The sequence below is a fragment of the Acanthaster planci genome, linkage group LG18 (assembly GCF_054643075.1).
Source record: "Acanthaster planci isolate LZ-2023a linkage group LG18, COTS_SCS, whole genome shotgun sequence".
Classification (NCBI taxonomy): Eukaryota; Metazoa; Echinodermata; class Asteroidea; order Valvatida; family Acanthasteridae; genus Acanthaster; species Acanthaster planci.
The window spans coordinates 3680544-3752632 of NC_141794.1; the positions used below are offsets into that span (position 1 = coordinate 3680544).

The 72089-nt window shown below is 43.1% G+C and overlaps 1 protein-coding gene across 2 annotated transcripts; it reads left to right on the forward strand.

Moving 5' to 3' along the window:
* The first annotated feature begins 11223 nt into the window (after window positions 1–11223).
* On the forward strand, window positions 11224–35114 carry LOC110980833 (uncharacterized). Of its 2 annotated transcripts, none has more exons than XM_022237851.2 (5): window positions 11224–12419; window positions 31123–31226; window positions 32223–32357; window positions 32817–33073; window positions 33819–35114. In XM_022237851.2, exons 1-5 carry the CDS (start codon window positions 12209–12211, stop codon window positions 34099–34101), a joined length of 990 nt encoding a protein of 329 aa, XP_022093543.1. In that variant the 5' UTR covers window positions 11224–12208; the 3' UTR covers window positions 34102–35114. The 2 variants fall into 2 exon arrangements, with proteins under 2 accessions (XP_022093543.1, XP_022093535.1); XM_022237843.2 differs by having other exon boundaries at window positions 11226–12419; window positions 31123–31235.
* Window positions 35115–72089: the final 36975 nt, after the last annotated feature.

Consider the following 72089-nt stretch of genomic DNA (forward strand, 5'->3'; position numbering starts at 1 on the left):
GGGCAGTCCACCTAGAGTCAGAGAGTCCAGGCGCTATGTTTGGATTTCCCAAGTTACTGGGCCCCAAAACTCCCGACGAAAATCACCGCTACTGGCCTTAAAACTTGTTCATGTTCTCTGTCTATTGGTCCGGGGAGATCGAACATTCAACCAGTACATAATCTGCATACTTGACTGGCTACAAACACACTCAAATTCACAATTTCCACTGGAATTGAAACGAGACGTTTTTGATATTGCACTCCATTAAAGAAAATGGTGACCCCCCCCCGAAAAAGAAGGAGCAGAATGTTAGCATTTGGCCTAGCAACTTTCACTGGCGGGGTTCAACTAACCGCCAGCCCGCCCGTGTCACGACGGCCAAACGATGCCATCCATCACTCGCTGGCTGTTCCCTGTGCAACGGCTCAGGACGATTGTGTAGATGAAGAGCTGGCGTGAGATCGCCTGAATGAGGGGACCGGTTTTTTTTATGTGTTTCACTCTTTTTTTTTGTTTGTTTGTCCCCGCGTCGCTTAGTTTATCCAACGCTGAGTTGTACAATCAATCATATTGCCAGAAATTGCCGTAAACAACTTGGTACAATCATCGACCACGTGGCAATTTGATTGTACTGGCTTCGAAGTGTATTGCTTTTAGCGGTCTAGAAACAAATTACGAAAATAGTTCCATTATTAACAAAAAACGGCAAAAAAGTGTTCATTTCAAGTTTATCGCTGCTTTATAGGTCATTATAATGATTAAGTCTAACTTGAGTTAACCGATTTTGGCAGCTAAGTATATAATATTCTCGGGCGAAATTTATTGAGCCTTTGTCTACAAATTTAGAATATAATGTGTACCGACACCATGCATGTAATATGATCTCATGTTTTTTTTTCAAGAACTGCAGCTGTACATCTGGTCCCTTTGTTTATTGGTTTATTTGTAACGACTGAAAAAAAGTTTAGAGACAGTTTGCGTTTGAAATTCGTATAGGCCAATTTTGTGCGGAATGTTACTCTTGTGCAAATGTCCAAATAATTCACTTTTACAGAGCGACAATTAAAAGCCATGCATTGCTCAAGGTCGGTTCTCTTCCTGTTGAGGTCTACTTCTATTTGAATGTGCACTTTGATTGTCGCAGAAAGTAAGAAAATGAGCCAGGGTTGTCTTCAGAGATGCACGCGTCTCTGCTCAAGTCCGACGGGAAACTGTTCAGTTCCTTGCCCCTGGATCGGTCGAGATTATACGGCCGGGCTTTTACAATAACGGGTGAAAATTGCGACTGTGACGGTGCCGGGCTTAAGACAAAGGCAGCCGGCCGCCTCCAGGCTTTTGAAGCCGGTGAATACAAAGATCTTGAATTACAATTGGTCCCGGAAATTTGTGATTATTAAGAAAGAAAAATTTATCAGCGGCCAGCGGTGTACGTACCCCCGAGCGTGGGTTTTGCAGCGAAAGAAGTCATGAAATATCTTTCATTGGCCGTTTTTTTGCTCTGCAGATTTATTTCCATAAAAAAAATTTAAGTCAAATTTGGAACAAGCCCCGCTGGGTATATCCGTTACAGAGCGGATTTGTGCACCGCCTAAAAAGGATACATATTTCTCGAATTCCTCTCATTAAAGTGACTGTGGGTTATTTACTTTTTATGGTACTCATTTAAACAAGAGGGGATGAATTTGACAAAATGAAAACAGTTGGCAAGAAACCCCCAAAGATTTGGTATCTTGAATCGAGACTAATCAGGAGGAGATTTGCGTTTTTTCCGTTTGCATGCGTCGTCATCACTGGGAGTGTTTTTCCCCCCATCCCTTTTGTTGTCGGAATGTTCCTTTTATCTTTCTCACTGTGCAGATGCGTTTTTCCAGCGCCTGCCCGCTCGCCGAATGCCCCCGGGAGAATCGGTCGGTGTCCTGCGGCGGCAAGGAGACGGCTCCCTCTCGCTCGTGCAAATCGCGTTGAATTTCGGCAGGTGCACCCGAAATGATTCGTTTTTCGTGAGCGTCTGAACTGTAAGGGGCTGCCGGAGGGACACACGCAAATAATGTCATGCTCTCCCTTCCCGGAACTGTCTCTCCTTCTCGATACACTCGAGCACTGAGAAATACCTCCCTGAACGGAAGAATTGGAAAATCTTTCTCCTTCAACCCTCTCAAGGGTTAACATTATTTTGGACAGTATAAATCAATATTTCAGCCCTACTGTCAACTTTGTGCCGTGAGAAGTAGTCCACAAATCATGCTGTGCTTATTTAGCGCTTGCCTGTATTTCTTCAAGGCGAACTAAAGAGGGACAGTGGTGTATCCAGTGCCCCCACGGATTTTTTTTTTTTTACAACGAATACTTCACAGGAAAGAAAGTAATCGGTACATTTATTTATCAAATATTATCACCCAAGCCCAACCCCAAACCATGAGAAAACAACTTCGTGAAATAAAAGTAACGATATCGGGACCGCGAGTAAGGCTTTGGATATGTTTTTCTTCCCCAACGTCATGTTGAATGAGCCCAAAGATTATTGCACTTTTGAATTTGCCCCCCATACCTAAAGCTTTTTATGCCACTGAAGAGGGAGCAACGAAACGTGATCATGTATCCTCTTTTTTTGAATGAGACTTTCGAAACTGTTGTTTGTCCCTTCTCACAGACCATCTGCAGTACAACCGTTAGTATTTCTTTCAACCGCAACATGCGAGGTGAAATCCGCCCCAATATATGCATCTTTTTTCGATATTCTTCCAATGCATTTTCGGGTGTTGACAAATTGACAAATTGTGGCGTATCATTCTGGCTAAATTCCAGTGTCTGGACGCAGATGCCAAACTCTTTTACATGAAAACGAGCGGACTCGAACGCGTACGTAGGCATGGAACACTAATGACTACGTGTAATAGTTAAATACGTCTCGACTGATTGAGTTGAAACTTTGTATAAGTACATTTATGCATATATGCATAGAGAATGGACTTACTCCCTCGTGAGTGGAAACCGTAACTGCATGCGTCATGAAGCCGGGTCCAAAACGGGCTTCTGCGGCTACAGCTACGCCTATTGTCAGCACGTATTCATGAATTTGCAACTGCGGAGGACGTGGGCCTAGCTCTAGACGCCACATTCGCACATGGCTGGAGATCCATCTATTGGGCAGAATACGTCATCGGCATTGACATGGTCACCGAGCGATTTTTAGGGTTAAAGTCACGGTGACGCCAGCGTGTCGCTGCGTAATAAGCTCTCAGGCCCTAAAACTAGACTAGATTTCTGATTGAAGCTTGTACGGAGAAAGATTGTTTGGCCAAACAAACTCTTAGGCCAAATCAAACCATGATCATAAATTGAAGTCATCAGAACACAGACGGGAAGAAGGGGGGGGGCAGGTTGCAGACTGCAGATTGGAGTATCTAAAAATAAACAAGCAGTGTAGTGGTACAGCTATTTTGTTCATTCAAGCGCAGAGCCTACCTGTTATTTTGGAACAAGGCTTGACACAATTTCATGATGATTGGTCGTTATCTTTTGTTCAAAGAAGTACCCAGATATTTGAATAGAATTATTTTCTACAGAGATTATCTTCATTTTGCGATTCCTGACGATGTTTTTCGATCAATAATACTTCAACTTAAAAAGTAAGTGGCATAACACCCATCAAGCGAGGCATTTTAGTAACTGAATTTCAGGTCAAGAATTTTAAAAAATCATTTTATTTCTAAACGGCACTTTCGCTGACTATCTTCCAGTACGTTCTATCCTGGAAAGGTGGAAACAACAATGATTCGTGTCGATTTTCTGCGAGAGAAATACACGTGTCGTTTTATGTCAGTGTTTCATTGCTCAAAACTCGAGAATGAAAGGTTTGACCCGGTTTTTGAATTGTTACACCTGTGGTTTTATACCCTGCACTAAATGTCGATCAGAATGTTAGACGCGCTTCGGGGTTTAGGTAAACTGACAGCGACTTTTGGGTCACATGGGCTTGCCAGAGAAGCCACCGTTCGTATAACCTACGAGACCGACTAAGCTCTGTCTCGTGTCCGGGAGTAACAATTGTCCGTACCATGGATATACCACAAATCCACAGGGATTCTATCAGAAATAATACGATTTCCAGCATTTTGCCAAAGAGCTATAGTAAAGCGCCTGCTCGTTCAACGTCACAGTCGCATATTTTGCCCTCCAGGGGAACTTAAAGAAAGAAGACTAATTCATTAAATGTTAACAACAATCTTCCACTGTTATGAAAACACTAAATAATAAACAAATCTAATGAAAAATAAATGAAAGTGCAATCATACAGTTTGAGGTAAAACTAGCAGTGCATAGGCAAATAGCTGGTAAATTTTTATTTTCATTTTCCGCAGACCGTGAACAACAACCGTAGCTATATCTTTCATTCGCAAACGGTTCAACGGTGAAGTTGAGCGTTCTTTAGCATCCCTACCGTTCGTGCCTATCTAGCACCGCTTCAGTACTCAGTTTAACCATGGCCCCGGCAGCGTTTTTAACCGCACCGTCGTCAACAACCCAAGGCCTTCTCTGTATACATTTTCCCGGGCGTTGGCCCCGGCTGCACCCACCCTGGCCGGCCTCGTGCATGATCGTGGCGATTGCCAATAAATTCGTTGTTTTCGGGGGCCGTATATACCTCCACAAAGTGAGGATATATAACTGTTTGTTTCCGTAACCCATTTCGACTTTGTTTGGTTGCAAATCAGGCTAATAGGAAGTAGCCCCGGCGTTTTTAAACACACAAGTGCGTGAGTTACGACCAGTGTGCGTCCCCTCTCCTTCACGTTCTTTACTCAAGAGCTCCCGGTCTTGGGGAAATTTAACATCGATTAGAAAATTGCCAATTCATCAGCCCAGCGACGTTTGTCAACTATTTTAGGGGATAGACTCGAAAGCAGGAAGCCGGTTGACAGTGTGAAACAAAGACAGTTAAATTGCGTTGAATGCCCGGTTTGACTTTTTTATAAAACGGGACGGGTCAGCTTTTTCGGTCGTGTGCGCAGCTGTTTTTGGCATAAATCTATCAAAAGCTGGGGTAATGAGGCCTTTTTGGGAGACCATTGATGACAGAGAACTTGACAAAATATTCCTCCATTGCGGGAAAAAGAAATAAAAGTACACAATATTAGTGACGGATCGATCTTAATTTTTAAAATCGTTTTCCCGTGTTGTGAGGACAGTATCGTAACAGTTACAAGGTACTCGAGCATTCACTGAAAAAATGCTTCATTAGTTAAGCTTTCTTCTTCTTCCGTGAATGCTCAAACAAATTCCAATGGGCTGTATCCACGACTTTGAACCAAGCACTGTCCATTAATGTGGCTCATTGAACAGTGCATAGGCTTTCGTAATATGTCATACCGGAATAAACATTTTCAGTTTAAAAAGCTATTTTCTATGGTGACACGTTTGCCGATCGTAAACAGTTCACCATCCTAGCTTCTTTCCCTAGATTTCAACTCTTGCCCTGAGGGCCAATTTCAACAAAGACATGGATTGGCACCTGACGATATCCAATCCGTTTTATCCCATCACTTTTCACGCTTGTAACTCATGGTATGGTGTGCGCGACACGACACGAACGACATTTTTTCCGGGAAAAAGACCAAGCGCATTAAGATAAGTGGCGCACGCGCAGAAGTTGACCTGTTTCCACAAACCGTCGCCAGCTCTACGAACTAGTTGTGTGGGAGCCAGTGCGGTGAATGAATTCCCCCGGGATAGGAGGAGGAATGGGCGCGACAGGCGTGCACTGAAGGTGCAGTGTTATTGGTTGGAGAACTAGGCTTTGTGTTTTTATCATGGCCCAAAGCTGACACTCACTACGGACTGACGAAAAGATCGCGTCAAGCGTTGTGACCGATTTCGGTCAAAATCGCGATATGCTCATCGCTACAACGAAACCTGAATAAACATTCTCGGTCACTGTTTATCCCATAATGCACCACCCCGTTCACATTTCTTTGATTTTTGTAACATAAAGCGACTCATGCCTATTACTGTATATACCTTGCTCGTTTGCAACAAGGATCTGTCTGGGGCCAATTTGAATAAAGCTCTTGGCCCATCAGAGAACCTGGTCCAAGCCAAATTTCCTGGCTGAACACATTCATCATCAATAGGGAGGAGACCAGGGTCTAAAAAGACGGGATCGATACGATGAAGAAATCAGCGAAGTCGATTTACCTAACCGATTTACCTTGCAGTTTTTACGGGTGCAGCAGTCTGGATTCGAATCGGAGCATGAGAGGAAATAAGCCAGAAAAAAATGAAATATCTGAAATAGCACTTCAGCGAAGACACAGCCATTGCCGCAGCCCGAATTTTGTAAAACATGGCCATGCGCATGGATCTGTCAAATGTCATTCTAGTTTATTTCAACCTTTCCCAAAATGCCGATGTACTTACAGAGTGTTAGCATTTCTCAGCGAACTCGACCATCAATCTGTTTTCGCCGGGATAAAACATAAATCGTTATTCTATCTTTAATGCCAAAAATTAGTGGAACCCTTCCGTTCACGACTTATGATTTATCGAAAAACAAAAACAAAACAAAACATAAAACAACTGAATGACCCCTTTTAATGGAACTCGTGGGCCTCCACAGGACCGTTGGACGTTTGTGTAAACAAACGAGGGCCCCTTTTCTGTAATATGGCAAAGCGGCTCGTAAATATTGGACTTTGTAGTCGCGCTTGTACTTACTTTACGACGGGAAAAGAATCAAATGAAACTGTGATAAAAATAAGTCCTCAGAAACATGGTTGACAGCGCTACATGCAAATCCAAGTAAAATACAATTTTTTGGGGAAAATTTTGTCCTGTTTCATTATTTGTAAGGGTGGTTTTGATGTCACACGAATGTAGACTGTTGTGAATTTTTTTTCTCACTTTCCTTAAACTGATCCTCACTTTCCTTAAACTGACTCCTAGACTCACATGCGCGTGTTATAGTTGTCAGTGCGCATTGCTATCATGTGCATTACAGGCAGTGAGTGCCTTCTTTTTCATGAAATTCCAAATACCACACCACACCGGTCGTCCGCCTCATCAAACCTCGTTGAGGTGTAACACAATCGGTTTCCAACCAATCCAACCAGTTTATCGTTTACAAAAACGGTTGCTGAGTGGTCCGCAGATCAACTTCAAACAGGTCGAGTATGGGCCTGGGCAAAACAAAGAAAGAAATATGCATCCCCTCATGGCAAACGGGCAAAGCTCAAATACACAGAGTGGAACAGTCAATTCTGTCTGGTACTAGACTCATATTAAACATGTATTCTGTGAATAGATTACCAGGGACAAATCTAGTAGTGGTCGTCTCTTGAACCAGGGAGCAATGTTCGAGCTTGCCTTAATTGCCCAACACTGCTTGAATCAGCGGATGTAAATCGGCATGTTTTCATGGGACGTGATGGCGCCCCCTAGCACCCACTCAGCAGTTGCACGTGCTTGCGAATTTTATTACATCTAATTTCAAGCCGTGGTTTTCTTCCCTGCAATTATAATACACTATCGACAGAAAAATGATTCTTGCCGTTATTTTAGGGATGTTTTCGGTCTGTAAAAATGTAACTCTAACAAAGAAAGTGTCGACCGGTGCCAATGAACCAATGTCTGGGCAGCAGACGTGACCTTCTGCGTTTAAGCTCACGGAGCCAGATGGCTCACAACTTTACCATTCCTCGTCACTCTTTTTTTCTCACTAAACCACTTGGGCCAAATCCCCAAGAAAATGCAGCAATATGCGAAGAGGGTATTGATAAACGGAAAATAATACATCATTGCTGTTCGCTTTCAGAAAGCAAGTACAGTTTGAGGTAGACAGAAGACTGAGCGGAGAGATGAGCAGGGATACAGATTATGATCTGAAGAAATATCACACTAAAACACAAAACATAGAATGGGAAAGTGCAGATTCACCAATGATGACTGACATTTTGTGGACGGAATGTATACACATGCAGACAGGGAGACTGACAAACAATTCTAAAACAAGGCTTTTCGAAGAGAGAGTCCTGCAACTGACTAGGAAAGCAAGAAGTCAGCAGCCAACACTCGATGGACAGTCATCTTAGTTGCTAAGTAGCCAGCTAACTCAGCAGCCAGAATTGCTTTCAAGGGCCAGGGAGGAATTCAAACAAACAGACTGATGCAAATGTGATTGAGAGCTCTCAAAGAATAAACCAGACCGTATGTTTCCAATAATTCCCGACGTCTCGTTTTTGTCCAACCAGCTTGACCACTCAAGCCACTCGCAGAACAAACAAGTAACTGGCCAGACGACTGGTCAACCCGCCAACAGAGCAAACATGAAAACACCGTCCTCGACAAGGTTGAATCACGCCGCACCCCGTCTATGGTTTAGTCAACTCGTCAACCCATTCCCCAAACAACCTTTTTGCAACGTTCCCTACCGGTCTGTCCCACCTTCCATGCTACCGGCCGCGCATCTACTAACACATCCCGTGTCGCGGGCCACGCGACCAAATCGCCCGCGGCTGTTGGATGCTGACTTCTCTGTTATATTCATTCCTCGGCGTTTCGCTACTTTTCACACTTGTGTCATCAGCCATCGAGTGCAAATCATAATAGCCGTCATGCTGTTGTAGTATGACGCTAGTCTAACATGGCAAGAGATCGAAGGATTGTGGACACACTAGACATGAGAAAAGGGGATGAGGAAGTAGAACCCTTCCGCTGTAATTAATTAAACGATATTGAAATTGCAGAGTAATGAAGGGGGCAAAACCTCCGATAGAAGGGATGCTTTTTAAGTTTATGGTACAAAGAGGCGGGTATATGGGATCCCTTGGGAACCATAGGAATTAATCGCAGATGACTGGTTTTTATTTCCAGTTAATCGGGCCTTGGATCACCTGTCAAGGTGGAGGCGGGACGTTGCTGGGCAAGGACGGGGGAGAACTGGCTGGCTGGACCGAGAGAAGGGGAGGCGGGGCGGAGTTTAATGGCAAGAAAGGAGAGGGGGAGAGTTGCAGGAGACGATGCTGGATTTCTATATGTCCCTTTTGACTAGTTACATCAGTGCAATGATAGGGAATAAGCGGTAAACTTATCTGATTTTTTAAAAGTATGTTAAAGTTACAACTTTGTTTTTTTTTATGAAACAGAATAAAGTATTACAAACACAAGCATTAATGCTGTTCTTAAAAAGTGGCATTATAGACTACAATAGAGTTTCCGTGGCGCAGAATGGGGTAGAAAAACCCGGAGGACGAATATTTTCCAGGACCGACGAAAATGAAGAAATTCAGACGGCACAACCCGTTGAACAACAAAAGGATGACCATGGTGGATTTACAGACAGATAAGACAAACAGACCGATAGGCCACTGATAAACAAACAGTTGGTGGTTACACGTTTAGGAGTGCCAGAGCTCGCTGGGATCCTGCAAGGTACAGGGACAAAATGAGACAGTGTTTACGGGACACTTTGCATGAATCTCGCTCGTAATTGATTTTGTATCTTCAACAACGGCAACTGTGCCTGAAATATTCAAAGGACAACCGCTATCGCTTACTCATAAACAGGTGTAAACTTACTAGATCAGTGGACCGAAAGTTTATCTGAAGTAGAAAGGATAGAGGGTAGGAGTTGTATGACCTGCAAAATACGATTGTGATTATGCATCCCAAGATGGCGGCAGGCAGGTTTGTCGATAAGATTACGAAAGACAAGCTGACAAAAGAGAGTAAAAATTCGTAATGTCAGCGTTGAAATTTGAATGATCCGGGTTAAGAAGAAGGCGTTAAGTGGACAATTTGATGGAGGGAGATAAAGGAAGGTAACGCAATGTCGGCATAAAAAGCGGAAAATTACTCCAACATTTATGTACATTAATTTGGCCGCTCTTCTGAGACATTAACAAGGGTGGAGGCTGCAACGATCCGTACGTCCCCCCTCTCAGATGTTGGTTGCAACTACAGCTGTTGTCTGGAGCAAACAAGGCAAGGGTATTCGGTCCATCTGTGCTGAAATGAAATATCATCCACTCAACGATGTTACACTTCGAGTACTGCTGAGAGCGTGCTCGGGAACTCAAGCGCAGACCCGCGAGCGAGGAGGCCGGCAAAGTGACGAGTCCCGTCGACTACCGGAACGTGTTGCGCGGGCAAATTCTCCACCACAACTTTCTCAATTATCTTCGGGGTGAACGCGGAATGTTCTGGGGAGCCTCTCTAGTCATTGGTACCCTATAATCACCAACGATGAGCTTGTTTCTAGGGGGGCCTTAATCGATTCTTCGCTTGCCTCGTCACGTGTTCATTATTCGGCACTACGCTCATACCGTGCTGTCTTACAGGGGTACCAACAACAAAAACAAGTCGCACCAAAGTTTCTCAATCACTTAGGTAGTGTCTTTGACACTCAAAAAAGGCGTGCGTATCGCTACTTTTCTTAATTTAAATCCAAGTAGTATATTAGTTAATAAGTTTTTTCCCCGGTGTAGCTTCTGGTTCGTGTCTGTGTTGCTTAACTCAGCGGGCCAGGCATGCGATACGATGGGGCGTCAGCACTCGCCGACTCTGCTCCCGAGTCATTCGATGCCGCAGTATCAGACTAATGAATTGGAGACCGGTAAAATATGAATTACTTCTGATTAATTTACAAGACAACTGTTTGACTTTTCGTCTTGTGTGTGTGTGTGTGTGTAGAGGAGCTGGCCCTCCATGTGGTCGGACGCATCTCGTCTGGTGACTTTGGGAGTCAATTTGCCAGATTATTCCACAAAAGCGGAGACGAGTCTTTTCTGCCAAAGACAAGCAGCGTCCGGGTCCGAGAGCCACCCGCCACCCGGTATCCCCTGGTCCTTGCCACCCGTCACATCTCCCCCAGACCGGTTTCCTTAATTTTTCTTCCCCCCGTCCGGGTGCCAACCCCTGTTAAGTCGGGTTCACCCGCTCACTGACACAAAGCGCCGGGGCGTTGCGCATGCGTGGATCCCACCTGTTAGAAGCGGCGCGTAGTTTGAACCCCGCGCAGCCGGCGTTTCGGCGCGCTGGACTTTTCGATTTTTTTAGGGCGGGGGCGGGGGGGCTTCGCACCGTTCTTCTCCTGCCCCGCCGGACTTTTTCTCCCGACATATGGTGCTCAATCAGGCTTTGCTGCCACGTGCCGCTTAATGTAATGAATTGCTCTCGTGAAATACTACCTCGTGGTGGCCTTTTCAGCCCGCTTGCACCGGGTTTTCGCCTCTGTTTTTGCTGAAGAGGCTGTCTTTGGGGCCGTAACTCCGGTCGCTCCCTGTTCCCGAGGAGTGGCTGCAGAAGCCACGACCAATCGCGTGGCGTAAAAATCAATTAGGCGCCTGTGTTTCGCCCATCTCAGTTTACAAAAGCAATCGAGTCGGATACATCTCGGGGAAAGAAGAAAAGAAGAAGAAAAAATGCAGGGACTGGGATTCTGCCAGTGTATGACATAGCGTGCAACGCTTTTTTTAGCTGGTTACCTATATATGCATGGGGTAGTCTTGTTTTGTCTAACTCACTAGTGGTTGCTGGTGTACGCGCATGTAAAGCTCGGGGCTCGCCAGAGGGGCAGATGTTCCCCAGTATCGCAAGCGAACTCCCCAACTAGCCGGAGCGAGTTTGGTTCAACCCATGGTGGCTTGTTTAACCGACGTGCATCTGTTGCCAGGCGAATGCCCCCAGGTATATAAGGGCCTGGACCTCGCCGGTCGCGCCGAGATAGTGACACCATCGTAACGTCCTTTGCAAGTCGTCTGCAAAAGCACTGGCGCAAAAAAAAAAAAAAAAAAAAAAAACCGCGAAGTGCGCGTCTGACTGGCTCGACAACTTAAGGTTTGTTTTCTGTTTTGCGGTTTAAAGTAAATATGACTTTACACTGCGCTGCCGATGCCTCGTCGTGAAGGTTTCGGATCGTCATCGAATAATGGGCAAAAGCATGAGTCAAAATTGATCAAAGGAGGGACTTTTTATTTTAAGGAGTTGACTCATTCGGCATCACCATTCGATTGTAATCATCAACATCCCTACACCAGGGAAACAGTCCGTGAAATCTAAGATTCAAACATCAGAGACGGCGTGAACAAATAAGCGTACCACGTCAAACAGGAATCAAGCCAAGGCCAACGTGCAAGTCGATAAACTTTGCAAAGACATCCCGAAAGTCCAAAGAAGACTGAAACAATTTTGACGAGGTGACAAAGACGACTCGGGCCAGCCCATCAACATCATGCCCAAGACAGTCGAGAGTCCGTCCGCATCGCCGTCCTCACCGGCCAGCTTCCATGCCTCGGAGGCCCTCCTTCCCGCAGGTTCCTCGCCACTTCTCGCCTCGTCACACCACCAGCATCAATCCGCCGCGGCTGCTGCGGCGGTTTTTGGCCTTCTACCCCCGTCGTCGGTGTCTAAATCCCTACCGGTCAGCGTGGTAACTCCTAGCGGTAAGTTGGTCATTTTTCCATACCTTAAATTTTCTTTGAAACGTGAGGAGTTGTGTTTTTATTGAGAGATGTTTATTTTGCACACATCCACAAACTTCATTGACCTTGGCTTTATCATCTAATTGTTAAACTCATCAATTTTAAAAGCTGCGGCGAAGTTTACTTCGTTTTTTTTCTTTCTGCATAGGTGAAATTTCGTTAGACACAATGTTGGAAAGATTTCCTTACAAAAGGAAGGAAAGGTGTAAACCAGCAAGCTACAAAACCAAATCCCTTAGTGACATGACGAAACATTTCAATACAAACAAATTTAACAAATAATAGCAAATAAAAAATTATTGCGATTGCTCTCGGCAGAGAGCAAGAAACCTAAACAGGCAAAGTGTGGGTCAACTGCGGGAGCCCCCCGCTTGCATAATTATTTACATTTAGACTTTCTATCAAAAAAACAGTAACCTTGGCCTTCTCTTATTTTAATTTAAGATAACCATACAACATGAGGCAAACTGACCTCTCCCATGTTTGGTTAGTACGGCTGCTGCATTCTCACTGACTTAACAGCAATGCTTAACCTTAACCTCCCAGGGTATATGTAAAATCACATTGAAATCGGAGGATTTGGGACTGTTGTGGTGGATATAGAATTTTGAAGAAGTAATGGATGGTTGTACATGCGTCAACTAAAACTACGAATCACATCGTATCCAAGAACTTCCGAACACGCATGAAGTTTTGCATGCCGAGAAAGAAATGAAGCATAACCTTAGATGCCCAACTAGCCAGCCCAGAAATCTGAATTGAACATAAGAAAAGAAAAGGTTAATTTCTTGCAGTGCTTCGAAGAACAAGCAACAAAAGGAATGCATTCTGAAGTTGAAATGATCAGGAGGGTAAACACGTCCAAGTTGTAACGGGAAAATGTTATCCTTTTGCTAATATCAAGGGACTTTCTATGGAGACCGCCTAATGTTGTCATTATTTGATATTCAGTTTAACGTAATAGTCGTAAATACTTTTAAGGCTATACTTGTATAGTTTGGAATACTCAGACCTGTAGTAAACCCCCTTGACAGAACGAGCACCTCGCCTGATCGCGAACATGAAATCTGCAAGGAGCTCGATTCTAAATTACATCACTTCGGCTTCGGAGGGCTGAAATTTGAACGTTGTGTAAATTCGCCCACTCTTAAACTTGAAAGAGCCTAAATCCCCAGCAAGCCGTCGGTGTTGGCTGCTAACTTTTTTTTACAATTTTTATTTTAACTACCTCTGTGTTCTGAGCCGAGAGCCGAAAGAGAGCAGGCGCGCCAAAGGGCCGCTTCCGTTGACGGACAAGCGGCGATGCAGACCGAGGGGACTTGGGGAAGGGGTGTGCGAGGCAGATTTCTTCGATGAGTGAACGGTGGGCTCATATCATCAGAACCGCTAAACCACTTCACTAAAACTCGTTACTTTTTTCCCTGGCACCTTCCCAACGACCAGGGCCTTGTAGAAAATATGTCATTGCTTTATCTTTTATGGCCCTTACATGAATTTTTAAGGCATTTTTAAGCGTATGAAATTTGTGCGATGTAAATTATGATTGTTCATTATTCTATACACAGGACCACACCGATATGCAAACGGATCGTGTCGGTAAACATACCCCTCAGACTAAGGGAGTAATTTGTAATGAACGAAATAGCTTTTGATTAAGAGTTTCAAATTCTAAAATTCCTGGCGCTCATTGTTACGTTAGGATCCACTGCGACAGGAAATCGGTTGTTTTTGCACACAGATAAGATTAATGCTAACTCATCTGGATTTGTGAAAAGAAGGCAAATCAGAACTGAAGGAATAGGGACTGTTAAATTTTCACTTTGAAATAGAAGTTCACGATCGGTCCATTTGTTTTCTTCCACATTTGCCATTTTATACTAGGCGTTTTTCTTAGCATTTCTTATGATTATTTTACTATTACTAACCGACAGTTAACACTGTTATACGACTTTGTATTTATCACAGTAGTCTTGGGGTGATTCAGACGTGCACCCCGGGATTTCAATCACCACACTGACCGCCTATGAAATGAATGTTCTTCAAACCTTACCCGAATCCCAAGTACAAATAATACATTGTAGCTACTGCACTGAAAACGAAATAAAAAGAAAGAACATTTCGAAGCCAATGCCGATACCTGACCAGAGCACCGGAAGTTTACACCTTGAAACCACTATGTCTGAACCGTTTAAAACGGATTTAAGATGTTATTTTCCGAACTTAATTGAAATTAATGGAACTGAAATCAGAAAGAGAGGTTTCCGCCCAGGAGTTTTGCTTCGATAGGCCTACGTGAAACAACTTATTGACATTAGATCATAAATTAACGGCTGATTATGGCCAGAGGTAGTATTAGTCCCTAGAAGTAAAAGTATCAAAGAGTATAAATTTTGATACTTTTGTCTAAATATTTTGTCTAAATATTTTGTCTAAATATTTCATGGCAAAAGACAGATCATGAGAGAAAGAAGTTGGTAGAGTATGCACTGTGAATGAACGTTGGAACGCTAGCCTCGCCACGCGGCCAGTGTTTTTGCCGTTCAAACTAACTAAAACCTAAAGGTGAACGGTTAAACGACTCCGTTTTTTAAGGATTTAAACCTCATTTGTATTCTGAATGTATTCAAACATTTTAGAGCTATTTGACTGTCTCGACGTTTGTGATTAGTCATGCTATGTTCCTTCCGTGGTTTGCATAAATTAGCATATATGAAGAGAACTCATTTAGTTAGTAGTCAAAACGTTTGGAGTAAGATACATCTTTATTTGCCAGCTTTGTTGCTAAACATTTGAATAAACTGTCTATGCCGACAGTCTTATGGGAAGGTCAGGCTGAAGTAGGGTCTGCAAAGGACTTCGATCCGTTTAATACATTCCAGAACACTCGTCTGCTACGTTAAGTTACACAATATGCTGTTGGAAGTATTTTCCAATTTAAATACCAAACTCAGCACGTTTGATTTCAAATCGAGGAGAGGCCAATCGAGGGTCCACAGGGGTGTCTCGGTCCCCTTTGGTTAAAGTCACCGTCTCGGTAATTATCCCCTGGAAGATGAGAACTCTCCTGTTTCATGGTGTATAATTTGCCGTTTACACAAAATGTATTCAAGTACAGCAACAGTGGCCGCACGGTGGCGCTTGTAGATTCACACCATTTTGTCAGGCAATGTGACGTTAAAGTGTATCTGACATGTTGCAACACTATACTGAGTTCGTCTAATAAAATGAAGGAAATGGCGCATGACTGTGACACAAACGGACGTCGCTAATCGATCGCTTCAGTAAAGCGAAAGGAAAATTGTAGAAATCCGTCATATAAATGGCACAGGTGAAAGTTCATACTATTATTGTATTCACTTATGTTCAGTCTTTTAATTACTTTTTTGAAAGATTAATCTCGGCAATATGAATGATTGGTAAAACGGCTGGGAAGGGCTTCTTGGCAACAAACTTCTATCTCAGTATGGGTGCAGCGCGCAAGTTATGATTTTCATGGAAATTTGTCCTTTAAATATGACAAATATAAGAAAAGACAATAAAAAACAAAGAAACGAAACCGGTGCTCCGCGCGAACATGCATTCAGCGACGAGCATGGCCTTTCGCCTTTGACCCTCGGTTGACCCCTTGTCAGTGGATGCATGGGTTTAACTCTCCCCGGCGCACATTTTATACATCAACGGTGTTTCTTTTTTTCTACGCGGCTGGATTAGCCCAGCACGTGCCCTCACACCGAACATTTCAGTGGCGTCTGCCCATGTCAGACGGTAGGCTTTGAGGCCAATTGTCGCAACCTTTTGCGAGCACGTGGCTGGCGATCCTCCTTTCCTCCGGACCATTTATCTGTTGGTTTGTCGATTACAGCTCGGTTTCTCGCCCTCCATACATCATTTTTTTTGGCATTTGTAATTGCGCGGTTGGATTTCAACAAAAGACGTCAAAGCTTCTCTTTTTTGATATTGTTGGACAGCCCATTCTGGGTTCATGCCCAGCTGCTTGCGTCACTGTGTGTGTCACGGTCTATGTATCTATTTCTTTATCACAATCTGTCACTGTCACTTTGAAGATTAACTTTCTTCCTCAAGCCTTTCACTCTGGGTTTCCGTCTAAAGATTGAGGTTTCAGTGCTGCTGTCACTATTCCTGCAACCAGTTTATCAGTCAAAATTTAATTAAGTTCTTCCCCGTAGTTTCGTTGCTCTCGCTACCTGTTAGTGTAGGTAATGACAAAAGAAACGAACGCCACAACAAAGATGGACCTTACAAAATGCTACCACACGGAACATTCGCCAGAAATAGCCTCCCCATCAGCAATATCATCTTCAAGGAAACCAACAAGATAATTAAAACCTTTAAAGAAGCAAAAATAGCAACAGTTACAACGAGAAACCAACAATGACAATTGAAACAGCAACAATTTTGCAGTTACTCCAGTAAAATCAACAGGAAAACCAATCTTTACCACAGATGGAAAACGTCCCGAATAAAGAAAACAATAAATAAACAAAAAGGCAAAAAAGAAAAGCACATGAAGAACCGAAGAAGACATAAAAATCAATCGTCGCAACAGTTCAAAACAAAGCGGCCATGGAATGAATGAAAAATAGAGATATATACATTTATCGCATGTTACTCAGGGTTTTACCCCAATTCATTGCTTTCGTTCTTCTTGGTCTCCGAGTCACAGAGGAGCAATTTCGCCCATTTTACGCCCGTTTAAGTTTTAGTGGAGCGAGGGTTTCACGCAAGAGCAGTCATGTATCACATTACGAATTGTGACTCATAAACGCACACTTTATTGATTCTTTTTAGTTGTACTCGTGCGCATAAAGACATCAACAATCCACTGATAGGTCGAGTGTGGAACCCGAAGAAACGAAAAACGCGGTTCATCATCAATCAGCAAGTTGTATGCGATAACACAGTTGTACTTTGCCACTCGGGCATGAATCAACCCCTCGCACGCCTCCTCCAAAGTTGTAGTTCTCCCCCCCCGGCCTGTCCTTTGTACGGGAACAAACACGACTATCGCCGGCACTTGTCTGCGGGCGCAGCCCGATGCTGTAGCTGCGGACGAAACTTTCACTCCAGCCCGACACCCTGCCGTCCAACGCCCTACTACCCCCAATAAAATCTCATAAAAATTACAAGTGGCAATTAAGCGCTTTCAGGAGCTGTCACAACGCATGTACGTATTCTGCAGTATCGAACTGGTCAGAATCGATGCTTGTCAAACTGAGCGGACGCTAAATGATTTGATCTGCATTAACACCGAATGCGACACTATGATAATGTTGGACATTGTTGCGTCTGACGGGGGGAAAAGAGTCCAGTGGCGAGTCACCGTCGATCCCCTCCAGGCAAAAATACCCAGTGCTCGCCGAAGAAGTCGCTTTTGTCCCGTTGAGTTTCAGCGGGTGGCGTGGAGAGTTGAATAAATCCACTAGATAAACTGGCATTGTTCGGTCCGGCTAACCGGACCAGTTTTGTTATTGTTGTTGTCCTTGTGTCTACGTCTTCACACGAGGTGAAGTTTTCTGTTGTTGGGCATCAGCCGGGGGCACAGTTAAATAAACTTGGCCATAAATTATTGATGACCAAATATTATATGAACGGGTGTAAGCGTGTTTGTGCTGGGGGTGTATCCGCTCTGAGAAAAACAGTTGAGGGCGTTCTAAAGGCGCGTGTGTCTGGTAGACATGCATGCAATATTTATCATGCCTGGCTACCAGGAGTGTATCATCCCTCATGTATAAAGTGCATGTGCTCACACTTTTCTTGATATCCATTAGCGGAAAGCAACCATATATATGTAATTACACATTGTGAAAATGAGTGTATCTTGGTACAATGGTCTAGAGACAGAGGCATTCATTGGGAGATTCAAATAATCTTACGACATCCCCTCCATCCTCCTTTGACAGCTTCATGCGCGAAAGTGGCCAAATGTCGGGGTGAATTACAACTAATACAAAAATTTTCCGGCCACCAAGCTTTCCCCTTATTATGTGCAAGGGCACACCTTACTATTATTTCATGCAACTGTTATATTTGTCCGGCACAAGGCGGCGCTAGCCAACCGTGATTTCATGACACTGACCCCGGTGCTACCATCAGACGAACCCGCTAAAACCTTGGCACAAACGAACGAGGGAACCTTTGATACAGCCCCGTTACACATCCATATGTTCCTCTAGCGGGTGTTATTAGTTCTTGACCTGGTGGACAAAGACCCAAGTGGGTTTGTAAAAAATCTATCGGTATTAATTTATTCATAGCCAAGAGCAAATTGAGTTCAGTGGTCTTTGTAATTTTAATTTGTGGTTGGCAATTATTGTTACATGTAGTGCGCGCACGTCTGGCGGTATTAAGCTCAATTTTTAACTGGGGACGCCTTCTACCGAATGTTGAGAAATGAAACATAGGAAACCTTCGTGTCCTTTCAGCCTGAATTACGTCGCGGGAAGTATCAAAACAGCATCCTTACCTTTCAGGGAAAAAACCCTGAAGATGCTGTAGTCAAGTCTTGCAAGTCAGGCACGACTCAATCACAATACATCCGTCGCGCGTTATTAATTAAATTAACGTTTGGTTTGTCATTATTCGCCTTTTGATTTGACTTTTTGATGAACTACAACTTTATCGATCAAAGTGGCGCAAACTAGGACACAACCTGATTTTCCTCACTTGAAAATACAATCTCAAATTTCATAAAAGTTAATTTGAACGGACGTGCCTCACAAACAAAATGTTTTAATGCATGTTTATTTCAAAGTATTTGACTACTAGTGCGCCTGTGTACAGGTTAGCGGAAAGAAGCTGAAGGGTATAAAAAGCGTTCGCAAGAGTGAAAATATTCATCATCACCGGACAAAGTTTCTGGAACTAATGCTTTCCAAGGGTGGTGTTATTGCAATAAACCTTTTCGACGTTCGCAACGCATTATGGGTTTGGATGACAAACAAAGCATAGATGTTACGCACAACCCTATCGGTGAAGTGTGCCTGCAAAACGTTAGTATGTTTCCATTTTGTTTCATACACCAGTTCAAGCCATCCTCTTCTCACAGAGTGTTGCATTATAGATTTGGGATGAAGATATTTACAAACTTCGAAGTTAAAAGCTTAGCTGAAAAGTAAACTTCAGGGAATCCCCTCCAACAACACAAGTTTTTGTCCTGGACCGTGCTTTGACTAAGATCGTGAATATCAATGCCCAGGTATTGGCCAATCAAATCACGACCTGTAGCTCGTTCATACAGCATTAAAAGATCAACGTTATTTTCAGCCAGAATGAATAGTGCCCTTAAAAAAAGAAATTAAGGGTGATTTGTCTTCTTGCAAACATTTCAAAATTGTTTGTTATTTTGAAATCCTTCCTTATATACTACGCATGCATCTGTGAGGTGATGAGCAAATACTTTAAAAATAATCTGAAGACAACTGAAATTGATTTTTTACTGGTTCACTTTTCCCTTTGGTTTATGCACAAAATACATGGCTTGTTTGTCATCCGAGCCCCATAATGCATTGCGAACGTTGAAAAGGTTTATTCTGCGACTAGAGGGAAGAAAGAGAAATTCGAATTCATTAGGGCAATTCGGAACATGTGTCATTGGCGATCATCCACGGTAATTTCGGCTCTCCCTATTAATCTGTTCCTTGCGCCGGTCATTAGCCCGCGCGCGAAAGGGGACGAGGGTGCCCGCTGACCGCACACCGACACGCACTTGCGGTCCGCTGACAAAAGTGGGGCCCGTCTTTAAAGTTAAACACACACGGACACAGAGCTTCCTCACTCCCTCGGGCAGGGATTTCGCCGAAGTTTGGTTCGCAACGCCGCTGTAAATGAAAGAAAAAAGAAAAAAAAAAGAAGGAGGAAGGAAAAGAAACGAAATAAGGCAACATGCGGCTGAGAGAGGACACATTTTACAAGTTGCAGCGAAATAAGAACTTTATCCCCCAAAGTTGTGTAATTGTAAATTTTTACGAGGGGCACGCGCGTGCACTGTGTGACAGGGGCTATATACCCTTTTTATCCCATTTTGGGATGGCGCTACCTGAGGATATGCGCTTAGGTAATGTCAACAATTTAGTTCTTCACTTCTTAGTTGCATTCCGGTTAGAATTCAACCACAATTAGTCGTCGGCCCATAACTCTACGCGAGTACCCTCAAACTTTAATGTTGCAAATTCACAGAAATGAGAAACTTAATAATTTCACTTTGTTCAACCGAAAATTAAATCTGAAATCTAAGATTTTACGGAGTTTCTTGTCAAGTAATGGGAAAATTTGGGATTAACTGGTCCAATGACTGACATACTTTAAATCAAAAAAGCAGATCCGCTGCAGAATCCGCTTTTTACAAATTGAAATTTTGCTTTTTATAATTAAACTGAAGACTTTGCGGCAGCATTTGGTAGGCCTATTGAAATGAATAGTAGGACAAAAGGAAGCTTCGGCATTAAGCTTCAAGTATATATTCACAATTGTGTCTCACCGCATTTCACCTGTACATAAAATGACCGGTGCCTTCACCTTAAAAAAGAGTGAAACAGTTGACCGGAGACGGTCCTGAACAGCGAAATTCCTAAGGCATCCTTTCAACGCGTTCCAAATGCTCAGGGAGTGAAAGCGTGACTACCCTTGCGCCACGCGAGCGCCTAGCGTTGTCCTCAGGCACACCTCAACGGTACCGCCAGCACAGAAACCTACTTGTGTCTGTCTAATCACGCACCTGTTGGATACCCAAGTGATTTGGGATCGACCACTCTGATTTTTTTTTTACTTCTCTGTCCTTTTTGAGCCGATTACTGTTATTTTCTGGGCCGGCAACTAGTCCCCGAACAGTCGTCACGTTTAAATGTTTACGGCCGTTAATGACCCTGTTCCCGCGTGCTGAGGCGGAGAAGCGTGAAATGGCCGGGTTGTCGCCGGTCGGCTCGCGGCAGAGTGGCCCGGATGAACTCCAGGTCTTACCAACCATGGGGTTGGGTCAGAAAAGGTTTGTGTGAGTGGAGTGGGAAGTTTGTCAAAGACAATTTTTGGTTTCAAAATTAAGGTCGAGGACTTTAAAGTGACTTTTCTATTTGGCTGACGAGGAATGTTTGGGGGCCAGAGAGCATTTACATTGTGCCACCTTATCTTTTGTCACTGTTAATCGTATTGTCACTACCACCCCGCATTGTCACTCTTGGACAGTGCTCTCGTAACTGGCACAGCCACTGTCACAGTACAGTGCATATCCGTCTTGAACAGAAGCAACCCTTCATCGGCTGAACAGGACCAGGTTGGTCGGGAGTGTTCAGCTTGCTGGTAGCGATACGACCGCAACGCGGGCTTTTCGGGCTAACGCGGGCTTGGAAAATTGCGCCCTCAATTGGTCAGCTCGGGGCGCATGGGGTCCGTTTGAAATTCCAAGAGTCCTATTCCACACTTGAAGGCCTCGTTCCGTGAGGGGGGCATTCCACAGTTTTGATAAGACATATAGTTTCAAAAACACAACAGCATCAACCTCCTATAGTTAAAATTCCAAGAGGATGTTTCAGGAGAAAAACTACCAAGTAATCTCAAAATTTTCTGTAGAAGCTTAAGATGGGGGTTGTGGGCCTCGATCAGGAGGGGTTGCTTCCGTAATCTTCATTACTACACAATATTCATCAAACTTAGCAAAAAAACAACAACCAAAAAACAAAAACACCACAATCCGCTTAACTCTAAAATTGGGGAAAAAACAATCAGTGTTTGTTATTTGGGGATTGACACAGTCAGTTCTTACCATCACTTTCGTTGCAGTCATTAAAATCATCAACACCATCAATAACATCATCCAAGTACTGACGTTACTGCAGGTTTTGCAGAGTAATTTGGCTGAAATGAAAAAAATAACCGCCTGAATGGCAAAAAGCGAATTTCCTTTCAGCCGTGCCTTGGCCAGATAAACACAAGACGAAATATATTAAAGAAAGAACATCCTGTCATAGCAACTTACACTGCCAACAAATTTAAAATGTGGCTCTGCATTTAACTAGTTTCACAACTTGAAGCCTAGTGAAATTTCAGGACAAATCCAGCGAAATCCATGACTATGTGTTGGATTATCTCAATTGAAAGAAGCTGTACAATACTTCCACAATTATGATTACAAAAACAGGATGACTACATTAGTGGCTGCACCTTGAAAACGGCAGGATATCAGTGGAGAACAAAACATGAATGCCTACTTCAAAAACAAACACAGATTTCATCTGAAACTACAGGGTTTGGAAAGTATTCACTGAAGACGAGATTCCCCAAAACCAGACCACATGCGATATTCCAGTTTAATTCGTCATAGCGAGAAAAGGGTTGTAATGAAACTCAATTCAGACATGTAATCCATACTTGTTTGATAGTAATTAGACTTTTCAATTTGTGCAAGAGCCCATCCGACTTCCGCATCGAGAAGAAGAAAAGCGGAGAAGAGGAATTGAAGAAACAAAATATATATCCCGGACATTTGGTTTTCTGCCCCTCAGCCCATCTCCTCAATTCGATTCCAAGTCTAAGTAATTCGGTCTATACTGCGGATTAGTGCGGGACCTAGCCTCACCGGGCTCGCATTTCAAGACGAAGTCTTGTGTGTGGGTGTGCTAAGAGTGGTACTTTGCCGACCGTGATGACACAGCACCGGCCGAGATGGGTAGGCGATGGCGGCCCGACCGCGTCGAAGACGCGGAACGTGCCTGGGCCAGCACTGTGATGGGACTCCTTTCGGCAAGGGATACCAACCATTTTAAGATAATTAAACCGAGTTATGAGGTAACCCTATCCTGACAATCAATATCAAGGACAGTGTAACGAGCATCTGCTCCTTTCAGTCGTTTTTATGACACAGATTTATAAAAGCCTCTATGATTATATTACGGAAGAAATCCAGCTACTGACCGCAAATCATGTCGATATTTCGATATTGCCGTCCGTGTGAGGTTACTTTTTACATTATTTCGTTCATTATTTCGCGTTGATTTTCGTTATGTTTCATTGATATAATATGTGTAGGGTTGATACTCGGTCATTGTACTGCATTGATATTTGTTAATTGTTCTGTGTCGATATAAAATGTCTTCTATGTCTGGACTTTCATGTAATCTTTTAAAGCATTTTTGTGGTAGTGTCACTGAAATTGTCACTGCAAGAAATCAGGCTGCATCCGAATCTCTCGTCTAGAGCTAGGTCTAGGTCTTCATTCCATTGGAAATGTGTGGAGACGCGCAGACAATAGACCTAGCCGTAGCTCTGGAAGCCCGTTTCGGACACGGCATCAGTCTCGGTTTCTTTCTTGTGCACTGCGAAGACACGTGACGGTTCATATTACACAGTTTAAAGGTAAATCGTATTCGTTACTGAGAGAAACTAATTTGTTTATGCGTTTCCATCTACTGGAATACAAAATTTAAGACGTCTCGTTCACAGGTGGTTGTTTGTTTTAGGGCATCCTCGTTCCCATGTCACTCCTGCGCTTCCACAGATACTCTTCACACGTTAACGGCAAACCTCGTCAAAAGAAATAGGATGAAAAACAAAAAACAAACAACCCAACAAACAAACAAACAACAACCAGTTAAAGTGACACACGTAACGGATCAGAAACATACAGGAAAGAAGAAAACGGTCAATCTCACAGACAGAGCGTCGACTAGGCAAACAGGCGCCAGAAACTTTCCCTCATCGGACCAAATTAATGTTTTCGACTTTAAAGAGCCGTAAAAAAGGCGGGCTGAGTGACTCCCAGCTTACGGACCAAAAGTGCCGCTCCTTCCGAATCACATCCAGAAATAGATACACGCAGAGGGAGAAAACCGGGTCAATCGTGTTTTGAATGTAACGCCACACCGAAAGGATTAACCCCTTGTCGAATTGAGCGAAGGAAAGGAGACAAGAGGAAGTTACAGGGGAGATAACAAGAAAAGTCTGAGAAAAAAAAAGAGAAAAAAAGAGAGTTGACAGTCTAGGTGAGGAGGAATTTCATTCCGGGTCTGGTTACCACCTCCGAGGTTTCTAACGCGACCTCAGCTCGAGAGCGGGAAAAAGATCAGGAATAAACTGGTGACAGGAACGACGTGAGTAATACGCGAATTTAATCAGAGGTTGATAGGCGCTCTCGCCCCAGGTGGAAAAGCCATTACACACGAGGCTGCTGGGGCGATTACTTACGTTCGTCCGGACAAATTAACTTTTTTTTGCTACGACAAAGTTACTTTATTTTCATTTCATTGAAACTCTTCCTAACTACTATGCGTACCGGGCAAGCAGTAACGAAAGACAACAGAGAAAAGGTTTTCTCTCAAGATGAAAGATTGTTAATTGAGGCAGATTAACAGTCGTTGTCAACGTATTCTGGTGTAATGTATTATTCACTTGAAACATGCCACACTCCACGTTCCAGACGGTGGGTCACTCTTGGTCGTTGGTTGTACGATTTCCTGAAGCGAGATCCAGTCAATCCGTCTTACTTAGCTGCAGCATGAAATCACACACAGCTGTAAGGGAAGTGGCTGCAGCCACTGCCAAAGACCCGTGTATACATTTCGAGCCGAAGCCATTTAATTTAGACATGGCTCAATTAATTGCAGGACAGTGTATGCAGCTCCGCAGCTAAACGCTTGGTGGCTCAGAGTAGGGTAGTTTCCTCTTTTTTTCCCAGCCACAAGTCGCCTCTCAGATGCAAACACACGCAAGGCTGAGCGGCGTATTATATTTATGACGGCCCGAATAAGTTCAACTTCCTGGAGAGAAATCCCCGCATCTGTTATCTGTCGTTACTTCCCTCCCCCTCAAGCCACGTCTCCTAACCATTCGGTCACTCGCTAAGTAATTACCTTCATAAAGTCTCATCCCTCCCATGAGCCATCTCGAACTCCCCACCGGTTTTGTGTGTACACAGGCGAGGCCCGATGAGACCGCATCAATACGGCTATTAGTTGATACAATCCCCGGAAAAGACTGAGTTAAACTCATCTCTTTCGCCCGAGTGAGGACGGAGACGAAGGAACAAAAAGTGGGAAGGAGCGAAAAAAAAAGAAGATCGCCGGATGCTCTTCACTTGGCATAACCACCCCGCTGGTGAAATCATTAATTTTTACGCCACGCGCGCGAGGGAGCGGACGTCAGCGGTCAGGTCTGACCGCAGGGTATGCCGTTTACCACCCATCCGATTCCCATGTAATTCTCGCTAGACCTTCATCATCATCATCATCATCATCATCATCATCTGCAGCAGCAGCACCAAATATTCCTTCAGGGACGTCCCCCCCTCTTCCCTTCACAGCTTATGGTTCTCATCTCCTTAATGGGGTGTCAGTGTTGGGCGGCATTTCGCTTGTTAGAATCACACTGCCCCCCCCTTTCCTTCGGTTCTCACCGCCAAGCGATTCCTTTTCTTAACAGTAATCTGTAATTTGTTACACCTCGCCGTGGTTGATACAGATCATATAAAGCTGGCCTCCCGTACACACTCGTGTGGAGAAACCGCCCGAGGGTAATGGCGGAAATCATCGTTTTGTTCCCCTACGGGCTATCATCGGTGCGAGTGCTGGGTCGAGGGGGCCGTGAGCAAATTGATGGATTTTGTTTAACTTGGGGGAAAGGTGTCGAACAATACACCGAGACGAATCGACTGTGATTTCTCACCACCCCCCAAAACCCCATAAATTGGTACCTGCTAAAAAAAAGGACAAAAATGTTGCAATCATGATTTAGCAACAGCACAGATATGATAATCCTCAACGGCATGATTGTTAATCCGGATAAACAAGAAAAACAAATGCTTCAAAATGTCAATAGTGGATATTTTGACGAGCATCGAATAAATATCAGCTGCATTCAGTAGCAATGGTCCTTCGAGAAGTGCAAGATAGCTTCGTGTCGTATCATTCGCGAAGTGACTGGCCTAATATACACGTACGACAATGGAGCAGTATAGGCCAGTGTATTTTTTGAGTAAATTTTCAAAAACAATCTGTCACTTCAACTTATCTTGAAATAGGAGAAAAATACGAAGAAAAAAAAACCTGAACCGAAGTTTTAGATCAAAACTGTTTCTCAGTGCAGCATTCCTGCCAAAACAGCGCAGTAATGACCCGGAGATTGCGGAAATTCGTACGCAGATAGTCAGCATTTATAAATCTGGATTCGCATAACCTGGATAAGCCGCGGTTTTTTTTTTATCAGAGCACAGACTTTTCCTTTAACATTCACGAGGGCCTTTTCAATCATTGACAGCAGACGGTTCGACGATGAGCGACGCAGCTGTCGTTGACTATGCCCGGAATCGGGACTTGATTAAAGGAAATAATTCGTCTGCTTCTGTTATTAATAAATACAAATAAGGTGCGAATAAAATCGCGAGAGATAGTAATTGGTTTTTCGGTTGGTATTTTCTTTCTTTTTCCCCCTTCCTGTTTCTCCTCTCGATCCACGCGGGTCCAACCGAGGTGATGAAGGCTGTTTGGGTCTGCTCGGGATTGTTTAATCGTAAAAGAAGGGTGGGAAATTAAGGCAAATAATCTAGGAAATTGGGCGTCAAACATGTGATAGATCGCAGCAGGTTCCCAGCACACACGTACCCCTACGCACGCACATCTCACACATTCGAATCGGGTTATATCGTTTATATGCGTTTCTTTGTTCAGCGGATTTCAATTAACAGCTCTGGGATGTCTCTGCTCCTTTTCAATTTTTCGACCCTCTGGGGATTCTATAATCATCGTTTGATTTGAGTCTGCTGACGACGGATTTATTTCAGATGTGTAGTTGTAAAAGTGAATGACCATTGTTACCTTGCAACGAAACTTCAAAAAAAAAAGTAAACCACAAAAACTAAATATATAAATAAAACAAAATAAAAAAGGAAAGGGAAAACTAGTCCTGAAAAGTTTTGAATGTGATTAAAAAACAATAATAATGCGTACAGCATCTTGAACACTTTTAATTGTAAATATGTAACCTTTTAAAATTAAACACCATTTTGGGAAAAAAAACGGGTCTCGGTGTTTAGAAACTGCTACCGCCGATGAAACGTGTTTTTGTGTCTTCCTTTTAACATTAAAATGTGTGATGCATCAGTACGGCTTTGTTTAACAAACAAACAAAACAACGTGTTTAGCTTTGGATTACTAACCCCGCAACACGTTCACGAACCGTTACCAAGAAGGCGTTAAATATTAACACCCGTTTTTACAGCGTAATATAGTGGTGCAAATTTAACACCGAGTTACAACCACTGTTGCACGTGACATGATGTTAACATAATGTGGTGTTCATTTGTATTGGTAGAATGGTTATTCAAATGTGAAACTCACCACGGAAGAAAAACGACACAACGGTTTTTACAGTGGTATTAAAATGGTTATAAGATCATCCAAAATAGATTCAACTATCATAACTTTCTTTGCTATCGTAAAGCCTCGATCACAACAATAGATGGGTAGGCCTATAACATTTTAAAGAAAGCGACCTCAGATGGTCAAAAAGTGACGCCACCATTCCACTGTTGTATAATGTATTCCAACACACAACAGCAAAACAGGCAATGCCGGAAAACATCGAGAGCTGAAACAACTTCAGTAGTCGGCAATAAAGGTAGAGGGCCTTGATCCCCACTCCCTCCTCTGTCAAGCGAAACCCGATTTAGCCCCGCCCTCTATAGCCTGTCACTCTTTTTTTTCGCCCAGAGCGAACTTTACTTCAAACATTATCAGACCCGTTCAGCTCCAGCGCCATGGTTTTGTCCCGGGCAGCGATCTCTTCTGGTCGCACGCTGAGTTATCACGAACTCGCTGTGGAGATTAACCGCCTTAATTACTCCCTAAACATATTTTCGGCCCACTTTTTTTTTCAACGTCCCAGCGTAAAACGCCGCACGCAGAGCCGATAAGATCCCGGTCCATGTAACGAACTGGCTGAAAGATAGGTTGTTATGACTTCGGTGACAGATTAGGGAGGGGAAACTGCAAAGCTAGTGCGGCTGTCCTGGGAAATGATATTTTTCAGAACTCGACCTTTTAGTATTTTTTCTCCTGCCACGTCTCTGGGGACTTTAGAGTGTATGAAGCCCTCTCCTTGTATTAGGAAGATTGAAACTAATGATAAATGCTTCCGTTGATGATTATTCGTTGTCATCTGTTTCGACGTAGTCGCTCTGCACTGGCCCGGTGGGACAGGCGAATTTGTTAACTTTGGCGTGCATTGTCAAAAGTTATTTCGCGCAAACCGAAGTCACACCACGGCGTGTGTTGCCTCTCAAGACGTAACAGTACACAGAGCTTTGTTTAAAATTTCCGCGCATAAGTCAGACGTGTATAAAGGTCTGTATGTTGTAGAGCCTGCACCCGAGCTGTGGTTGTATATCTCTAACTTAAATGAACATAGGAGACAAGGTAACGCCAAACTATGAGCTTAAGTGCGTACATTTCTACACTCTTTTTTTAAATTCCCGAACAGTGATATTGAATAACCCACATGACGGAGAAACAGTGATTCTTCACCAAGTCATGCTTTAAAATTGCAACGTGTAAGATTCGAAAATTCGATGTACCAGTATTAATTTCAATTGTGCATGGATTATTACCACCTCTGTTGGTAATGCTGATTTCATGAGTTGACTCAATCATGGACTGCAGAAAATCGTAATCTTTTTAAAATCCTGTCACTATAAACGTCCGAAACAGTCACCTTGCTTACAAAATACACTGAAAAATCCTTATTAGTAATTCTTTTTCTTTTTTTACTTTAAAAAATGGGGAAACGGTTAAAATGAATGCGTTATTATATACGACAAGAAGAACAGACGTGAAGGATTCATTTGCAACAGCAAATACTGCCTCTTCCTTGAGTACCGGGTAGCAACATACAAACAAAACTTTGAAGTTTGAAACGATGACGTATGCTGCATCGAAATAACAACTTTTAAACACGAGAATAATGATTCACTTCGGGCTACTGAATACACATCTGCAATGGGGAGAAAGGCGACACGCCGCCTGCGTCTCTACCATCAAGATGAATTATTAAGGTAATCAAAAATTAGCCAGAGATATCAAAAAGGAAGCGGTATAGTCGAGGAAGATAAATTATGGCATGCGACGTCCGTTTATACCGATGATTAGATGTATCCCTCGCAGAGATACCAAAACCCTCCTCCTGCCCAAGATTAATCAAGTTCCGGGATGAGTTTTTTACGGCCGTAAATTTCGACTCAGGATCGGACCGGACCGGGCAAGCATGGAGCCCTATCATTAGCTTCACCGGTGATGGTGAAGCTATTAAATAACAAACAAGGAAACCCTAGACCCCCGCCGACTGATTAAAATAACGACATTGACACTAGCTTTCTTGATAATTAAATACCACTGGAGGAAATATGTGTAAGTAATCAAAGTGATTTGCTAACGTATTCCAATTTTCCAGATGCGTTTGGTTATAGGCCCCGTTGACGTATCCACGGAGCTTAAAGTAGTGATAAATTCTCCATCTGATATCTTTGCAATGCCACTGCAAATCTGACGAAGATTACAACCGCTGAAGCAGTCAAATACAGTTCTTTGCCATTGCAGGCTTTAGATTACTGTTTTGGGAATGCAAAGGACGACGACGTGCCCTTTCAGAATTGACACAGACCTAGATGTCAAAGACATATTTTACAACCGGCAGTAAAGCGCCTTCAATGTTCACTTTCAATGTTTACTCACAACCTTGGAAATTTCCAGAAATTGCACAATCACGACGTTAGAAACACCAGCAGGGTGGATTTTGTCTTCCCTTCGGTACTGGACCGACGTGATAACATATAGCCATGTGTGTGTATTATAATAGAGCCGATTTTCTGTAGTTATGTTTCAGCATAAAAGCTTTGGCTCGATTTTCGCTTTTAATTTTAAAGCTCTTCATCATTCCATAATTTTTCCTTTTGTCACATTGGTACCGTATGTGGCTTTTTTCACTGTAGTTAATCCTCCCATTATTTGGGTGATTGCTTTGCTTTCTCTGTTTTGTTGTCTTAGGTATCTCAAGGATGGGGCTTTGTTGCTTCTCACCGTCAAAGAATGTAAAAATCTCTAAAAATTAACTCTAGTACCTCGAGTCTAGTATTAACAGTCACAGACAGTTAAAAATTCCCTCAACTTCTCAGAGTACAGCACGTAGACGTTGCATAATATGACTTTAATTATTGGACATGCTTGGAATCATGAACTTAAGCGGTCGTCTAAGTTTGTCCTGTTTCAGCTATACTTATCGTTAAAATATCGTTGCGTCTCTAGCACTCGGTGTAGTTTTTTGGCATTTGTGTCTGCGGCCATGTATGAATAACCTGGCTACGACCGCAAATAACACACAACTCTACGTAAGCCACTTGCTTACGGCTTCAAACATTTGCCGTTGACGCTTGTGCCATCACCAGCCGCAGACATGTCACACGAGGCGTTTTGTTATGTTTCATCTATAGCAAGCGCCGAGAAAGTGCCATTCCACTAGTTACCACCGTCGTTTCATTAACGAGTTTTCTTTTTAAGAAAACTGCTGTGTGCAAGCTTAAAGGGGAGAAATGCTATGATCGGTGGGAAGGCCTTAATATGCTTTTAAGAGCGGAAAAACAAAATGTTGCTCTCGTCTGGTTTTATCGTTACAGTGTCGGGGAGCAACGCCCACGGCATGATCACGCCCTCTAACATCACCTCGTCGTTAGGTGAGGAACTACTGATGGATGAGTTGATGTACAACCGGCGTCGCCAGGTACATGCAGTAAGCATCACGCCCTTCTTTGTTGGTTGCAATAATAATTATCCACTTGAACTGGTCGTGCTCAAGGACTCTTGCGCAGAGTCGCCTGAATACAACTGTCACAAACAGAACCTGCTGTGACTCGCTATTCGGAATCGACTAGCACCGGCGGTTGCTTTCAGGAGCACCAAACCAAAGATCTTTGTCTTGGCGTTTCTGTACCTGATTCGGAATTGGAAGACCAGCGACGTCACTTTGGACTTGACCGACATGACGTGGATGCCTACTTTACAAAAGTTACTTCTGAGTTGTGATATGGACTCGACAAAACCATCAGCATTATAATGTTGGGACTCGTTACGTGACTTGATACTTGTGACTACAAGTCGACAAACATGTAGTCGAATGACATAATGACAGAACTGATTTGTGCACGGAATGAAATGATCTGTGACTTGTGACGAAATTTGACAGCTGATTATGACTTAAACTGATTTTTATGTCTCATACTGAACCTTGGTATAATCTCCTATCTCAAACGTGGACATACAGTCATTGCGACAAAAGCAAGTCATATACCGGGCTCACGGAGGACACGTAAAAAGTCTGGACTCGCTATGCCCTTATTCAGCCAACATGGGTTATTGAAGCCACCGGCGGCCATCTTACTGTGCCGAACACAAAGGTAATACAAAGGCTTGCTTGCCATTGTTAACCAAGTCGTTGGTAGCAACAGCAGTTATAAAGGCACAACAGCCAGCGATCACCTTTGTACTCGACACGGTAAGACGGCCGCCGGTAGCTTCATTCTATACCAGACCATTGCGAGTCCGTGACCAGCCAACGGAGACGCAGATGACGAGACTAAAGACAGCAAGTCGTATCGAAACTCGATCTTACATCGCTCAGGGCACGGACACAATATAAAACGGGCTTTCGACACAATTAGACAGACATGACTCACATCTCTTCAACTTCTTCCTTTTCTTGTGCGTTTTCTCCCTGCAGCGGCGAAACCGAACTACTTTCACACCGCAGCAGCTCAGCGAACTGGAGACGCTTTTCTCCAAGACGCATTACCCCGATGTATTTGTCCGCGAAGATCTCGCAATGCGCATCAACCTCACAGAGGCCAGGGTGCAGGTAACAAACAGAAATATTTACACAGAGAAGATGCCTCCGTTCACAAAACTAGCGCTCTATACGTTCTTCCTAACGAAAACTGTTGTTTAAATATGTTCACTTTTTCTAATTAATACACCAAGAATGATACCAGTTTCTCCAATCCCTTAGTGATTAATATGGTCTTTGTCGGTAAAAGCACGTTCATAAAAAGAAATACGAAACAAAACAAAAATCCCGGTATGTAACAAGTGGCAAGCATCCAAAAAGTAAACTGTCATGTTAAGATAACAGTCGACTAAGATAACAGAAGGGAAAAAGATGTGAGTTTAATATCTGTGAGTTTATAAGAAAAACTCCAGAAAACCAAGCCGTGTGAAAAACTGTAGTGAAAAACTTCTGTCCACGACTGTCTTGTCATCTGACATAGCAAGTTTCTCAAAGATTTTTAATTTCTTTCGAACACTGGCATCATTTCAGGTGTGGTTCCAAAACCGCCGGGCCAAGTGGCGCAAGATGGCCCGTCAGAGGCTCGGTATCGACCCGTGGCGCACCCGCCAGATTGCCGGCACCTACACTGGAGCCGCTGGTAACGTCGGCTTCACTGGCAACCCGTGGCTGGCTGCAGCGGCCGCGGCGGCCGGGGCGGTCCGGCCGCCAGCACTTACGTCGACCTCAGCCGGGTTTCTGTACAACGAGACCATGGCAAGAGCAGCGCATAACTCACTGCGAGAAAGGTGAGTGGTTTTGGATCTAATGAAGTATCCTTCCAATCCTAATTCGAAAAGTTGTAACACTTGAACATGCAAGCATTGAGTAAGCACACTTGTAACTACCATAACCAACTTTTATACTTCAGAGTAATATGCATAGACCCTTACCCTTCTTCCAAATCAAAAGAGCTAAAATAGGTTGATAAACGCAGTCCTACTCCCGTAATCAATCGCTTGTGATATTGATAGTGATATAAGTTTGTATACGCCTTGGATAGGGACTGCTTCACAAATGTCGCGGTTAGGATACTACACATTTACACATCTCCAAAAATCACAACAACATCTCTGGGGAGCGGAAAACAATTGTTGGGGGGGGGGTTAGCAACCTCGAACGGTCCCCCTATTGCTCCCAGTGTGTACAACTGTGCTGCCTGAATTCTAACTAGGTCATACCCAAATGAACAACCTTAAATGGCCTGCAAGTCTGCTGCCCCCTGTTAGCCAAACGGTATCACACTGTGGACTACATTACAAGAATCAACAATGGTCATCATGAATGACATGTAGCCCGAAGGTAAATAGACACTGTTTTCAGTGGCTCCAGAAAACCTCTACAGTGGGCTTACAGAAAAAAAATTCGAAATTGTAGCCAGAGAATATCCGGCTTGGAATTGGCCATAATTCAGAAATCCAAATTATTGGACGAGGTCATAATGAAAGAAATCTGAGACTAACAATCGACTCACCCTGTCATTCATCTTTACAGCATGCTCGCGGTTGCCGCCCTCCGCGAGGGGGCAGGCATCCCGCACCTCCACACAGGGCTCCCTCTGTCGGCCTGCGGCTGCCACGTGGCCTCCGTGACTGCCAAAGACACCAAGGACGACGTGCTGGGGGGCGCCGCCAACGGTGACCTGCCGGGCACCTTTAGCTCCTGCAGCGATGACAGCGTCAGTAGCTCCAGTGTGGCGGCGCTGCGCCTCAAGGCCAAGGAGCACGCTGACCTGGTGCACAGGGAATCTTCTGCCAAAAACAGGGACAATGTTTAAAGCATTTTTAAAGTCAATAATCAACAAAATACTTCGAGGGGAGAAGGTAGAACATCAGGAATATCGTGAGAGTTTGACTAAGAGAACTGTCGTTCACAAACGAATATGTATAACGCTGACTAGCTGAGCCATTTCTATTGGCTGAGTGTAAACTGGTTATTCCAGATGATCACAGTTGGAATTGCAGCTGAGGAAATGCAAAATAACGTTCTCGCGCAGTTTTAGTTCCAACCTTTTTGTTTAACTCGAAGGCAGGAAGTTGGGTTGGCCATAATGAAGTAATCAGATTCAGCTCTAATGTCATGTGGCTTTTTCGTATAAAACCGTGACAAACCACATAAAACGACAATTTTTGAAATGATGATTTTTCTGCAAGAGGTGTGCAGTATCCAATTATTCATGCCCTCCCGTGCAATTATATATATTTTTTTTGTTGTCAGGCCGTGATTAGACCAGACGTGACCTGTAATTCTCAGATCTGTGGCATCAAAGTCACGAAAGTGCAATTTCCTATGTTAATAAAGGTGTTCAGTAGTTTGAGTTCAATTCGAAAGTAAACAGCAAAGAAGTCCATGCATGCTTATCGCTACTGGGGAGATCCTGAGCAGAAAAAACTCAATCATTCCATAATTCATCAAGGCTTACACTTCGCAAAAAGTGCAATAACATCAGAATCAAGGCTTTCCAAACATCACACAAACACAAAGTGGTTTGAAATTTCTCGGAGGCTGTACACATATTCTCATTTCGGTAAAATGGTGTACATGTCCAACGCAGTAGCTCTGAATGGCGCCCCCAGTGTAATTTACAAGGGAATCAGTTTACTCGTCTCAAATGTATGTCACCTGCGTACTTGTACATATTTATGGTCGTAGTTGAGATTTTATGCGCCAGCCTTGTATTAAAATAGACATCATTATTACCTTGGTTGAGGGTAGATTTAGATTGATCAGTTTTTGATCATTCCTTTCTTCTGTTAAAACCGAATAAAGATTCAATTGTACATATTACAAGCCGTGTGATGTGACAGAATGTACTCATTTGAAAAAAAAATTAAAGCAAAGATTGTTCATTGTCCTTTTGTCAACTGAAAAGGCAAACCTGACTTAATTCAAGACTGAATAGTCTGAGTCACGGATTAACTCGAGCTTGCCCTAATAAACAATTAAACGTAATAAGAGTTTGGTTTTGGAACAAGTTCGTCTTGGGTCTATAGACTACCAGTATTTTGTACTGGTGTGCGTTTGCACAGTACGGTCAGCCTCTGGGTTGGTTGGTGGTATATAGTCGGCAAGCCGTACCCCCCCCCAGTTAAAACATACATATTGGTACAAACTTCATAAAATTTTGAAAACCACTATTCCCAGCGAGGGTCTTAAGTTCTCGGACACCGTGCTGGCCCCCTTGGCCGGCTGGTGTTCTACGATCGGTCGCTTCCCAAAGCCTCTCAAAGCTATTACATGAACGTGTATTTGCATGAATAGTTCTATCCCGAAAATGCAGCTGTTACAAATTTTTGAAGATTTTTAAATGACAGAGGGCGCTGTTCATGATGGGCAGCGCGTCAGATCACCCACAAACGCATATACAGCCAGAACTTATTCAAAACTACAAGGGTTTTTCGTGATCTCCGCGGCACCCGACTAAAATCAAAACTATTGACAAATTCACCCCTCAGCATAGGGAATTTACGCACAGTTGAAGAATTCCAGCCATAAAATTCCCGGGAGCCATTTTTTGCGATTGTAAAAAAAAAATCCTCTATTCACCTTATCTGGGCCCTAGGGATTCGAAACTATGCGGTTGCAACATTTGAAAAGAAGAGATAGCAGTACCAAAGAGCAAAAAAGTGAACGTATTTTGGGAGCACATGTAAACAAATACAGGCGATGTAAGTGCGTTGCGCGTAATGCGCACTGGACGCGCTGCCATCCATCGCTTCGCTCCTTGTTTGGCCATACTTTTCAAAATCACGATTTTACGCGCAAGACTGGCGGTCTGTGCGTTGTCTGTGGGTGAACTCATTGCCTGTATTTGTTTACATACTCCCAAAATACGTTCACCTTTTTTGCTCTTCGGTACTGCTACCCCTTCTTTTCAAATGTTGCAAACGCAGCGGTTTGAATCTACATAGGCAAAAATAGGTAAATTGAGGCCTTTTCAGAATCGAAAAACAGCCTCATGGAATTTTACCGCTATACCTAGGGGTGAATTTGCCCACAGTTTGATTTTAATTGGGCGCCACGCAGATCACAGAATATTCCTGTAGTTTTGAATAGGATGTGGTGGTCTATGCGTTTATATGTCTGTGCAGTTCAGCAATCCACCCTACAAGCACCTTGAAGTGGTAACGTAGAAGGTCGCGGTTCAGATCCGACCTAACCGGCCCACTGATAAATACAACGCCAACGAACCGCCATTGCTATTTTGATAAACTTTGTGCAAAGCATTATAAACTGGTCAGCTCTGCTTTAATGCATGCGCCAATTTCATAGAGCTGCTTAACAGAATTTGCGTATACACGTAAAAACCTTGCTTAATGAACAAAGATTACCAGCTCAAACTCTATGTGATTGTCATACTAACCAAAGACAGGTAAATACCATTTCAAAACAATATACATCACAAGAAGTTTTGGCAGATAACCTGATTTGTCAATAACGTTGCAAATGTTTTTCACGCTTAAAACAAATTCTTCGCTTAAGCAGCGCTATGAAATTGACCTGGGCACATCATTATGAAATATCACAAGAGGGCACTATATATTCCTCCCAGACCAGCTGCGTCGGCGGACGATCAACCCGACCAAACATACAGTTAATGCTAAAACATCAGTAGGTTGTACGTTTCTAATACTGCCGAGTCGAGGGGATAGAGAGTTTTGAGCTGGACAGAAGATGACAAGACGTTGTCTAGGGATAATTCATTGTCCGAATGTTACCCTCTCTGCTTGACAAACTCCATACCTCACAAAATAAATACTGAATGCAGTGCACATGATTCTACCTTTCATATATCGGTGTTAGGTCAATAAAAGAAGCAAAGCAAATTCACGAACAATTATGGGGATTTGTATCATCCCAATCGTAGACCATCTCTTTTTGTCATCACCATCATGTGAGTGTAATTATGAATTAACATTTAATCTTTACTTGCCCTGTGGAGTTTACTTAATGGCACTCCGTCTCAACCCCAAAATTCTGATAACATAGAAATTGCCACCGTTATATTGTTTAATTTTGTTTTTTTTTTTGCCCTGGCCGACGTGTAATTAGATTAACACCTCATCTACGTAAATCCATCCTTAGAAATACACGATAGTGTTATTAGGCTGTCTACTGTAAGTTATAACATTAAATTACGAAGTTCTGAGCAAACGTCAGGCCCTCCATATTTTATGAGTAGTGTTTAGGTTACTGTAGTCAGCAAGCAGTTTGCAGTAGTTTTGTATTACATATCTCTGAAGTTCTAAGCAATACAGAAATGTTTGAAGAAATTTTAGCAGATAATCTTTTCCATCCACTTAATCCTCTTAAATCCACTTCGAAATACATTTCATTCTATGAATGTGGATAAACACTTTTAAAACCCCCTCAAGACCGATTTAACTGAAGCCTCCGCTATTTGTCAAGTGAGGAAAGATGATTTCAAAGCCTAAGTCTCCAAGTCAATGTACAAAAAGAAACTCTTGCCTCAGTAGACGTGTCTCGTTATCCTTTCGGCTGCCTGTGATTCTGAAAAGCGCCCTCATGTGATTCACAAGTTTCTGACGGTATGGAGCCTTTGCTTGCCATAGAATACCAAAGAGTAGCCCAAACGAATGAAGTATGCGTGTTGGTTCGAGCGCTGGATCTCGCGCTAAGGTCTTTCATGTGATTGTGACGTAGTCACACAAGTATTCTATTTTCTGGCCATAATTGACGACAAGAGACGGTGTATCTTATTAGTGCTGTGTTGTCTGAATAACAGTAAGTTTCTTACTGCTCGACAGGTATGTATTTCCCAAAGAAAATATTTGGAATGAACTAAAATTGTGTTGTACAATTATGTGTGTAAACAAACAAAGCAGTCGTTTTCTTAGTGCTACTGTAACGTGGTCACCACAAGGAAAAGGAAGGGGGAACCTTGAGGAGGATTAGCAGTTGAGGGTGTCCTTCCATACTACATCAACCACACAGAGTATTCCCATAAAAGCCGGGCCGCCGATCGGCCAACGTGCGTTTGGTAATTTCAGTGGCATCGAGAGAAAGTTGTGGGGAACCTTCATTTAATTTGAGGAAGTATATTGTGGCCTGTCATATTTAAGAACAACTACATAGGCTGAAAAGGAACCAGACAAAATAACTTATTCAACGGATCAGAGTCCGTGCACTCCACAAAAAAATGCACATTCCTTGTAACCATGCCTGCCAACTTTAGTGTGACAAAAGCAGAGATGTGGTCAAAGCTGCTGACTGGCCCTTAGCTGTCAGCTTAGCCGTCTGTCCTGTTTATAAATTAAGTGTATGTGAACAATACAGCCGTGACATGTATTTTTCTCCTCAGTTTCGAAGACCCTTCGCACACCAGTTTCATTGCTGATGGGTGCGGAGAATTAAGAATGAAATTCCTTTTTTTTCGCTAACTATGGGAAATTATTTATTTATTATCAGCTATCGGTCAGTGATGGTGAAGCCAAGTGCCTCATAGATTAACTAACAGAATAGAAGCCCAAAATTTGGAGTTCAAGAAATGATTGTCTTGCATAAGTAATGACTGAACAGCACAGAAAACAATTTGTGAAAACAGCTACAGACTATGCCATATTGAGACGAGCACGGAAAACAGGCAAAGAATAATGCTACGATGCGACACGAACTGTGCGACATTGAGGAGCATACTGAAATCCTGGATCTAGATCACCATCAGTGATCCTAACGCTGGTTCGCTCCATCAATCAGGCGAGTTCTGGTGTCAGTGAACCAGCGTCAGATCACCGCGTGAAACAAACAGGCCCTGAACCTACATCCGGTACCACATCCTATCGATCTTGTATGGCGCCCTCTGTGACCACAAAGAGTGTAAATAGCAAGTCATTCATTGCTGTTTGCCCTACTCTCCTTAAACAGCGTGATTGGTACGACCAAATTCATAGAAATCCGCTCGGAACACTTTGTCCAATGTCTACAAATTTAGAAAAACAAAAGCAAAAGCTTTAGAAAAAGATGCGGGATAAATCGTTGCACGTTCAGCAAGGAAAAGAATCCGTGACACGCATTGTGCTCGTCAGTGCATTCCAGTCAAGGAGCAATTCGATCAAATGATCACCCTCTTGATTCTTCGCTCTGAAGACACTGTTTATTTTGCTCGAGTTACCGGCCTCTTCATGCTCGTTGCCCGGGGCAACCTCAGCTATAATGTGCCCTCTTCTGCAAAAACCGATGCGCACAGAGATGGAAGAGAGAGCAGAATGAGAGAGAGAGAAAAAAATCATCTTGTCCGCTAGAGAAATTTGGCGCCAATCTTCTTTCAGCGTTTCCCGCGTAAGGCTTCTGGTTCGCCTGGAGCGCCAAGAGCCTCCGCTCATCACAGGCCGAGAGTTTTTCGGGGGGGTTCTGAAACGCTGGGTGATCTCACTCACGCGTTGAGTGATGCTTGATATCTCTTCCCAAGTAATCAATACTGAATATGAAGACTGCTCTCACAATAAACGAAAACTCAGAAGTACAAGAGACGGCAGTCGTGTATAAAACGGAACCAGCCCTGCTTATAAGAACATTTTAAATTCAATGACATTGTAATGGTGTTCTTGCATTACGTCAAAAACACTTCCCTTCGTGTGGGACTATGGTATGAATTGACGTGCATTCTGCGTATTGTCTGTCTCCAAATGACGAATGGTTCAATGTGGATGTGTGCATGGATAGTTGAAACATCAGACTGGTTTATCCGACACGACAACTGAAACACAATCTAATGGTTTTGCAACAACAGAATTCCTTGATGTGGGGTTGCTATTCCATATTATATATTCTTAAGTTCCCCATGTACATTGTATTACACAGAAAACCTGATTGCGGGATGTAGGCATGCGTGCGAGGCGTATTACTAACCTGCGAAACCGAAATTTGCAATTCACTTGGGCAATATTTTCGCTGTATTGGCAGAGATTTTTCGCTTGCGCTTAAAAGAATCATGAAATCAGTACCAGTTGTACAGATCCGACCACGCGAGGACAAATCGACCTACGTATTTTGGTGCCCAGATCCACTGCCTTCGAAATGGCTTGCCAGTGAGACATCACACTCCATTGGCCGAATTCCGTAACACTGCACGCACTCGGTGCATTTTTATGACCACCCAACTATACTCAAGCTAAGGGAAATTCATGCAGCGTTCTGCGAACCGAATATCTAATGCAGCCAGGCGCCGCTCAGGTCAAGATTACAAGCCACAGGCCAGAACCCGGGTCCTCGTCCCGTGCATATCGATCGCTTATTATTTTTTTGTTGGCGGGAACGAGGAATAACCGTTTAGGGCTACATGTAGGGGTGGTTTATGATAATAGTACCTCTGGCTATGGCCAATTCGGCAATCCCCCTTTTTAACTGAGAGAATTTGATGGGAAAGCTTTGCTCAGACGCCTGGACAGAGGAAGGGCGCCCCAGGGCGGCAAGGGAAGGGAAGGCGACGCGCAGACCACGTCTCATCTCATTACGAAGGTGTACATGTATGTGTGTGTGTGGGGGGGGGTAGCTTTCCCCGCCCCTGGCAGTGACGATGGTACGGGCGCCGGTCAATGTTCTCGCCATCTCTCGCCAGTTTAGCCCATACAAATACTCTGCAAAGCTGGCAAAATTAACACCATGATCGTCGGAAACAAACCAATGTGAAATTCGGGGAGCTTTATCAGGGAAATTAATATTCTCAGAAACGAACTCCACGACGATAGGTACAATGCAACGATTCTAGCCCCTGACGGTGAAGCCAAGCTGGGGGGTTGCACTAATCGCAAAAATCTTGCTTACTAAATACCTACATGAAATTTTCATCTTGCGAATGCTTTACTACCATGAACAGCAACTCGCGGCAAAACTGCACGTTAAATTAGGCCAACAAAATGACATAACTTGGATTACAAAGGATACGATTTTCGTGAAATTAAAAAAACCCAGAGAATACAAAAAGAGAACACCAGTTCTCTTTAATTCAGACTTTGACCTCTAACTGCGAAACGCTCTGGGCCTCGATGACAAGTAACTTGCATTTGTGCTTTGCCGAGAGTCACTGAATACAGTCTCGAGTTTTTCTCATGGTCCCGTATGTATCATTTTGCCATACTTCAACCAAAAGCCACTGGCTACCAGTGATAGCAGTAAACGTGCCATGTGCTTTAATTGACATTATGGGGGGTTAGGCACAAATTGGAGGTAAGCAGACTGCACGTTGGTAATACCAAGCAAGTCCCTCACCGGGTATAATGCTCTCTGCCACACCAGCTAACCGAACCTGAAACAGAAAGGCCGCCATCAGGCCGAGGAGACATGATTGCGATTGTCTCGTTGCTGTTATTCTCCCCAAAACTCCCAGCAAAATTGGCGGGGGGAAACTTAGCGGAGTGGCGACCGGTGACCGATCCAATCATGCCTCCACTTCATCAAGACCAACACCGACGAGCGATCGCCTTCTGATAGCCAGAGATCGGAAGGCAACGACCGCCTGCTTTCCCCCTTGTCCTTCTTTCAATCCCTTAGCATTTAGCACTCAGCCCCCATAAGTGGCGTCATCTTATCTTTTCGCCCCCCAAATAATTGTCGAAACTGAGTGAAAAACGCTGTCCAAGTGGCACACTTGCTTCCCCGCGCGGTCACTTTCTGCGGAAGACACGAACGGAGTGATTGGGGAAAAAAGGGAGCTCTCCGTGATTCTCAGAGAAGATGCTCACTCAGCGGTTTCGCTCTCCACTTTGCGAAACATCAATGGGCGTCCGGCAATTCTGTAGGAACTTTTTTGGTTCGTTTTGGCACGCAATAAGCACTTCGTCTTCCTGACGTCTTCCCAGCCAAAATTGTCCAATTCGATTACCAATCCAACCATTTTTTCTCTCTCCAGTGTTCTGTCTAAGCAACTGCGGGCTGCGTTTGAGTAGGCCCAGGCATCAATATCTTTCAGTCAGACGTTCCCCAAATGAGCCACCAACGTGCGGGTCCCGTCGAAGGTCTTATGAAGATCCTGTTCCTTTGTGTTGCACGAAAGCCCGCGAAAGTCCCCACCTTCATACGTCTCGAATCACACCATGCGCTCTTGACCGGCCTTGCCAGCCCTGACAGCGCTCGGACTAATGAAAGAATAAAACAGTTTCATTGCATTCCATATGCAGATTCCTTTTTGTTTCAAGGGCAGCCTAACGGACTTTAACGCTTGGCCTGAGAGCAATACTGCCTTCTCCTTCTTCTTTTGACCGGCGTAACGGCTTAGCTTTGTTACGGTCAATGTCATGTTTATTCCTTCTCGCCAAGGACTTTTCACTTTAAATCTCCATAACTGATATCACTAAGTGTGCAAATTCGTTATCATGAAAAAAAAAGCAATTGAGAAATCACAAAAAAGTAGAGCCTGATATGCAAGGCGTTATCAAAGGAGCTTTCGGGTTGATTGGTTCTAATGCGTAAGCACCACGAAGTGATGACGTAACCTTGTCAACGCGCCACCGACAACGGCACAGTCGAAGGCGATGAAGCTGTATCGACTTGTACTGCATGGGGTAAAATGAACCCTGTCATTCCTAACAGGTGCAGCAAATCCCCCTGAATCAGGAGAAGCCCAATGCATGAAATGGCCCGCCGAAATGATTACTCCTAACCTTCAGACACGCAGAGATATGTTTCACACTTGTCACATCCTTCGGCTCAGGGTCTGTATTTCACAGGTTGGTAGAGGTATGGACAGCTGATCCGTGCAGTCGTTTTCTTTCATCACTCCAGGCAACAGCAAATTGTAAGACGAAATATGCAGACGTGGACTGAATGCAAAAGAAACGAAACAGGCATAAAACCAACCGGCTGACCGACTGACAGATCAGCCGACAAGCTAGGCAGCTATCCGCCAAGCCAGCCAACCACCCATGCCGGCCAGCTTTTCAAGCAGTTGGCCAGACCACCAGCCAGATGGACGGTTAACTAAACACGACAGAAGCTACTGCTTAAAAAATCACGTGAGCTATGACGACAAACTGATTTGAAATATGGTTACCTTGTAAAACCAAACTATGCTTGGCCATTATCAAGACAAAAGTGACGACATGTATCAGGCCTGTAACTTTTTTGTGGAGCACAGTAATTCTTTGCAGTTAGCTGGGGAAGTTGTGTTTCATAACCAGCCAAATTGCTGTTTCCCTTACAAGGCTTATAAGGTAAGGTTTCCCTTATAAAAGGGTCCTCCTTAAGCCATCCAACATTGTCACGATTGGGGACTGTGAAGGAACGGGACCGTGGAATGGATTGAGAAAAAGAAAGCGGCGTTGACCTGATTGGCTGTTTTAATAAGTATACTATGATCACGTGTCAAAGAACCTCTCAACTGCGATATGCCTGTGCATGTGATGCAAAGTTGCGACCACCGAGCAACTTGGGAAAAATATGCGAGTTTATACCACCATGCAGTTAGTCTTGTCCACCCAATGAAATTAGGGAAGTGTGTCTCAAAACCAATCATCTGTCACTTTTAATTGCGAGGCAAAGATGGTTCAACCACCAGATGAAAATACCACCCGAATCTCCAATACTGGAAAAAAAAAATGAAAAGAGGCTTTTACGAGTGTAGGGGATTGGGGAAACTCATCAATGAATCAAAGGGAAAAAAATGTCCAGTAGAGGGGGACAGCTGCCCAGGTGCCGGGCTCTACGCAATATCGAACCTGCTAAAGCAGACGACAAACACTCGGCAAAGGAACGTAGGAAAAAACTACGCGGGAAAACGAATACGTCCAACCAGATCATCTTTTCTATTCCTCTTCTGTCTCTTGTCTCTTCGAAATTCGATTTACCAGGTTGACGCTACGCGGCCCGTGAACGGATGGCAAGTGACGGCAGTGGGCAGAGGCAATAGGTAACTTGCGTAAAAAAAGACTGCAGCCCAAGCTTCGCACCACTGAGGCCATAATAACACAGGCAGCGCGGAAAAATGACAGGCCGGGGATTTTTTTCTTGGAGGGTGTGATATTAAAAAGTGGTCTCTCCCCTTTTCTGCGTAATAATTCGGACCGTTGATATTTCAAGCTGTTGTTAGTGACAGCTAGCCCGCGCACGGTTCTTCGTCGTCTACCAACCAGCCCAGAATTGCATTTTAAAGCAAACCTTTATCTTGGCCCAAACACATTGAAGAAAACACGTCGACATGTGCGCAGACGTTCGCAGGCTGCGTGTAAGGTGAAATCTGTCAGGCGGGCGGGTCCGGATTATCAGGCCACACTGAAGACAAGAACAACACCTACAAGTAGTGCAGCTATGGTAATAATTACCCAAAACCTTCCTAGAACATAAGTGAATGTGTCGTTTCCCGTGAAATTACAGCGGTCTTAGATGACCACACGTCCATTGACACTATTTCACATCAGCGCGTTATCAGTAACCGTTTGTGTTTTGTGTGCATGCCGTACTCATGCCAACATGAAGAGCAGGCTCAATGTACGCTAAGGACGGGCGGACAGAAGACATTCTTTAATGGGAGGGTGACTAAATACCGACAAAAGAAGCGTCCACTGGGTTAGGGCACCAGGCAGCTTGACTGCTGTGGTCTAGCACCTTGACATACTCACAGCTGTAAATATTTCGTAGTCGTTTTTCGAACACGAGTGGGCGTACTGTGCAACGTCACCCACTTATTATTTCGCCATGCGCCCCGCTACCTTCTGTTCTGGTTGAACTGTTTTCTGTAATACAAGCAATACATTGCTACAACTGTCAAGCCCAGACGGCTACGATTAGCAATTATGATTGCAAAAAAAGTTCCCGCCACGGTATGTATGTACAGGCCGCCCGCACTCTATCTCCGAAGCTGTTGTCTTTTTGCCTGCGTACCCAGAGGAAAAGATAGGGAAAGAAAGTAAGAGGGAAAGAAAAAACGCGGGAAGAACCGCGGGCCAATGCGAATTGCAAAGCAATATTGCCGATGCTTTAATATTCCAGCCCCAACTAGCTGATGCATCTCGACTGCAATACACCTGCCTCCTACGGGCTACGAGTTGGTACTTCTTATTCAGGAGGAGAAAAAAGAAAGAAATAAAAAGCGCGGATAAAGGGTATTGGGTTTCCTATGTCTCAGCATCGAAGTCTGGCTAAGGTTTTTTCCTTCCCCGCGAGTTCCACCCTCCTTTTTTTCTGAACAGCCTTACGGGGGTCTGTGTAACATTAAGACGTCCCTGGGAGGGTGAGTGGGGTTAATTAAGAACTGATATGTCTTCCCGTGATGCCGTTCACCGGAAATTACCTGTCATTAGGTTACACCTCATGTATGACTGGTATACTGCAGGCGTATTATAATCGTAGCGGTGGGATAATCCGCGATGTGGGGAAGGCGATCGACGTAATAGATGTACAACGAATCTACACCACCTAGTTGCTTCAGGCCTGACATATGCACAAAATCTTGAGGGGAACGACCCATCAACATTTTGGAAAGATTTTATGTTTTGGTTAGCTTTTTGTTTCTATTTTTTGTTTCTTTTTTTTCCTGCACGTGAACCCCCCAACAAAATCACGTTTTAAAAAGGTTCGTGCACACGTGCATGTGTTTGCTCCCTGTTGCCAACTCTGCAGTTAGGGAAATCCTTTGTAGCGCAGACTGACAGTTTTACATCCCATGGAAGGCACCTGAAACAATCGTTTTTACAGTTTCCATTGTCGAAAGCCAATCACCTAGACACGTCAGGGCACTGCGGCTCACAAGAGGGCGCTCATCAACTCATTAATGCAGAGCGACCCCCCATGCGTGGAATATTATACGAAATGAAGTAGAAACGTAATTTCCTCTGTATGAATCTGAGGATCGATCACGGCTCTCGAGGCCAGCTGGCCCCGGGAATGAGCCACGCCATTCACTTATCAGAATCTTAAAAAAGGAAGAAGACGAAGAAAACTTAAGCGAGTAATGCTGACCACAGCTAGTTGAGATGGACTTTGCATTTTTCACCGCTCCTCGGTTAGATATTTTGAAATAAATTAACCTTAAGTTCCTTCTCTGTAAAAATGCAGCATTTAGGTAAGTCACAATTGGTCAAGAACGTACATGACGCTTAGTGATTGCATGAGTCTGAAGTTAGTGGCTATGGCTATCAGTAATGCGTGCGTCTACGGAAGCCACTGCTTGCGGCTACATTTTATTTCCTATTGGTACGTTATAATTATTACCGGCGGCCACAGTTGAGACTTCCTGACGCAATCACATGCGACTTTAAAAACACACACTGTACTGCTAGTTCTCTGCATTATTTTCATAATGAATGGATGAACTCTTAAGGCAATTTTGTGCTATTTTTGTGAGTGTTGCCAAAAGAGTTAGAACTGGAAATTTAAATTCTTCGGGGAACTTATTCTATTAAAGCTTTATTGGAAACACCACCACGAGGTTGACTGGTATTTGCGTATATTATTTTGTTTCGTGAATCAACCTTGTTGGGTTGTGTCGTTTTATGTTGCTCGTCATCTACGTACTCATTTTGAAACAGTGACTATCGCTGTGGTCTAAATATGGGAGAAATAATCGGGATTATATATGAGTTCGTCTCTTCGTTGGTCATCTTGGGTCTTCCCGTTTCACGTCATCAGTTCCACTCTTTTTGCATGAAAAAAAACCACCCAAGTTTTGGCGAGTTGTGACAGGTGGGGCAAACAATAATCCTTCTCCGAAAATTTCAGCGAAGTGTTGAGAATTGAAATAATAAAACACGCCTAAACTGTGCTAAAATGGCATCCATAAATCCCAAAGGAAATGATCAACCTCCAAATGCTGGGGGTTCAAGTGAACAAGATACCTTCAATACTTTCTTCGGTAGCAGTCTCAAGACAGAAGCATGATTATTTTGTCGGGCTGAGTGCTTAGCAACCAGCCCGCTTTCGTCATGCGCTCATTGTATGTCTTGTTGAGGATTTCAAAGTGCTTGTATTTCAATCACTGCCATAGGTGTTCGTGTCTGTCCGTCAGTCTGAAATTCTTGATACATATACTGATTGTCGAGGTGTTTGTTTGTTTGTTGTATGTTCGTCTGCCAACTGTCTTTCGGTTTTCTGGTTCTCGCTATTTTTCAAAGTTTGTTAGTCGACTCTGTCAGTTGTGGCCTGCCGGCTAAATCTTTCCTACGTCTAAACAGTTCTGTTCCAAGAACAGACAGGTATCGCAATTACTGCTTGCTAGACCGAACAGCGAAATACAAACACCATTATTCACAAGCCCCAATCTTTAATCGTGACTCCATTAACCTAAAGAAAAAAATTAAGAGACCAGAAAAAAAGAGGGAAGCAGACACCCACGGAAGGACCATATTTCACGGTCACTCATCAGATCCCCAATAAGTCAATCCCAGATTGTCAATTACGACTTAATTAAGCTGGGAGCTTTACATAGGATGTCATCCCCCCCTTCTTCTTGTGGGGGGAATACGAATCACAGAGGGGTCGCGTCTAGCTGATGGAGCGGGAGGGTGTTTAAAATGCGCAGGAGGGGCCAGCCGACCGTAAACATCCAGCCAGCTCTTATGTTTATAGCGAAAAGGGGTTCCCAGCTAATATGGAGATCAAAAATTAATATCTGCGCGGACATTCCTGTCTGCCTTGCACTGCACCGTGATGCAGGTTGTGATTGGCATTCTGCATACAATTACCGGAAATATTTCACTACTGCACTATCTTATTAAGACCTTAAGCTTTTCCCAATTAAGATATCATGAGGACATACTTAGTTGAATAATGATAATGTGTGGGTGTTGGAGGCGTTTACAGTACACTCAGCAATTAGATTCAACACAATTTGAAAGAAAGTTTGAAATTATATAAAATTATAAACCAAAAAATGCATGAGGATTTTTTTTGGGGGGGGGCAAGGCAGTAGCTCACATCTGAACCTCATCTATTGTAGAGGATAAGGCGTAAAGCATACACGTGCGTGTACACTGCAACCTGCACACGTCACTTCGACAGTAACATTCTTTTGAGTTTCACGGTAAAAATGGTCCCAGCGAGACTAAAAAAGACAGGAGGCACGAGCACAAAAAGACAAAAACACAAAGACACTAGGGACCAATTCTGATAGAAGCGGAATCGCAAAAACATGACTCTTGTGGATCAGAAAATTGAGTGAAATTGACGGCACTGCACGAGACATATCGCTACAAATTAAGAGTCTGAGTGGATTGCCTTTTGTCAGTGGATGGGGAATTGGCGTACAGCGTGATTGCGACTCCAGACATGCTGAGCACACTTTTTGAAGGCTATGACTCCAACGTCACGTTGGTAAAGGGCGACTTAACTGCCGGGAGAACATTCGCATTCCCAAAGGATTCTTTCTTCGGTAGAATAAGCATTTTTGGCTTTTGTTTCAACGATCAAACCTTTGACAGTACGTTATACCATTTCCATCTTTAGCGTCTTTGGGGGTTGACACAGTTTGCTGTAATCTTACCATTTAGAAGAGCAGTTTCGCTATACGGGCATTCTTGCTAACAAATATGCAATGCCTTGTCTTTTTCAAAGGGTATTGCTATGGGACATTTAGCAGATACCATACCCATATCTTGGCACATCAAATCTTACGGTGGCTAAGCTGGAAGAAAAAATGGAAAAACGGCAAAAGAACACAACACGTAGCCGCAATCATTTTCCAACGTGAGGTGCATTTTGAGAACAAACTACCAATGTTTGGATAAGGATGGCTGTCTCATCTTGTACTTCACAACTCCTCCCATTGACCACCCTTCTCTAAACCCCCGCAAGCTTAAAAGAATAAGGGGAAAAAACGCGCGCAAGAGAAACCAGTTTGGCAATACCACCGCGCGCATCCCACAATCTGTTGTTTCCCCAATCGAAACACTGCACCTGAGACACTCGTGGACGCTGAACGCCAGAGGGCGTGCGTAACGCGAGAATCGCCGCTCGACGTCATTGGGCTGGCCTTCGCGCGTTCGCTATAATTGAGCCCTGAGATAAAACAATATCGGTAGAGTAGGGTTTTTTCCTCCTCTCTCCCCCCCCGTCATTTATCTGAGAGCTTCGTAATCAACTTATGAGCTTGTACTGCTTTCGATGATATTGCTGGCTGAGGGATACATTCCATTGATTTCTACGCTCCCACGCAATGAAATTAACACCTAAACTGTCTAAGTTTGACTAAGAAATTGATTTTTGAAAGCCATAACAGGGGGCACTCTAATAATAAAAGTGTCTAATTTCTCCTATGCTGGAGCGTATGTTTACAGCTAAATCTAAAAGAAATGTTTATCTGAAATGTTAAAGTAAGCAGATGTTCAGTGATCAAAACTTAATAACTGATATTACCCGCACCCTGTGTACGTGTAGCTGTCACCAGACACAGTGTCACGTTCACAATTACATACAAATAATGTGGCGCTGCACAGAGTGTTCCTAGAGCCAACAAATGAAATCTCACAAATAAGGCGTTTGGTTTATATTCTCAGTCATTTTACTCACCCGATAAAGAAATGTAAAATAAAACCTCAAAAACGAGCCAAACCTTTCAGTTTACTGCTCATTTCAGCGGCTTTGTTAAAATCAACCCCAAACATTAAATACCTACTAATGCTAAAACCTCTATAGCTATCAAACTTCAAGGTTCTGAACATTTTTAAAAGGTACAAATCTGATTACCATTAAAGTATAACTCGTGTCTTGTCTCAAACCTGTTCTTCAAAAAATCAGGTTAACCAATTGAATTTGTGCTACGTCTCATTACACTCCACAGGGTGAACAATCCACAGAATATGGACCAGCAAAAACAAATACTTTAGGTGAATTAAACTATCACAACGTAAATCGAGGCGCACAGTGAGCATTGATAGGCATGTGATCCCATTACATTGTCATACGAGCATTTAATGATGGTTTCCCTCTCAACTAAATCTGATTCTCACACTTCGAAATCCGATTTCCTCGTAAAAATTAGGAAACTGACACTTTGGAGGATGCTTCATAACTGGGCGACAAAATCGGAAGTCGTGTATTCTGGCAAGGCACGTTTTTCTGAGGTTGTAATCTGATAGCGCACTTGTGTGCTATCCCGATTCCGTTTCGGGGTTGGGACACCCGTTCTGCAAGAACGCACAAGATTCCCGTCACATTGACAACTCAAGATTTTCTCCTTGAGAATCGCGAGTCGGCGATACCGTTATCCTAAACCCTAAGACAACCCCCACAACTCGTCGACTGTCAGCGATAGCCGACTTGTGTTCCGGTGTAATGAAGTACCGGGCAAAAACCGAGAGAAAAAAGTCGCAGAGAATCATACAGTACTTTCTCCCTTGCCGCAACCACCCAATGCCGCTTGGGACACCCTATCCCATGATACACTACACCCTAATTCCGACGTAAGCCGTGGCTAACATTTCAGCCCAACTTTGAGGAGGTACCTCTTGAAGTTTGAATGTCAGTTCTCGGCATGGCTTACATTAACATGGTTCAAACCCATAAAAAGAAAGGCTAAAATCTGTCGACGTGTTAAATGGCGTGTGCAGGGAAAACACCCTTGTCCACTGGAAGAGTGACACAAAATTGTTCAACCAATTTTGATGCCACACATCTGAATAATTGTTCTTCTGAAACTAACTGAACCACATCAGGCAAAATTTTTAAATTAATATTATAGCCACGTTAGTAAAAGTTTCAAGAACTGTGCCAATATATGCAATACATGTAAAATGGAAGTGGTGTGGTCTTGCTTAAGCTAGGCTATACTAGTTCCATTCATAAAAACTCTCTGCGGACATGTCCAATAAAAGCGTCAAACTGTCGGCCGTTTGATTGTTCCGCGAATAGTTCCTCCAACGAGGCATCTTCAGCCCTACGACGACCGACAGCAAGCTACCCCAAAAGATCCACCGGGCGTTTTATCCAAAGGCTTCGATTCTCACACGGCCTGTTATGCCGCATTCTTCCATTCCTGATAAAGGGGACAAGCCAAAGAAGAAAAAAAATGGCCAATTTCTGAGCAAATTGGAGAGCTTCGAAGCAGAGACCTAGCTTCTTAAAACATTCACGTTACAGTTGCTAATACAGACTCAGTCCATGAGTACATCAAATTGAAAGAGTGTTTACAGCCAGTGAAACTGTATTTTTTTCTGTGTGAAAATAACTGCTGTGAGATTTTGTTTATCGCTAGGAGGAATGATTTGCAGGTATAGCAACTTAGCTTTTATGGCGATGCGAAATGCAAGCTTAATTGAGTTGCCTGTTTATGGTGTTGTGAATGCAACTTCAGTGGTGCAAAAACTCTGTAGAGATTGTTAAGCCATACTTGGAAAAGATACAATTTTGGACATTTTCAAATCTTCCTAAAACATATTTAAAGATGTCCGACTCCCTCGGAATCATCTAACAGAGCATTGACGGGCCCACCTCACACTGGACTCCTGCAAGTTCAACTAGTAAACTAATACTGAAAATTTTAATTCTGCAGTTACCCAGTTGGCGTGCTTTTTCGGGCGCTTTGACCCGAGACCAGAAGAGGTCCACATAATATGCACTAGGGTTCGAAGATATTATGTGGATTTGTACATGTCCAAACAATATTTTCCCGTCTCTGAGAAACAGTTTTAAATGCACAATGAGGTCAGGTTTATCTGCAATACAAATGAAAAGGAACGTTTCTAAATTCGGCTTGGTGGAGTGTACATAGCGGAGATGCAAACGAATTTTCTCTGAGGTTTCATAATTACAGAAAAATAAAGGAAGCCCGTACAAAGTATTCGAACTTAGTGCGTGTGTGCATATTCCACAAGCGTTCACACCACGAAACACTGAATGACATTTCATGGACGAAGGACCAACGAATCGCTAAATACAAAACCGAGCCGGATCCTCGATCTTTTGCAAAAATTCTATTGTTTCAATGTGATATTTAATGGTGGAGCTCTACAAGGTCTTTTCAGCAGAGTGTTTCTGCATGGGAGAAAGCTTTTTGCTTCATTTAACGTGTATTTGGTTATGTTTGATTCCCCTTGACCCCTAAAAAATACAAGCCATCGGCTCGAGCCACGATTTTTCCACCGAACAAAAGCAAAGAACACCTTTACGACAGATTCGTTGCATAAATGAGGCTCCGGGCGACAGAATATATAAGCGCACGCTGGAAGAAGAGAAAGAAGCGCGCAAAGACATTGATTTTATGCAGCGAAGGTGGAAATTATGTTAAGATTCTGTTCCTCGCGGCGGTGTGATATTAACTCATCAGTTTCGAATATTTTGTACTCTCTTAAGCTAAGAGCTGACGTAATGCATATGTGATGTTTGAAAATATCTACAAGCATGCTGTTTCTGACTTATATACTAACTGCGTTGAAACACAATGACAGCTTCAAACTAAAGACAACTTTTTTTTCATAGAAGTATACTGTCTCATCTTGAAAAAAGATTCGATAAATATCCAAAATTACAAAAAAAATTTAAATGTCCTTCATAATTAGCTGTTAGCATAGGTTGAAACTTGAAAGGTTACTTGATCATCCACTTGTGGCCTTTCAGAAGTTTAAACTTGGAAAAGAATCTAACAATTAAAATCCAGATCCCCACAAACTTGTGTCCAGACAATCTTACTTAAGCTATAGCTGACCAAATTGAATTATCGAAAGAAACATCCATATTTCCAGCACCCGTGCTGAACACCGTAAAACGATATCTTCCTGCAGTCGATTTTCAACTATGTCACGTGATACGGCTGACGTCATTTGACAGGGTAGGAAAGATTGGCAAGGACGGATCAAATTCAGTAAAAAGAACACAGAGGGTACTCAACGTTTCAGATAGCATGCTGTGTCCGTCGTCGACATATTTTGCATGGTGCTACCGCAAACCTTTCACTGAACTTGCCACCTTCACCATGAAAGCTTCAAAACTCAAAGGAAGAATCATTTGGTATTACATGTATAGCAGTCTGAAAAACGTTCATATGGTTGGGTAGCCACAATACCACTTACAGGAAGCTGAAGGTTAAAATGTTAGATAAAGTGCAACCAATGTACCACCACAACTGTATTTCGTAATATAATTCCTACAAAGAATTGATATAATTTGTCTTGGCATATGTTTCAGGTCAAGGAAAACACAGGCAGTATTTTGACCACTGTGTTATGGGGAAGAACGGTCAACATATATACAGTGACCACAACACTTAAGAACTGCCATCTCTTTTATTTAATTTAAGGTATTATCGATACATGCAGAAAATGTATACCGCCACTGGAAAAAATTTTCTTGTCAAATTGAAGGTTCGCACACCTTTTAGGCGTAGGCATACACTGCTTAAAATGCAGCCCACGGGTGCTTTTGTCCCTCCGCTTTCCATTGATGAGTCCTTATTGATGAGTTCTTTGCTGGGACTTAACAAGGAGATTCAGATAAAGTGTACCAGTTATCTTCCCAATCCATCTTCATTAGAAGCTTCAACAGAACATGAAGCCAGGAGCATGATATGAGAGCAAAACAAAGAAACATGCGACATTATGCCAAGCAACGGGCCGATTCCGCCGCACACAGTATTACTGTCATCGGTGGGCGGGAAATTCAAACAGACAAGCGTCGCACGTGGGCCAGGCACACGGCAGACGGCGGTGCCAAATGGTATGACAGGACAGATGCGTTTATTCATTTCGGGCAAATTTCTGCCCGTTGGTTTGGAAAGCTACTTCCAGCTGAAAATGGAATCATGAATGTATTACTGGCAGCAGAGCAGAGTCTGTAAAAAAGACGGGGAATGCTAAGATCTGTCAGACATCCAAAACTCACGCACGTACACCGGCCGAGCTTATAAGACGGACATTTTGTCGTTGGCGTTCAATCACAATTTTCGGTTATCGTCGAGGCTTAAAGCCGTCTGTTTGCGATCGGGTAGAGCCTACGTCAGAGCCATGTGCCCTCAATTTGAGAGGTTACTGGGCCCTCAATCAAGAACCATGGGGGGGGGGTCGCTGAGGAGAGTGGAGGAAAAAATCTGGATGCCGTGCTGCCGTCGCCTTCATCATTACGACCGAGATCGCTAATCGGGGAAAAAAGCTGCTCCGAGCTAATGCAAAAGAAAAAAAGAAGAAGAAGAAGAAGAAAAAAAAAAAAACAGAGCTCTGGGAGAGGATTGTAGAGGCCCCCCCTTTCTCCGACCGTGCATGGCAAGCCGAGTTTTTCCTCCCATCGGCAGTGGATGTGAATTTGAGCAATTCATCTGCTCAGATCACGCCGGTGAACTGGCAGTGATGGCCTCAGGGGCTGCAGGCATCGGGCAACTAATGAAGCACGAGGGGGAGAGAGGGAGAGACAGCCGGCTTTGTCTGACGAGGCAGCGCAGCCCGCTATGAAGTCCTCGCTACCCGCGGTACGATCTTATAGGTTAGTTTTAGCTGAAGGCAGCAACGGCCGGCCTCATTAAGATCGGAGATTTCGTCCTTTTTCTTCTACATGGGGAGTAAGACATATTAAAAAGGCAGATGCAAGACCGGGAGACTGTGTAGAGGACTAGGCCGATTTAAAAGCGAACCCCCCCTAAAAAAAAATGAATGGAAGTATTTATTAACAGTTTACCATCGACGAAACGGTACACGTTGCATTGTGAGGGAACACCCGGTAATAATCCAATCCTCTTCCTTTGATTAAGCAGCAAAAGAGAAAAACTTTCAACATTTTTATTTTTATGCTAATGATAAGTTTCATATTCATGAGCTAAGGGTGATGTCATCCAGGGCAGATTAGCACTGTCTACATAGCTCTGCATTCAAAATGTATATCACACTTTTCTGCATTTTTGGAGGATAAGGTTCCACGTTTTACGTGTTAAACATGTTAGACAGCTATTTGGACAATAGAACTGGACAACATTTCCTCAAATCTGTGTCAGTAGGTGATTTTGAAGGACGATATTTTGCAAATTTTGTTATGCCCTAGTGACAAGGAGTGCCTTATGTGACAAAACCAAAACAGCGCCCTCTAAAAAGTATTGACGAAAGATTTTCTAAGAATAAGAAAAAACTACCACCTTCTTATCACTTTCAGTGAAAACAAGATTTAGATCGTGTATGTAATGTTGTAACACATAGTATGTATGAAAATAAATTAAGCTGAATGCCCACTGATGCTTCCTTTGAGAACGCAAATCGGTTTTCATTGAACTTGCATTTCACTTTGAATTTACTAGCTTGCCTCCAGTTATATCCGTTCAACTTTTCTTCCTCATGACTGTGTGCAGTCTTCACAGATGAAATCAACCGTTCCTTCCGACTTCTCTTTCGCATCTTAATATCAAAGCCGTCGGTTTGGTTTGAAACAGTCTCAATCACCCTTAATGAGTTCCCTTAAACCGAGTCACGCATCCAGAAAATCAGTCAAAGGAATGTTGTCGAAAAGTGCTCACAGTTTCAATTCAGAGCAATTCTCGTTCCACTTGGTCTTAATCTTTCCTATCTGCTCACTGCAAGCACACGTGACCTCCCCTGTAATTTCTTTGTGAGGTCATGAACTGTATAAACATCGGAAGATGACATGCTTGACCTGGTCTGCTGTGACAAAACTCGCCATTATAGAGACCCACACCACAGAGAATGGAAATGCTTCTCCATCGTGTGGGGGTGTTATTTCCACTACCAATCAAAGGCACAATTTTTACTTTGATTTAGCTCATTTATAGCGTCCACATTCTAATGCTCCCTCCATTTCAAAACGGTGAAAATATCTGTTAAGTGCCTTTTGCCCATCTGGACCTTCTTCAAAGTCATACCTCGTATTCAGATCAGGCAATGTCTTTGGTCCGCAACCACGACTAAACATTATACTATTCATATAAAATAAAACGACCCCAATCGGTTTTTTGAGAAACGGCTTGATTATTCAGTAGTAAACACATCAACCGATATTGAAAAAGGAAGCTCCCACATACCTGGAATCTAAAATGGGACAAATGAGACTTTCAATTATCAGACGAAGCCCAGGTCTGAGAAAAGCCAGCTAAAGGAAACGAGCGTTAAATGATTGTGATCAGTGGCCAGAATGCTTCAAGAGGCCGTGTGCTTCTAGGACATGTTTGACAGTTCAACCTGGTCCGATTTTGACGATCCTACCCCTTTCTGCTGTTGGATGTCATCGATTTTGATGATTCGTCAACCATCAATCTCACAACAGTGTTTTCTGCTTTACGTGCTTCGCCGGCCACCGCGTGACCTGTCGAGGGAAAGAGGGTAAAAAGACGGCACGCCTCGGCGCAACCCTCATCGGAATCTTTAATCAGAAAACATGTCTCCGTGACCGTGGTGGCCACCGCCGCCCCGACTACAGTGGAATCAATAACTGTCCCACATTCCAAACCGTGCTTGAGACTATTTTCCTCTCTAAACAACTGACTGGCCTGATTCCGCCCAAATTGTTTTAGAATCCACCATTGATCCCCGCTCTGTAATTCCACTAAAGAGCCGAACCCCATCATCAATGCTCTTTAAGACCGCTCCGTTTAGGCTCTTTGAGAGGCTCTTTCCCCAAGAAACTGGCCACCTAGAGGAGCGTCATTAGCGTGGCAAAACAGGATTAGATTTTTTCAACACCCTTCGCTGACTAGTCCATTACTGGAATAAAGACCAAGAATCGGACCACTTTGTCAGACATCAACGGGCCAAGAAAGTATAAATATAATTGGAAGGGAAAAAGCTGCGGAGAATACGACTTGTAAATTGTTTCAATGCCATTAAACAGATCTCCGGCTAAAAGGCCCAAGACCTTGCAGGACCTGCAAGGTTCAGCGGAGGGGGCATATGCAATCGTTGGCCCATGAGATCGTTACCAAAACAAGAGGGTCGTTGATTCGCCGGACTGTTGCGACGCTCGTGGAGTGTCTAGGGCGCGCCGCCAAAATGGGACCCACTTTCGTGTCGGCCCAGCGCTATCGACCAGGGTGAACTGGCCTTGCCACTCCGTCTGGAGAGTGGAAAACAGCCTTGCACTCCGGCAATTATTTATTTATTTTTTAGCCCTCTGGTGGCCTAGCTGCTGTGCTACCGTTAGATCGAGGTCAAGGAATTATTTATCAAATAAATGAAGTGGCTGAGCGCGAGGTGCTTCCCGCTTCCGCATTTCTCTACCTTTAACAAGTTCTCCGTGTTGCCTCATACATTTGTTTTTCTGCTCGACTTAGGAGGAAGTACCGGAGTTCACGACTTCTTTAAAGAATTGTGTGTGAGAAGTTGTGTACAATGTACACTTAATTAAATGTTCAAGAGTTGGTGCAATGCAGTTATATCGTCACCCCCTTAAACAGTTTTGTTTTATAGTTTTGTCCGACTACTGCTTTTTTTTACATTTTCTTTACAAAAGCGTCTTGCGCATAGGACCATAAATTATTTATCATTGCTAACGTGATACCATTGCTCTTTCTTCCCTCGCCCAAGTTTTTTCGTCTGACTCGCTCAAATGTTTTCTACGATTCCAATGGAGTCTTGTTTGAGTGACTGACGTACACACGTCTGACATGAACCACGGAAAAAGACAATAGAATCTGAAATTACATAACATATCACTATGGGGATGGTTTGAAAGGAATCAATATTATGTCACTGAATATGACAAGTCGGGTAGACATATAGCAATTATTGCTTTGCCATGCTCTCACTTTCTTCATGTAATATACGGTAGGGTGCACTTTAAAATGATATCCAAGCATACGAGTACAACGGCTTGTGACCTTTGCATAAATCACAAGAAGCCCCCTAATAGCGCCCTCCAGTGAAAGAACAATTTCTAGGAAAAGGAAAGAGTGTATATTGATCGACTTCAAAACACTCCCTTACTTGGGCAGGATTTCGATAATTGTGTTTTCCCATTCCGGTGAATTAACGGTGTTGTTTCTGAATTCCTTGTTACAAGCACGACTGGACAGTAATTGGAACTTAGTCTTCTGCAAATATTACAAAGAAGACAACTCGAGGCCCCATTGAGGTTTGCATCAAGTCACCAGACTTCTTGCTTTCTTCACTTTCTATGAGGATGTAATGCTGTAATTAATGATCCTCAACGGACAAGGAAAAATATCCTGACATATGTCGTGAAAATATGATTCAGTTTCCCCCCATCTTTTTCAGAAAAAAGACTGTCCAAAAGGAAGCCATTCTCGTGGGAAAAACATTTCGTGGTCTCATCTACATTTCCTGCGATACGTTAAACTGGAACTTTGCCTTAAATTCACATTTGTTTTTCCAGCCGAAATGCATGGAGATGCGTTCTTTCTGGCATTTCATTACCCATGCCAAATATGACGGAACACACCCATTTTCGCCGGCGGAGGAACGCGAACAAACGCCAGGTAAGTCCACATTACCGAGTGGCGTATTCCCAAACCCTTCACCTAACCAAAACAAAAAACGTTTTTCCAAGATGCGCAGCGACAGCTCTTAATTGGAGCAAATGCGTTTTTTTCACTTCACGAGGAAAAGAAAGCTCTTCCCCTTCTTCGGGCGGTCAAACAGTGGTCGAACGAGACCCACAAAAACACAAGGGCCTTTACGGAGGATCGACTACGACAAGGACTTAATTGATGCCATCGCCGTCTCCAAAATCCCCCTTCTTCCTCCGCCCAGAGCACCCACTAAAAAAACCATCAGAACGTCCCTCTCAAAATGTTGAAGATTTTCTCTTTCGGACTGCAGCCCAGAAGAATGTCAGCTCTTGCTGTGTTTGCAGCCATGATTTGGGGGGAGAGTTCGGGAAATCGCGGTACGTCATCCCCTTTAGCTTATTACGGGTGATTGTGTTTACACAAGGCGCTCCCCTAACCCGTGGATGTTTTTCTAACTGTATGATATAAAGGGTTTAAGTCACTAAACGCGATCGGCTGGAGAGACCTAGGGTTTATGCATAAATATTATTTCATGTGTTTCTTGGATTAACCGTTCACATTTGGAGGTAATCCTTTAATAAGAATAAGACGCTAAATGGAAAGTTTCAGGCGAGACGGAGCCAGATAACTATACATAAAAAAGTACAGCTGGCAGTTTAAAGGCTAGAATTAGATCAATCAACAGCACACACCAGAAAACTAGAAATGCTCATCGTAAGAGTAAAATCTCGGCTTCGAGTCACCCGGTTAAAAGCCGGTAATGACAAAGGAATGTCTTTTGTAATGGTACATTTGAACATCTATGTGAGCTGGGTCACTGATTACGAACGCGTAGAGATAAGATGAATGTGGCTGTGAAAACTCTTTACTAGAGGAAACCAACACGGAACAAAGGAACTTTCAAATGCTTCGGAACGATCAAAATTACACACGTACTGTTAAAGCAAAGGTCTTGTGAAAAACAGCCTCCACAGTTCTATTCGAGGTTTATGCAAAAAGTAGACAGCAACAACAAGTGCCATTTTAATAAAAGACAATCACTTAATAACCTTAAAATGTTCCGTGTCAAACTTGTGGAAATGTACCCACTCTCTGTGAAATACTGTAGCTGAAAGCACTTCTGCCACCACTTTTGGCCGGGCAGAAAGGCCACCTCAGTTCATCGCTCTTAACGAAGAAATCGGAGGCAGCAGGGCATTTTCTTCGGGAAACACCCAAACCTGCTGCAAAGTGTTGCAACAGTTTTATACGGAATACAGAATGGACCTTTTAAAATCAGTATAACAGATGCAGTGTCTACATTTTTGCTGTTAAGCACCCCCCCCATTTCCATTGCTGGGTCCGACTGGAGTGGCAAGAGTGTTTAAGAAGGCCACAATTCCTTCAGAGGGGGAAGATGGGTTGGCCACGGGAAGGTCGAACTCCTGTGACGATTGGCCTCGGGTGCTTCGTCGCCTCCTTCCCCCCTACGGTCGGTATGGTTTATGCATCGGCCTAATTTTTCCTCCTTCCCATAGCTCTAAAAATGTTGGTTAGGGGTAAGACCTTATGAGATCAACGCATGAGCCGTAATCGGATCATCCGGGCATTGTCGAGCATTACCGTTGATTAAGGCTTTAGAAAAAAGCCTGGCCAAATTGATCACGCACCAGGGGATTTTACATCACTGCGGATTAGTATTCTGGGGTCTGCGGGGGTGTGCGTCACTGTGTTTGTGAGGGGTGGGGAGGAAGGATGCTGGCATTTTAATATAGTGGCGCTTCTTTCTCCCCTTGGTATGGGAATTGCTTGAATAAGCAGAACACCATTGCAATTAAAGCGTCAAAAGAACAAACAGTGCAATGTGGAGAAACGTATAAAAAACAAAACAGAGGTTTAAAAAGCTCTTACGATTGAATAGTAATCAGATTTTGGCGGGAAATTCATCCACCTAATGCGTCATCATTCGCGCGGGAAAACGAGATCCCGGAGTAAACGAACACGTGCCAGAAATGGAACGGCAGTCGTGGAGAAAAGAAAGTGGGGGGGGGGGAAAGGAAAAAGACAAAAATTAAGTAAACCACAACTCGCGGCTATAGTTGTATTTGAACGCAGGGCAAATCAAATAAGGGATGAATTTACATGACTGGGAGCGTTTCACGTGCTGTGGGTCCGGGAACCTCCGGCTGGATGGATGATGTCACGCGGCCGGGGAGGAGTGCACCAGCAGTGGATAAGAATTGAGGTCCAGGCCCACTCTGCGATCGAGTTAACGGCTAGGCAGGAAAACCAGACGCATGCTTTTCACGCGGGCAGAGCCGCGAGTTATCACACCTTTCGCAAACCAACAGCCCACGCTCTACCCTGGAACATGGTGCGGGGAGCCAGGCCCCCACGCAGTATACCTTATTTAGGCCGAGTAGCTGCATGCATTTTCGATTAATAATGAAACTGAGCAGGTTGAAAAAGAAGGTGGAAATGTGGTTGAAGATGGTGGAGCGAGTGGGAGAAAAAGACGGGAATTCATAACGACCCCCAAACAACCGAACTCATGCATATTGCCGGCCGCGTTCGCTCGCCGTATCGCAAGCGGGAATACAGTAACAGGTAAATTGAGTATCCAGCCCGTTCGGTTTGCAGAACTCGCACGGCGTATCGTGACCCTTAAGTGAATATCGAACTGCGTGAGTGCGGAAAAGGAGTGGGGGACCAGAAAATGGGGCCCATTAAATGTTTTGCCGAGTGTGGTTATTATGTTGCAGCTTCTGTTTCGTATCTACAGATCGAGATACCGTCCAGCGAGGTCCGAATACACTCTCCACACGAGAACGCAAGCAGCATATCATGAATAATCTGGGGAGGTAATGACAAAGAACCCAGTAGGTGATGGATGTGTGCCGTTAGCGTTATGCATGATATGCAGATTGGGCAGGCAGCAAGTAGCGGCTGATGGGAGAGAACTGCGGGAGCTAATTATAACAGTGACATGACACAATTTCCATTTGCACTGAGCGAACGACCACTTCCCAGGCGTGAGAAAGGTTTGCCTTAAAACGAAACCTTTTCTGTCTTCATTTCTTCATTGACGAGACCATTTATTGCCATCTTCCTGAAGAACAGCGAAAAATAACATGTCTGCGGTAATCATCATAACTGAAAGACAAAGTTAACAGAAACTGGAGCTAATATTTGATCAATTACTTCGTTCAATAAGTTGATTTAAACTGTTTTGAAATGTGAAGCTTTTCTTCAAGAGAAGTCAGTGACCGGGGATTTTCGATGTGGATATAACTCTTTAATCCAACTCTCCAATTCATTAAGCGCGTGACTGTCCATTTCTCTTAAGACAACAGGTGGGTTGAGCTTCTCTCAAGAGAAAAAACACCGCATTAATTATCTGACTGGAGCACTCCATGGGAACACGTTTCATTTGGAGGTGCAGTCTCTCAACAGATCATTTGAGACGAGCAAAACAATTTTCAGGGACTTGTTCCAAATTCGGCTTTTTACACCCGCGAGTGTACTTCTAAACTGAGTTAGTGATTCGACTTCAACCAAGTCTTACTACATGTTTTCAATAACTCCCTCAAAGCAAAAAGAAACACATCCACAAACTTAATTAGAAACTTACACAGACATTAATCTCACTTGTGCTCCTTTTCACTCATGTCATTGGACAAGTTAGAATCTCTGCGCCAGATTGTATACAACTACATCATACATACTGTTTCCAAAATCTACCAAACATAATACTTCAAATAGTTCATAACATATGTTAAAAAAACTCCCATGGGTACCTTAGCTCAAAATCATTTTCTATTTTTTTTAGACCAAAAACACTTTGCTGTTTATTTGCTCGTAAATTTTGCACACTCTACACCTCGGTAAAGTTCAATTAAGAAAATGAATTATATCGAAAGCAGATAGGAAACTTCCCTAAATCCCAAGACACAAAAAGAAAATAGCTCCACCGAGAAGCGCCAATTCATAATTATCGCGAGAAGAGGATCCGGTATGCCTTCTGAGTGTGTTTGGGCAATTGAATTTAGCGCGCTGGCTCTCCATGGAATACGTATTACTGTACAGTTATCTTAAAGGCATAGGTCATACACAGGAACATACTTCGACAACTTTTACTAAAATTGTTTATCAGCTAAAAAAACATGCTTTTTAATACTTGAAAGGTATGTTTGATTACAATTTAAAACACCGACTATCATTTGTGAAGTTTTATTCAGCCGTTGAAATTTAATTTTGAGGGTACTTGTTTGACAGTGATAAGTTTGCCACATTGAAAATGTTCAGTGCAACCCAGACTGATGGCGTAAAATCGTCACCAATGTGACCTTTTTATCCACATATCCCTTTTGACTTGTCATCGCCACAGAGTCTTCTGTCTGTGGAAAGGCTTCTCGGAAAATGCACCCAAAGGCTTTTGCCAATCTTAAGGAGGACAAATATTTCCCAGTCATTTGCAGTAGTGGAAATTTCCTCAATTTTGTTAAATGACGGGTAGGGGAAGAAAAAATTAAAAACAAGAGCGAAGACTAGATTTTCCGGGTATAAGAGAAGCTTGCCGACCATGTCTAATAGAGAGAAGCAAAATCGGAAAGAAATAAAAGATAGAAAAAGCCGGAACTAAATACAGTGCCGTTTATTTACAATATTATAATACATGTACCAATATATGTACATGTACAAACTATAAAAATCAGAAACTGAGAAACTCAGTCCGGACGAACAACTCGCCAAATTAAGAATGAGGGGGTGTCTACAGGACATAGTTGTACAGCTTGTCATGCTGAAGGGACAAGATCTCTTCAAGAAAAGAGAGGTGATCCTGTCAGGATTACAAGTTGGATTCTTTCATGACCGACGAACAGGAAATTTCGTTTGTTTTGACCATTTATTGCAGAAGCCAAATCAAACCAGGCCTTATTCAGCAAGCTATAATTAACCACACTTAAAAATACAGCATGATAAAGATATTTTCCCCCTGAGAAATTTAATTTTAACGTTTCGCTTTCTCAATGCATTACTGGTTGGGTGAGGGAAATAAGTATTAGAGTTGAAAGATGATGGTAAATGTGTGTTGAGTTCTGCTCAATCAATCACGCAAAATGATTAAGAAAGACAATCAGGAAATTTATGACTAGTTTTAAGTAGGCAATGTTTAATTTGGTGCCAGAACAATCACATCAGAAGTGAATGCAAAGTCGCAACACATGTATTTCGTATGAAGAATTAGTCAAAAATTGATCAAAGATATACCAAACTCACTGCAATAGCGCGCTTTTAACACAGTTTTAAACCAAAGAATAACCAGCATGGTAAGAACTCTTCCACAGCTCTTTAAGCAACCGGGCCTACTTAAAGCATTCCTTCACTTTCAGGGATGCAGTGACCGCGATGCAGCGTGCGTCTCGCTGAGATCGAGCGGCGGAAGCTACCGCCGGGGCCCTGCGCGATGCATGTTTACCAATCGCGCCCGATGTGATTTAAGATAATATTAGTTCTCGTCAATCATGCTCCGTGGGATATGACATGGAGAGCGGTTCACCCTGCACTCGTACCATGCCAATATAGGACTGGTTATTAATGAAATATGGGCTCTATTGAAGCCATGTTTATATATTTACTTGTCTGTTTTGACTCCAGGGATAGGCCTATATGCATAACCATCGAACAAGATGAAAAATGCCGTGACATGGCAGTACATGACAGGTTTTACACGAAACGAGGGACTCATGTAGGATATTTACATATTTTACCGCTTCTTAATGAAAGCATTAAGATGACCGTTCCCTATGACGACGAAATAGCTCAACACCAACTCAAGCGTTTGCATTTATCACATATTATTACTACAACTGTCTAGAATTAAACGCCAGAACCACGTAGGATTGGTTAGATAATTTTGTCATGTTAGTATCGTGTTTGCATTCATCAGAAGAATACAGCTTGTGTGTGTTGGTGTATATGTAAGCAGCCTATTAGGTGCTTATTAAATCATAGTATACGATATTTACGCATATTTAATAATATCGCTTAGCGTACGAGTCGTGCCTTGATAATGCATGTTGAGTTATGCAGTGGTATGTAGAGGAAGTGCATTAGGAAGACGGTCATTCGTTATTCTACCTAATCTCCTGACAACATGTAATGAATTATTACAGGAATGTGCGCACGTTCATGTTTACCATGAAACAAAGCAGGGGAATCTGCGCTCCTACTGTTGCAAAGTCACTGTGGTTTAAGCGTATGAATTTCTTTTATGATATCCTTTAAAGACCTCAATACAATATCTGATGTTAACTGCAACTTCTAAGTCTTTAATACCGCTACACAGGATGTGCCCCACCATATTGCCAATAAGTGTAAAAAGAACATGCGTTGCCATATAAATAGGCTAATATTCTTGCATTCAATACCAGAAAGGACTCGACGGATAAATAACAGAGCTTAACTCAACAAATTTAAAGAGTGTTCACAAAAAAGTACCGCTACACAGTGAAAATGGGGCGTATGTGCAAATGTTAAAGTATTTTTAAATACTTAACATTATAAACTCGTAGCCGTTGAAGTTTTCTTTGTTTTATTTTGTGTGTTTTGGTTTTAACACAATCAGCTTTCTCAGCGTTCGATATGCGAGTCGACTTTCTGACTGCTCATAATACAGATAATGGAAACTAAGAGAAGATGATGAGAAAAGGGGGATCATGCTGACAACTGAAGCCTGCAGCATTGACATACATGCTGAGACTGCTCAGTTCTCAAATATTAGTTCAGCCTAGATGAAAAAAGGAAAAAAAAATCCTTGATATTAGCAAAGAGGCAATGCATGCAATTACTGCGCGGTCCAAGCCGAGTCGTACCGACACCAACCGGGTTTGAAAGGCAAATTATTTAGCAGAAGGCATGCAACGTCGAGTCAAAGCTCAAAACCAAGCATACACTTGCGGAACCGTTTGGCGCATGCACTGATGTTTTTCGCTTCACGCGCCCTGATCATAATGTTTTAAGCAGTCATTATGGATTTACCATGATCACTAAATTTTATTCGTCATCCATATATCAACAGAATTATTGAAGGGCTTCCTTGTGGACAATTTTCATTTTGCAGTAGAGAATTAAACAAGCTCTGAACCTAACAGGACTACGACAGTTAGCCTACCAAATGAAAAAAAGTAAAAAGTCCAATTTGAGTGTCATTTACTTGAAGAAATATTTGTATGGGTACCATGCCAGTTTTGTGGCAGCCAGGTGGGTGGCAAACATCCAAGAAATCCATAAAGGAAACCCAAGCATGGGAAACATGAAGTAAGCGTGGAGTCTCGATCCACTGAGTACGAGCCATCCCAAGGGTAAAGGCATATCACAAATTCTAAAATCCAGATTGGGTTTTTTCGTTAATCGCAGTCAGGCAGAGAATGTAAATGCATTAGTTTCTGTGTGTGAATAATTGATTATACCGCTAAGGGTATAACAGTATCAGGTAAAAATAACAAGGGGTATGGTTTCTTGCACTATGGAATGCGACACCCAAAATGTGGGTGTTATTGAATACGAATAAGTGTAACGAATGTATCACATCTAAATTGCACGTGTCCTATGGGAGTCCAAGTGATGATAGCTATATATCCATGCGACTGAACTGTGGAACTGTAGACAAATATAAGCAAAATGACCGTCTCAGAGAAATGCAATTTCTGCTTGTTTGAAAATAAAAGTTCCCGTAAAACGTGCATCAATAGTGTGCTGTGTAGTTAAACAACGAGATTTCAATTAGCCAGTGGTGTCGAATACGCCTTGACCTTCACCGTTAACACCATTAACAGTACGCTTCTGTTAAAGTCAAAGGTCTTGCCATAGTTTTGTTTCTGAAGTTCAACATTCTTGCTACAACATGCAAGAGAAATTCACCACTTGGAGGTGAACTACATATCCTAGTTATTATAAAAACGAGAATTTCACTAACCAACTAAATGAAAAGACGCAGCAAGGACACAAACATCGCGTGCCTACCCCAACTGCCAGTGCCAGCCGACATAAAATGTTACGCTAACTATTAAATTATCGTATGCAGCCGTTTGCATATTAGATAAGAAAAAATAACTCAGTAAGCGATATTAACGTCCATGTACCTACTCTCTCTCCTTTTTCTTCTATATCATATACACTACACAGCATTGCTACGTGTCATTTGCCAAGCTGTAAATTCAGTTAGGGACATTTTGTGTAAGTGCATCGCCAATTGCTCTGATTTGGTTATTCTGCCTGTGAAGGTTCCTCTTCGGTTTTTTCGAGACGTCTCGGACGTGGTCACAGTATGCAATTATTTCCCCTCGACCTAGCGCGTGGGATCGCTCGCGAGTGTTTTCGAAGAGCATAATGTGGTGAAGAAAATGCAAATTAGGGACTGTGAACTGGGAGTCTGCCATTTCTGCAGAACACCTACAGATCAAGCAGAGGATACATGGTTACATGTGCGCTCTGTCGTGTCCTACGCCACACATCACATGACAGCTTTAGCATACAATGTAGGGAAAGGCGAGTCGTGCCTTTTTAAATATTCTTAATTCCAGAGGCACGTATTTCTCCAGGTCAGCTCAAACACTGGTAGTAAATGTACTTCAAAGGGACCATGATATAAAATATTTACTACAACCGGTGAACTACACCTTGTTTTTCAATTAACCATTTATTTTCTAATGTTCTTTTGCTTGTTTAATCTGTTTATTGTAGCTTTTATGCCTTTGTGTTAATAACGATTTGCATATTCATGAGCAGATGTGTGATGTCATCCAATCCACTTAACCTCAATGTTGCCCTGATTTATGCACACAAGAACGGCTGGAAGTTTCAAATTGTGCTGTCGTAAATTTCAAATTCTTGGTTATTTATTGCCGTGTTAGTATATTGCAATAAGTCAGAGAGCAACATTTTCTCAAAAACGTTTCTGAAGAGTAAATATAAAGTTGGAAACTAATTTGAACACGGAAACATGTAAACTGAACAGTGTCTTCCATGATTTCAATCACAGAAACAGCGCCCTCACTTGTCCGGCAAAGCTTGGACAATTTTAAGGTTAAAAAAGTGCACTTTTCAATACGCTTACGTCCGAAAAGATTTCAAACATTTAAAAAGAGTATGAAGATGCAGAAAAAGTAAGTCTGAGAAAAAATCATTGCATAGATCCTATCATGTTTGTAATAGGCAGCTAGAGACGAAATGTCCTACTTCTGAACTAACATTCCGTAGCTTGCAACTTTACCGTGCCAAACATAAAAAACGTTTCAGTAAAACAAGAGTATTCAGTTTCGTTCGATGAATGTGTCTTCAAAGGATAGTGAGGCAGATGCAGTCTTATCTTATACAGGATATCTGGAGAGAGGAGCGCGTTCGTCGGAACAGTAACACAAAACGACTCCCTCGACAATTGAATGCATAACATGGAATATTCAAAGCATACATAATCCTTTATAAAATGTATGTGCAAGGCAATATTTTTGAAGCAGCATGTATTTTTTTTCTAAAGGGCATTTAACCTAATAAGGTAGGCCTTTTATCGGCCCCTCTGGAAGAATATGTTTTCGTACAATTTTTCTTTAGCAAATTCTCAAGCTCAGGAGGACTTGTTACCTGTCATTTCCATCTTTGGCATTTGTTATTAAGAAAAAATGGAAACATTTTAAAGTACTTGGGGATATTTCTTCTTGGATTAGGGTTGGATTTCAAAAAGGGAAACCTTTTACGACAAAAAATTTTACTACGCTTTCCCGAAATATTTATCCTTGACGTAAATGATAACCAAAATTGTGAGTTCGTTGATCATAGGCATCAGAAGAATAATATCGTGGTCATTTTGAGATCAAACAAGATTGAAAAACCGAATTTAAGCCCCATTTTTGCCTATTGTCAATTCAAAGACACACAAAAGGCAGCCTTAGAACACGATGTTAACTCCATAGCTGTAGTCTGAGCTGACGAGCAACATATTGAACAGGGACAGAAAACTCCTAGACCTGCAATTTCTGGACCCTTAAATGGAACAATATCCGCTCGTCTACGGATCGACAGCCAGGCAAACGCAGCTCTAGCCCTTTCTTTTTTTTAATAACGCCAGTCTTCATGCAGTAGAAGAAGAATGAAGGATATCTAAACCAAAGGAATAAGGTCATTGTGCTCTTTAGAGCATTGCATTGCCGCGTCTCCCCTGCAGTCCCCTTCTCTCTCCCTTCCCTCACTTCCCCGACCGGCGAAGGATCTTATTAATTAAGTACAATCTCTTAAATTAATCCCCGGTGATCGTCCCGCGGGTCTGGCCAGGCTGTATAGCCTAGCCTCGGACGGCGGGATGGACTGTACAGGTTGGTGGAAAGAAAAGAAAGGGAGGGGGTTAGTGGTTCGATCAGCGAGAGAGCAAGGAACAAGTTTACTGGACGTGAGAAGAGATCGTGGGTCTTGAGTCACGCTCTCCCTGTCTTGCCAGGACCGACTGTCCCCGACAGCTGTTGCATGATTCAGCCATCAACTCCCTCTCCCGCAAAATAAATAAAATACCACGGAATAGCAGTGTTCAACTAGGAAACTGGGTCAGCCTACAAAAGCACACCGTCATGGGAGCTGGCACCGCAGACAACCATTTTCATTGGGACGGAGGGTAACCTATAAAATCTAAACTTTTTTCGACAAACTCGGCTGCATGCACTCATCATTGTTTCATGTCAACCCCGACAATGTTGAGACGAAGAGCACGTGTGCTCATGATTATTTTATGATTTAATATCAACCCCTAATATCATGGTTTTTCAGGCTGTTATAGAGTCACCTGGTTTAATATGAAACTCCAACACAGTTGATACGTTTGACAAGGACGAGTGTGTGTTTTAAGGTGCATGTTCTGCAGTGTGGGCACCACAGTTTTCAGAACTGAAACTTTTATTCATAACCGACTCTCAGCCTCCAATTTTTCAGTGTCTGCATTTTATGAATTGCTGTGAAATTTAACAATAGTTCCCTTTGAGATTTAAATTCGAGACCATTGTTTCAACTAAACTAAATAAAAACTCTCTGTTTTTCCACATTCTCACTGATGAAATCAGAGCTAAACTGATTTAACTTGCCGACTACTGATGTGCAAATGACGGTGCAGTTAGTACAGTTTAATATAAATATTTAACATGTGGTAAGTATATCGATCGACGACGACCCAACACCAGTCGAAAATTTAGCTGCAATGTTTAGGTACATAAAACAGCCGTCGATTGTCGATCAAGCTTTCTAGTTCCCAAGCTCTCTGCTCAGAGGGCATAACAGAAACTTCGTTAAATCCAATATTGCACTTGCTTTGGCCCTGATCTTATCTACACGATGCCACAAGGGGTAATACTCACCCGATGCGAAAGCCCCCCGGGGGCGGGGAGTGTGCTCCGGGCCGGGGACGTAAGACTTGGAATGAGCAGCACACTGTGCTTGTTATTAAAATCGGGGCCCGATGCATCTGCTATATGTTTGAAGTTGAGCCCTACAAACACTTGACATCGAGTAACATTCGTTGGGAGGGTTACGCAAACAGAACACACTGCCCACGGTCATGACAATCTAGCTTCAATTCAGTGTTTAATTTAAGCTTGGGTGGTACAGATACCCCAGAACTAGGACTTGACCACGAAAATATCGCAGGGAGCAGGCGCCGACGTAAGGGTACATGTAAACAGCCCATGCCTTGTTCCTGATGACCATCACGGCTCGTGTCCGTAAGTTATGTCTGCAGCTGGAATAAAAAAAGAAACATGTGATGCGTGTGCCCGTGAAAGCCACTAGCCAGCGGCTACAGCTACGCCCACTTCCCATGGAAAGGTACGTTTCTTCCAGCCGGAGTAAGTTGAATCGGGCAGAGCCTTGGCTAGAAATAGACTATTTCAAGCTCACCGTCACACCTGTGAAATCATACCCAATCTCCCGTCATCTTGACACCATATGGGTTCTTCCTTCTCATTTCTCCCGTTAGGGCATTGAAAATACTCCTGTGTAACTGTGTATTATCCGTAAATAAAACCATGACATCTGGTCAGAACAAGTCTCCGTGCAGTATAAACTAAAGTTTAGAAGCTGGACTGTCAACCTCTCTTTGATGCACTCCACGTGGATTCACTTTAGTACTTCGGAGACCAAAATTAAAGCTCTTCGTTGGAGAACTTTTGGTACACAGGTATTCCGATTTTCTCTTACTTAAAAGGTTAAAAAGGTGAGCAAATATTTCCGTTTCAGTAATAACTTGGCTTGGGGGAGAATGTTATTAAAAGAACAAAACTTACTACACCAATCCAGTGTATTCTAATTCGAAACTTGACCCCGCAATTTGCCTTGTTCACGAGTCGACTAAAGCGAGGCTTTTGTTTCAACTATACAAATGGTGGGAATAAAGGCGATACAATGGTGAAATACTGATCGATGTCTTTTTTTCGGCCAAATGACAAGTACTCTTTGTAGCAAAGTAGTCTGGTGCCTTTCCAATCGATAACGTACAGTAAATAAGAGAAGTCCGGTCAGCCCGATCTAACTTAGCCATCTTATAAGTAAGACCTGTTTGCTGTGAAAAATTCACATTATAAGGGCAGTTTACAGACGGTCCAATGCAGCCGAATAATACAAACAATAATTGAGCCAGCTCTTTGCCAAACAGTACTCGACCTATCCAAATCCGTGTTTCCTATTTTGTGTCATATTGTTTGCCTGTTGTGACAGGGCCTACGGTCAAATTGGAAGATTTGTCACATTGCTTCGCACAGATCCTCCACATTGACTATATCCATGGATAGCACAGAGGCTTTCTGGATTGTCTGGAAAATCAAAACATAGGTATATCCCGAGTGTTTTTTTCTTGTTTCCTGGGCAAAGAGAAAAGCAATTCCAGAATTCGTCAGTGAGGCGCCTGGGAGCCCACTGCCAAGCGGCTGTCCTGGAATTAGGCCCATTGTGTAATCGGTATGGATAAAGGGCTCATCAAAGCGGACCATAGTGAAACAGAGATTATATCACAGCCGCAGACTTAAAAAGAGTCTAACCGTCCTTGACTCTTTTTAAATAGCAACTTTCTGTAAGTTTCTGAGACAAGTAGTTGCCAGCTTTTTGCTGCAAAATGAACCTTGTCTATTAAAGGAGTACGGTCATCACAGAGGTAACAGCGTTTGAACCAACCTTTGTACTACTTGAGATTTTGATTTCTGAACGCTGCTACGTCTTTGGTTGGTTCACCTGAAACAGTTTGGTTCTTCTCGGGGCGTCGAGGTGGAAATGAAACCAAACATGAGGTTCCAGACGTATATAGATCACCTTGGCTTTGTTTCACATCTTGAAAACAACCATCTACGTCAAGACTGCGTGGGTATTAGATGTCCTGAAAAGCTTGAAGACATTTCTTATTCAGGCTAAATATTTTGTCTCCG

Coding starts and splice junctions, on each gene's coding strand:
- LOC110980833 (XM_022237843.2), top strand. CDS start 12,209: ATGCCCAAGACAGTCGAGAGTCCGTCCGCATCGCCGTCCTCACCGGCC. Junction 12,420..31,122: donor CAGCGTGGTAACTCCTAGCG/GTAAGTTGGTCA, acceptor TTATCGTTACAG/TGTCGGGGAGCAACGCCCAC. Junction 32,358..32,816: donor TCACAGAGGCCAGGGTGCAG/GTAACAAACAGA, acceptor GCATCATTTCAG/GTGTGGTTCCAAAACCGCCG.